The sequence below is a fragment of the Sminthopsis crassicaudata genome, chromosome 2, assembly GCF_048593235.1.
Source record: "Sminthopsis crassicaudata isolate SCR6 chromosome 2, ASM4859323v1, whole genome shotgun sequence".
Lineage (NCBI taxonomy): Eukaryota > Metazoa > Chordata > Mammalia > Dasyuromorphia > Dasyuridae > Sminthopsis > Sminthopsis crassicaudata.
The window spans coordinates 113,421,429-113,493,517 of NC_133618.1; positions in this window are offsets into that span (position 1 = coordinate 113,421,429).

Here is a 72,089-nt window from a genome sequence, read left to right on the forward strand (position 1 = left end):
GAAGGAAGGAAGGAAGGAAGGAAGGAAGGAAGGAAGGAAGGAAGGAAGGAAGGAAGGAAGGGAGAGAGGGAGGGAGGGAAGAAGGGAAGAAGGGAGAGAGGGAGGGAGGGAGAACACAATGAAAAGGTCATTAGACTTAACAATTAGAAATGATGGGTAACTTTGGAGAGAACAGTTTTGATTGAACATGAGATATTATACCACTGATTCATACTGAACTTGCAATCAATTGAATTAAATTTATTATATATTTATCGTACACCTGCTGCATGCCTGACCCAGGATTCAATGCTGAGAGCATAAAGGTGAAAATTAAGCTTTCTTCTCTCAAGTAGTTTACATTCTAGGGAGTGGGCAGGTAATCAGAACAACACTATAGAGATAAGCATAAAATCAAAGTTATTCCAAGTAAATATAAATTAATTTCTGGTATATCAAAGAGGATTCATAATTGAGAGAATCAGGAAAGGTCCTCCATAGGAACTAATATCTCAATTGTGCTTTGCAGAAAGCCTACTATTCTAAGAGGTGTCAATGAGGATTTCAGCCATAGGAGACAGCCTATAAAGAGGTACTAAAACCTCCAAATCTCTTTCTATTTAGGCATACTTCCTCTATTTTACACTTAGGAAGTTGATTTCATGAATTCAAGTGAATTTTAAATGTTTGTGTTTGTTAAATTTCATCTTATTTGATTCAGACCAATATTCTGACCTATTAAGATTTTTCCTGAGGATGAATTCAGAGAGGTTTGGAGAGACTTACATGAACTGATGCTGAGTGAAATGAGCAGAATCAGAAGATCACTATACACTTCAACAACAATATTGTATGAAGATATATTCTGATGGAAGTGGATATCTTCAACATAAAGAAGATCCAACTCACTTCCAGTTAATCAATGATGGACAGACACAACTTTCTTGATGTCATGATTCTTTTTGAGACTGAAGGACAAACAAACAAGCCATCCCATTGGGGACCCAACTGGTAAGTTTCAGTTGGGCAATATATCTTTGTCCCTTCTTCCTTCCCTCCCTCCTTCCTTCTTTCTTGCTCCTCTCCCTCTACCTTCTCCCTCTGTCCACATAGGGAATCATATCCTAACTTGCAGGTGCTCTGCCCAAAGGAATATAAATTTTGATCACTGAAACCTTGAGATATACTTTGGGGTTCTTGTCACTTATTTTGCTAAGTTGTTTACTTAAATGCCTTTTTCTTTAAACTAAAATACTGGTCAGTTTATTAAAAGAAAGATTTCAGTAATAGTTCATAAGCATTAATTAATCTGAACCAGGCTTTAAAAGGTTAAGATACACAATGTTCCAAATAAACTTTCCCAAGTGGTTTTATATTCCTACCATCTAACTAAATTCTTTGTAGGAATCCTCCATGCCAGCGGAGAGAAGCTTTGTCTGTTTTATGCCTAATTTTCTATTGATAATCAGAGGATTATTGTCTCTGTAGTCAAAAAAAGAATCTTCTATAAAGAATAAATATTTTCTATAGAAGATTCAAAGAATCTTCTATGATGTTAACATAGTCAATAAACATAATCTTGGTGTAAGAGAGCCTTTTTAAAGCTATATTTTTCTCTATAAAGTCAATTATTTCTAAGTCAAATGTTTTATTATTATTATCATTATCAGCAAAGAACACAATGGGATCTTGTGTTCTCTTTACCTTTCATAAATGAGAATATTTAATCTGTAGAAGAAAAGCATTTGCAAAAGTCATCTTTTTTATTTTAAAAAATAATAAGACCTGTCAGTTTGGCTAAGATGGCAGGAAAAGATAATGATGAATGTTGGAGAGGATATGGGAAAACTGGTACACTGATGCATTGTTGGTGGAGTTGTGAATGAATCCAACCATTCTGGAGAGCAATCTGGAATTGTGCTCAGAAAGTTATCAAACTGTGCATACCCTTTGACCCAGCAGTGTTACTACGGAGCTTATATCCCAAAGAGATCTTAAAGAAGGGAAAGGGATCTGTATGTGTAAACATGTTTGTGGCAGCCTTTTTAGTAGTGGCCGGAAACTGGAAATTGAAGGGATACCCATCAGTTGGAGAATGGCTGAATAAATTGTGGTATATGAATATTATGGAATATTATTGTTCTGTAAGAAATGACCTGCAGCAGGATGATACAGAGAGGCCTGGAGAGACTTACATGAATTGATGCTGAGTGAAATGGGCAGAATCAGGAGATCCCTATACACTTTAACAACAATACTGTATGATGATTAGTTCTGATGCACGTGGCCCTCTTCAACAATGAGATGAACCAAATCAGTTCCAATTGATCTGTAATAAACAGAACCAGCTACACCCAGAGCAAGAACACTGGAAAATGAGTGTGGACCACAATGTAACATGTCTACTCTTTATGTTTTTGTTTGCTTGCATTTTTGTTTTCTTAGGTTACTTTTACCTTCTCTCTAAATCTGATTTTTCTTGTGTAACAAGATAACTGTATAAATATGTATACACACACACACACACACACATATATATATATATATATATTTCTATATATTTCTATATATATATATACATATATATAGTATTTAACATATTTAACATGTATGGGAATACCTTTCATCTAGGGGAGAGGATAGAGGGAAGGAGGGAAAAAGTTGAAATAGAAGTTTTTGTGAGGGTCACTGTTAACAAATTACCCATGCATATGTTTTGTATATAAAAAGCTATAATAAAAAAGAAAAAGAAAAAAGAAATTCCACTGAGAAAAAATAGTAAGGATAGGAATCCTTTAGTAATCATACAAGTCATTTTCAAATCTAGAGATAAGAAAATAGATTCATGGCCTAGTGGCTATTTTCAATTTCCTCATCTGACAAGAGGCTTAAATTAAATGATTTCTCAATATCTCATATCTCTAAACCTGTGACCCTATGCCGTCCCTCTTGTCTTTCTTTTGCTAATAATACCATCAGTTTTGACTTTTTTCTTGTCACTGGACTTTGGTGATTCTAAAAGAGAGAGTGAAGCTGAAGACTTTGTGTTAACTCTGCCTTTCTTAAATCTAATTCATGCACAAGTCAATTGGTTCTCTTCAAAAGTGAAAGATGAATAATAATGCTGTTCCTGACTTTTTTGAATCTTTAGTATTTTGCCTTTTTTCAGATATCTTTAAAATTGGTCCTTTGATGCTTTCAAATTCATGTTGCCAACAGCATAGGCTTCCTCTACATTTTAATTCAACAAGACAAAAACTCAGAACTCAAGGTTCCAGGGGAAGAGTTGAAAGTTCCAGTGGGAAAAATGTAAGGAGAATTAGGAATATTACTGAAGTGGAAACATAGGACTTGTAAATGAAACAGTCCCCATCCTGAAGGAGCTTATACATTAAAGGTGATAAAATGTACATAGAAGTACATATAAAATAAATGTTTTTGTTTGTTTGCAAGGCAATTATAGCAAGATAAATCAAAAAAGGCATCTAAATTAGGTGTCTGACATTGTACTAGGTAAGCTCTGAACATAAAAGGTAAACAGTCCCTGTCCTTAAGAGCCTACATTCTAGTATATGATGTGGTCTAACTATTCCTACTATTTTTGTTTTCGTTTGTGACTTTTCCATTTCTTCACATTGAAGATTAAGGTGGGAGAATCTAAAAGGAGTGGTTCAACAAGAATTTAAATATCTTGCCCATGATCACACAACTAACTAGAAATATGTCAAAATAAAATACTATTTTGAATCAGGAAATATTTCAAAACATTTATGATGTTATCCAATATACTTAGATACTAATATGTTATGCATATTAGTCCAATTATATCATCTCAAAACTATTGATTTGTAAAAGACATGGAGGCGGTTCCTCTGGCTCTACAACAAATATATTTAAATAGATGTTGCCTTTCAATAATTAAAAGTTTAGTAACAAACCATAAAAGACATAAAGTTTATTATATAATATGGATTTTTTTTGGTTGAACAGCATTATTTTGTTGGCAATTATCTAACAGATTGTGCCTTACCACACTTTTTCCATTTTGTTGCTGCTTTGTGCCAAAAATACTATTTTTCTACAATAAAGGGGCCAAGGTTGGCCTTCAGGACCATATAGAACAATACTAAAAAGGAATTTTTCTTACCCTGGGTCAAAACATTTCTGTCTTATCTGCAGATCTCATATTCATCTTTCTCAGAAAGTTACACCAACTTTGACAAATATTTGAACACCACCAAGCCCAAAAAGATATAAATTAGATAAAACTCCTTAAAGCTAATACCAACACACGGCCTAACGGAACAGGAAGACTTGCCAAATCAGCAATGTAAAATATTGTTCTTATCCCCCTTCTCTCACTTTATTCCTGAGCCTCACAATAACTTAGAACAGAATAAGTTTCCAGTAAATTTTCAACTGCTACAGAGGAATGCAGTTCTCTGTTCAGATGCATGGTCTTACCTTATCTTCACCATGAAGTTTCTGATAAACTCAGATTTCAATTTCAAATTCAATTTCAATCAATTCTCAAGTTGACATACATCAATGTTTAATCAATAGAAAGTTTATGTCAGTCAAAACAAACAAACATTTATTAAGCACCTGCTATGTGCCAAGACCTATGCTAAACACTAGGGATATAAAAGAAGCAGAGAAGAACCTTTGCCTTCAAAGAACTCAAGGATGGTATTTTTTTTTTTTTTAAAAATCATTTTTGTTTTTGTTTATTTACTGTTTTATTTATATACATTTTCTTTCTTTCTTTTTTTTTCTTTTTTTCCTGAGGCTGGGGTTAAGTGACTTGCCCAGGGTCACACAGCTAGGAAGTGTTAAGTGTCTGAGACCAGATTTGAACTCTGGTCCTCCTGAATTCAAGGCTGGTGCTCTATCCACTGCGCCACCTAGCTGCCCCAAGGATGGTATTTTTGTTAGAATTTAAAGGAAGACAGGGAAGGTAATAGATGGAGACGAGGAAGGAAAATTTTCTAGGGATGGGGGGGGGGAGACAGATAATCAACAAATTAATCAACATTTATTAAGCACCTACTGTGTGGCAGGCACTAAGCCTAAGCATGAAGCCAGAAAAAAATGCTTGGATTCAAGAAATGGAGAATCTTGGTAGAACAGTTAGGAGGCGAGTGAATCAAAGATTTGAAGGAGAAAGGTGTAAGAAAATTGGAAAGACAGGAGATTATGAAGGGATTTAAATGCCAAATAAAGTATTTTGCATATGGTTCTGGAAGTGATGAGAACCCCTTGAGTTTATTAATTGTGAGAGTTGTTGAAGATTAAGGTGGTAGAATCTAAAACGATTCTAGTGCAACAAGAATTTCAGTGTCTTGATCATGATCATACAAGTAATTAAAATTTTGTAAAAATTAAATGTTATTTTGAATAAATGTTTTGAAAATTTTAAGATGCTATATAACATACTTAAATATGAATTTATTTTGCATATTAGTCTAATTATATCAGATATGCACTTTAGGAAAATCACTTCCATGGTGGAATGTAGGTTGGATTCGAATGAGGAGAGACCTAAAACAAATCAATCCATCAGCAAGCTATTGCAAAAACCCAAGGGCGAGGTAATGAGGACTTGTCCCAGAATGGTGTCAGTGTTGGGGAAGAGAACATATTTAAGCAATATCAATTAGCTAATTGAATTGCTAACTTAAGGAAGCCATTCAACACACTTATTTGATCCTATTCATGAAACAAGGGCAAGGATAGACTGCTAAGGAACCTCTAAGTAAGGAAACTCTTTTTACCAATTACACGAGTCCCTTCTCTGCAACACTTTATAGTGTTAGAATGTTGTCTAACCTGCTGTGAAATTAAGTGATTTGACTAGGATCACAGAGTCAGGATGTATCAGTGATAGGACTTAAACCTGACTGCTCTTGCTTTTGAAGCCATATCATGCTGCTTCTCCATTTAGGAAATACAGCCCTTAAAAAGCTACTAATCAATATCATAATTTACTTGTCACAGAACCCTACTAAGTACTAAAGAAATAATTGGGGGCACCTCTGGGAAACAAAAATCCATTACATTCTCAATCAATAACAGAATTTTATTATCCAAATATTAGGCTATAATTAGGGTACTTCATAGATAGATCCCTCAACTTGAAACCATCCTTTCACTTTACCTATGAAGAAACTAAAAAAGAAAGATTTAAAAATTTTTTTTGTTTATGGCTACACAGAGAGTAAAAAAAGCCAGAATTAAATGCCAGATAGTCTAAACTCAAAATTCAGTGTTTTTTATTTTGTTTTCCCATTGTACCAGACATACCAGGAATCTTAGCTACAGTTTGTTACAACAAAAATGTCAAAATAAAGTAATTCCTGTAATTTGCTCAGGCATAAAAATATATATTTCACAAAATAACAAACAAACTTAGACCTCACAAAGTATTTAGAAATCTGTAAGATCTTATCATTAGAATGGGATGCTGGCATATTACTAGCCTTGCACAGCCAGTATCATAAAAACACTCAAATGAAACTCTACAGCAACCACATGGGTTGTTCTAGACAATATTTTGTCAATCAAGCAAGGGACATTTTTTAATTCCCATGGAGACTTGTGGCCTCTAAATCCCAAAATTATTGTTGATGGAAAAGAAGAATGATGTTTTTAAATTAAATGCCACTTTTTGAGACCAGGGGGAAAGAATAGAATTTATAGTCTGTAGGGACCTACAAAATGAAGAGAAGGAGAAGCAGCCCCACACAGTTCTGGCACAAAAGGAATGATTCCCCAAGTTCTTTCCTTTGAAATAAGCTATTTGTTAGTGCCAAAGAACAGCTCATCTGCAGAAAAGTTGTTTTCATTTCATAAGACATTTTAAGAGAGGAAGAGAAAGGCAAGGAATTTTTTTAAATCAAGGAAATTATGCCTTCATCTTACTTTGCTTTACAAAGCCTGTAATAATCTTATATTTTAATTAAAAGAAAGAAAACTAATGTATCCATCAATACCTTTTATTTGGTCTGCTATTCGTTACAAACCCATGTGATTTTGACCTCAGCAGGAGCAATGTGTCGTTTTCTATAAACATTACCAAGGCAAAAATTAGTCATGGATTCCTTCATATCCTGTAAAATCTAAGAACTACATGTTTTTCTGCAAGAATTACTTTTATCTGGCCTACAAATTAAGTATTTTTTTCCTCCTGAATTCTTGGGATTTTCTTGGCAAAAGCCTTAATTCTACAAACAAGTCTAAAACTTCCTCTGAGGCAGATTAAATTCTCAGGTTTCAAGGATACAATCCATGGGGCTACCCTTCTAAACCATAGTCACAAGCCCCCACTAGTATGCCCCCCATTAACAGTTAGCTAGTAGATACAATTAGCTCATAGCTAAGGTATTTATTATGATGTCATAGTAATAACATTCACTTCAAATAATTCCCCTCATAAACCTGAGGGGTACGACATATGTGGGAAGAATGGACATAAGAGTAATATGTTAATAAGGCACTCTATGGAGAACATAAGTGATCAAAGCTACTCCACTTCTGCTACCTCTCAAAGTCCTCTCCTTCCTGCTGGAGTTTTCATAAAGGTCCCCACCAGACAGTGTCTTCTCAACATTCTGTTGGTGTCTTGCTTATCCCAGTATATTCTCTTCCTATAACTTACTACTTGAGTGCCAAGGATGCACCAATAATAGCTTTTTCTTGAGTCTACTGGTGACTTTCTTTGCTGCCAGAGGCTATGTTTTTTGAAGCTGCTTCTGGACTCAAGTGATTGCTTCTCTATATCTGTGTCTGTTTGGAATATATATTTTTTGTTTTCTCAACTGTGTCTCACCTGATTTTCCTTGCTGAGTTGCTTTCTTGAAAGTAGCCCTAATAATAGTAGATTTCAAGGTACTATTCCCATTCTACCATCCTCATCAAGTAAAAAGCTGGGTTCTTTCCTAAATAATAACTCTCTCTCTCTTCTATTTTCCCATACTACCAAATTGCACTGACTCAAACTGACTGAATTGAGTTTCTTAAGGGTCACCCATGGATATGACCCATGTTATTAATCCAATCATGTTGCTCTCTTCTGGCTGAATTGGAATGGTCTTTATACTTTATAAAGGTGTCACCCAGTTTAGCACCTTGACACTACATTAATACCTCATCATCTATAATTATATCCTATAACTATATCAGCTAAAAGAAGCAGAACCAAATCTCTTCTGTATAAGTATTTTAATTTTCCAATTAATTTCACCAAAGTAGATAATGATTTTAAGAACTTATCCTTAATGCTTAATGTGCAGAAGACACTATGCTAGAATGTAACTGAAATGCCTAGCAAATAGCTTTTGTGTTATTCAATCCTATTTGTTTTGACCATTAATACTCATTTAGACAATTTTCTAAATTATTAAAGGATAATTCTCATACACACATGTACACACATATAATTCCTCTATATCAATTGTAGCAAAATATAAAAAGTCAGAATACTTTGAAATGCATGCATTAAATATTAGTGTGTTTTCATAAGAACAAATTCATTCCTTTAAGCCCTGTGTGATTCTTATATATCTCCTTCTGTAACTCCTCCACAGAAGATCTAATGCACTGGAGATGTTTCTCTGTTTCTTTTAATTTTCCTGAGCATAATTCAATGCTCAGACTTTCCATTATCTCCAACTCCCACTTAATAAGGATCGTGATGATGATGATGATGATGAAGAGAAAGGAATAAGCATTTACATAATACCTAGTATATAGTAGGCACTAGGTTAGTCACTTTTTTACAAATATCTCATTTGATCCTCATGATAACCAATGAAGTAGGTGCTATTAGTAAACCCATTTTACAGTTGAGGAAAATAAACAGAGGTTGTGACTATAGGTACTATTATTATCCTCACTTTGTAATTGAGGAAGCTGAGGTAAAACAAATCTGAGGTTAAGTGAATTTAAGTGTTCTATACACTATGTTACCTAGACTCCAAGAAGTCCTCTTATATTTTTCTTAGTTCAAATCTACATTGCTATATTCTGTACTTATTGATATCTATGATTCATCTTCTATTGTATGCAATCTATACATGCATAAAGATAATCATAGATGAAGATAATAGACAGACTGTCATAAATAATAATCTACAGAAGATCACATCTTTATAATCACATAATTCAAAGGTACACAAAATACAAGATGCTATTCTTTGACGACAGATTTTTGCTTCATTAAAAGAAAAATCCTACTACAAAGGTTTCTCATCCATCTAGCAACAATTACTAGAATACTGAAAAGTCTCCTAGTAAAGATGTGTAATTATTCAAATGCATTTGACCTGACCATCCACATAGGAAAAAATTTTGAATAGAAAAAAATGCTTTTGAATAGACCATCTATTGGACCATCAGCATGTATATAAGGAACGAATAGTATAGAAGGACAGTAAAGTTATTCAAGAATTAAGCAAAAAGAGGAAATAAGGCTGGATTACCTTTGAAAATTATAAAGAGAGAAGATTGTGGAAAGATGCAAATTTAGTCAGAAAATTTCAAGCACTCCTGATTTCCTTACAAATAAAACAAAATTGTGACTCAGGGTGAATGTAGACCAGTGAAAAAAAATAAGACTTGGGATGGAACAGAAGTTATCTTAAAATACCAGAGAAGCCACTGAAGAAAGACCCCAGAATTAAGGATTAACTGGTGTTAAATTAAAAACACCTCCAGATTAGGGCTAGCTGGGTTCAGAAGTAGCCTCACCCTGAACCACAGGGAATCTGAGTCCAAGAAGATTGAGAGAACCTCTCTCATAAGGAATTCCAGCCAAGCTGTGGGGCTGAAACACAGCCCTGGCTCAGAAACAAACCAGCACCCCTGGTGAGTGCAGAAGCAGTGGGGCAGGGAAGCTACTGGCTTGGGCATTTACAGGAGGGTGGAGTTCTTGGTTTGGGGTTCTGGGCCAGAGGGGAGAACTGAAGGAAAGCCAAAGGCATTCTCCTCCTCATCTCAGGGCTAGAGATGGTTACACTATTCTTATTTTTAAAAAATAAATAAATAGGCAAAGGAGAAAGAACTCAATCACAGAAAGTTACTATGAGAATAGGGAAACTCATAGTTAAATCTTCAGAGGAGGATATAGAAGTAAAAAGAAACCTTTCTTATCCCCAAAGAGCAATGTTAAATAGCTAGCTACTCCAAAAGAATTTATAAAAGAATTCAAAAAAGGCTTTAAAAAATCAAATGAGAAAGATTGAGGGAATTAAAAAAAAAAAAGAATAATCCAAGAAAAATAAGAAAATTATGGAAAGAAATTCAACTAACTAGGAAAGGGGATCCAAAGTCTTATAGAAGAAAATGACTCTTTGAAGATTAGAATTGGGCAAGAGGGAGTCAGTGAAGTTATGAGACAAAGAAATCATAAAACAAAATATAAATAATGAAAAAAACAAAATTATGAAAAAAGTGATCTAGAAAAGGAGATGCAAAGTCTTAAAGATGAAAATAATTGCAAAAATTAGAATTGGTCAAGGGGAAGCTATAAGAAACCAAGAAATAACAAAATAGAATATAAAGAGTGAAAAAAAACAGAATGTAAAACATTTTATAAGTAAAACAACAGATTTGGAGAACAGATCAAAAAGAAAAATCATAAGAATAATTGGACTACCGAAAAGCTATGAGCAAAAATAGTATATTGATACAATAATACAAAAAATAATTTTAAAAATATCATTAGGTGATAGAACAAGAGGAAAAAGGAAAAATACAAAACTTCTACCAATCACAATCTCAAAGAGATTCTATAAGCAAAACATATAGGAACATCATTGCTAAATTTGAAACATCCATATCAAAGAGAAAATTTTACAAGCAGCAATAATTCAAATACATTGAAGCTACAATAAGAATTGCATGGGACTTATCAGAAGCTAAATAAAAGATGACAGGTCATAGAATATTAAATATTAATAATCAAAAGAACTAGGATTACAGCCAAAAATATTATATTCAGAAAAATTAAGTATAATGTCAAATGAAAGGGGGGAAGAACATTCAATGAACCGTCAGATTTTCAGGATTTTGTCTGAAACAAACCTGAACTCAATAGAAAGTTTACTTATGTTTTACACATAGAAATGTAAGCCATATGTCTAAGATTTGCATTAATTGGGTAATCCAAAAGAAAGATTTGGGTAGAGCTGATTATGATGTGACTCTAAAAAGCAAAACTATCTAGGAAAATGTAAAAATAATAATTGTGCTATATGAATGAGGTGCAGATGAAGAATTGACACAGAGGAATTAGATGGAGGAAACAGGATGGTAGTTCTGAAAACATACACCCATAGAAAATGGATTAATGAGGTAATAATACATAGATAAACATAAAATAAGGGGGGATAGAGAAGGTCAACAGGAGTGAGATAGTGTGTAGATTAATGAGGAAGGGACAAAAAGGGAGGGAAAAGGTAGGAGAGAATACAAGGAAGGGATCCATGGAGGAGAATGTCAGGAAGGTAAAATATATTTAAAAATTAAATGAAATAAAAAAGAAATTATAAAGCCCTTTTTGTGATCACAAGTTTTCCAGGAAAGCAAAAGCCTATGTAAAAAAAAATTACCAACATTCTACATATGTTTCTATAAGACAGAAACATATAGTACATAACACTTTCTGAAGTATTAAAAATGAGTATCACACAAAGGGTCATGGAAAGGCTTTTCATGGATGTGAACACCTACAATATATAACTAAGAAACTTCAGGGAGCAAGAGTAAAAGATGTCGTAGAAGACTTGTATGGGAGAAAAGACAGGTCATATGATGATGGCAAAGGATATTAAGTAGACAACCAGAGCACTCCACTGTACCCTTATGATATCAGGATAAAGCAAGAAGTTTTTCAGTTCTTTATATAGTTCTTCAATATTTTGTATAGATATTTGACTATATTACAGATAGATTGCATAGACATAGATATATAGATAGATGTCACATAAAATGGTTACAATCTCTATCCAAATCAAGGAGGGGCCCCAGAATTGTTTAAGAATTGAGATCTACCAAAGTAGTAAAATCCAGTGGTAGAAGTTCCACTATTTTTGTGCTAGTATCAAAATGGTGTCATATCTGTTCTGCTTCATATCTATTTGTGGTCTTTCTGTTTCCTCTCCTTTTTTTGAATGATGTTCCTTAACTAAATCTCATTTCACCATCTCAACAGGCTTATTTTCTCCTCAAGAATTTTCTGCTGTTTCATGAGATGCTGCTGCTTATGCTACTTATAATCTTCCATTATGCTCCTTTATAAGGTTTTACAGATGAGTCTGTACTTTAGATCACTATTACCTCCGAGTGCCATGCACCTTTATTTGACAAGAAGATGAGGTATTTGCTGACCAAGGCAGATTTTTGTGTAGAGTCCATGGTCTTGCAAGTACAGTTGAATCAAGAGAGGAAATAAGAGATCTAGCCCATGACCATAGCATTATATCAGAACAAGGTGAGCCCAGAGAATGCATATCTAGAAGGAGGAGGAAGAAAAGAAGAAAGTAGAGAAGGGGAAGAAGAGGAGGAGGAGAAAGAAAAGGAGGAGAAAGAGGGAGGAAGAAGAGAGCAAAGAAAAAAAGGAAGAAAGAAGAGGAGAAGGAAGAGAAAAAAGAAACATTTGTAGACGGTTTACTATGCACCAAGCACTATGCTAAGTGCTTTATAATTATAATCTCATTTGATCCTCACAACTTTGAGAGTTAGGTGCTCTTATTCCCCACTTTACAGATAAGGAAATTTAGGCAGACAGAAATTAAGTGACTTGACCAGGATCTCACAACCAGTAAGTTTCTGAGGTCAGATTTGAACTCAGGTTTTCCTGATTCCAAACCCAATACTCTAGTCACTGTGCCACCAGAGTTTTGAGCACGAAAATTGAGTCAGACAAATATTGAGTTCTCTGAAACTCCATGAATCTTATTCCTGATACAGTACAGTCCTTACTAGCTTAAATTTCCACCTTTGAACCTAGTTTCTGCTCTTTCTTTCTGCTATTCTGCTTTGAACCTAGCTTGCTCTTAGGATTTAAAAGCCCCAATGAACCCCAAGTTCCTGTCCTAGTCTGATCTCTGACATATTCCACACTGTCATCCAGTCCCTCTTCTCCACTCTCACCCAACCTAACCCTTTCCCATCCACCTGTAGTCATCAGCTCCTATGTGGGATATGGGATGTGAAAGTAGCTTGTAGAGCAATGGGTCCCATTCATACTCGCCACCTAGGCACAAATTCCATACCTGCACGAAGCTATTCCAGATCAGCCTGCCTACATTTTTGAATAAGAAAACATTAAGAGACAGTATGAATCCACTTCCCCCATCTCTAGGACAGCCCCTTCTGATATGTGCTGTGGTTCATTTATTTCTGACCCTCAATAAAAATCCCAGGCCACTGAATATGGTGGGTCCCACCTTTGATGGAGTCAGGGACTCCTATGACTTTATTTTCCAGGGAGCAAATACCCAGAAATCACAAGCCACTCTAGAGGTGATCAAAGAAATCAATTTATCTCTACTTTAATCTGGGCCTGTGACCCAGGAAACCCAATCCTTGTGGATATGAGTAGGGAAACATCACCAAGAACTTAGTCTAAATATAATATGCTCCCTCATCATCTCAGCAATGCTAGGGAATGGATTGGCTGGTACTGTGCAAGCCAGCCATTATTTGGAAAGAAAGAAACCTTCTGTTCCCAGAACTGCTAGAAACATTGCCTAGAACAGATGTATTCTGCTTCTGGCCATAGCTACCACTTGAATCCCAAGCCAAAGTTCCTGCTACCAGGGTTTTTATGATGTGTTTTTGTGAGGTCAGTATAAATACTCCTACTATTTAATTATAATATCACTCTAGTTCCAGGAATCCTAAAAATACTCAGATTCACTGATCAGTCTAGAGATAGCAGCCTGTGAGATTGTTTAGGGAAAAAAAATGCAAAGAAGAAGCCTCATCTAGTCTCTATATAAACACTTCTAGTGTCTCTACAAATAATAATAATAATAATTAATTAAATTTTTAAAAAAGCTAAAATGAAGTCATAGCAAGTCAGACATTACTGAAACAACTGGATAACAACATTCTCCTATATGCACTATCACTGACCGCACCACCATTAGATTGCAAAGGCAGAACTGACTTTGTTTTCCCAAGTGTTTAATGTAGGAGTTGGTACATAATAATTAATAAACTCTTTCATTCATTCCTTAAACTGCATCATCTGTTGACAGATTTGTTGTCACAAAAGACCAAATGTGGGCACCTGATAGATGAGTCATAGCAATAGATCCTCCTATATTAAAACCATTAAGACCCTTCTTCTAGCCTGTAAGGTTTGACCAGATCTGCTAGTATTAAGCTGTGAGTAGCAAGGAAACAATGTTTACTCAAATCAAGCTGCCCACACTTAAAAGATGGCATAATATCCATACAGCTGAGGTCCCATTGTGAATGAGATCCATGTTTGTATAGCTCTTCCAGTAAGCTTTGATAGGTAATGTTTCATCTTCTTCATAACAGCTGAGCTACAGGTCACAAGGACCTTTCAGCTGTGTTACATACTGTAATGTGAGACGTTATGGTGCTCTAACTATGGCACAGGTCTACTAGTTTATCAAGGATGAAGTATTGCTTGGATCAAGAACCCAATTAAGCAGCAGCCAACTTGTTGTGATCCTTGCCAACTCCATTTTGTTCCTAAATGTTAGTAATACCAGATGCCATGGACATTCCCTCATCTAAGCAAGATGATTCTTTCTTCCTCTGTGCTAGACCTCTTACCACAGTCAAAGCTTTGTACTTTATTTCTAAGAAAAAACTATCTGATTAAGTGATGTTCTCTGTCACATCACTTCTAGTTGGTGTCCCAAATTAATTTCACATTTCTAGATTTCATTATTCACCATACTCTAGATAATAATTCCCAATTTGGGCTTCTTTTTGCCATTTTTAAAAAAATTGTTTTTTTTTTCACATAATGGCCATTTATTTTTTCTCTCTTATCTTCTCTCAACAAGCAATTGCAAATTTGTTGCAAGCTATGTTCTTTTACTTTTTTTTTTCAGAGTCAAGCAAAGCAAATTTCTGCCTTGGCCATATCCAAAAATACATGTCTCATTCAACATTATTCCATCACTTCTTGGTCAAGAGGTGGACAAAATATTCATCTTTGGTTCTCTGGAATTATGATTAGTAATTATATTGATCAGAATTTTGAAGTTTTTAAAAGTTGTTTTTCTTTCTTTAGATATTGGAAGGCTGATATAATTTTCCTATGGGATTAGGTTTTTCCTCACTTTATCTTCCATCTACCTGTCTCTATTCAGGACTTCCTTGGGGCTTCTATAAAATTTTAAAAGTATTTTTTATGTTGTCCTGGAATGGAGTTTATCTGATTTTCTTTGGATTTCTTTATCATTGCTCATTGTGGTACATTTTAAGAACTTAACGCTCAAATCATGTTTGTGGCAGATTTAGGATCCCCTAGGAACTAACTCTTCATCCCTTCTCAAGTTTTATCTTCTTTTCCCCCAGTCCCTCTACCTTATCAACAAAGAAACCTGCCTCATTTCCCTGAAAAATTTGAGGTCATTCACAGACTTTCTCTTATTTCCGTCTCATCAATTCTTATCACTCAAATTATTTTTGCTACTACAGTTATCTCTTCCACATCACAACATTCCCCATCATGGGTCAGCATGAGAAATTAAATGAGAATTTTTGCAAAAGGTTGGTTTGCTAAATCCACTTGAGATGAGAGCTGCCTCAGTATATCCTTTTGTTAAAATCTCAAATGTAACACCCTGGAGAAGATAATGGCAAACCCCTTCTGTATGTTTGCCAAGAAAATCCCATACAAGGTTAAAAAGATTGGGTATAACCAAATGACTAAACAAATGGAGATTGATATTTCTCAATTATCTAGTCCTAACCTTCTTCCTGACCATTATCTTACTGGTCATCTCAAAATGGATGACCCTTAGAAATCTTAAGTTCCACATAGTCAAAGCTGAACTCATGATATTTTCCCTAAACTTTTCTCTCTTACTAATTTCTCCAAGATTGCTGAAGATACTTCCATCCTGTAGGCGTCTAAGGTGTCTTTGAATTCTCACTCTCTCCCATCGCTATTTTCAAAATATTTCCAAATTTTGTCAGATTTATCTCTCTAACATCTCTCACATTCATCCCTTCTCTTCTCACATACTACCATCAACCTGGCATGGACCCTCATAACCTTATACCTGGACTACTGAAATAGCTGATAGTTGGTCCTGCTTCAAATCTCTTTCCACTCCAATCAATCCTTCATTCAGTTATTCAAGTGATTTCCCTAAAGCACACATCTGATCCTATCACTCCTCTTATTTAATAAAATGCCAGTGGTTCCCTATGATTTTCAGGATTATAAAAATTTCTCTTTTTTACATTCAAAGTCCCTTCATAACCTGAGCTCTTCTTACTTCTCCAGTCTGCTTATACCTTACTCAGTCCCTCATACCCTGCAACCAATGACTGTCCTCTTTACTCTTCTTAGGATAACATACTGAATCTCCCAAATCTGAGATTTTTCACTGTCTCCCATTCCTATAACTGTTTCTCCCTTCATTTTTGTCTCCCGGTTTCCTTAGCTTCCTTCAAGTGTTGCCTAAAATCTTAACCTCCACAAAAAGTCTTTCCTAGTGCCCCTTAACATTAATACCTTCTGTTGATTAGTTCCAATTCATCCTGTATGAAGTTTGTATATAATTATTTATATATTGCCTTTCCTATTAAATTGTGAATTCTTCAAAAAAAGAGACGCTCTTGTCTTTTTTTTTTTTAATCGCCAGAACTTAGCATAGCACCTGGCACATAGTAGGTACATAATAAATGCTTATTGACTCTCCAAAATACCCTCATTTTCTTATAATCCTCCCTTTATTTTCTATGCCTTCAATCCCTCTCTTAAACCCCAAGGCTATCCAGATTTCATCCACAGTGGTCAATCAAAAATCTGATTGCTCACACCTCATGGATGAGATGAATTGCCAACTCTAATTCTTTCAGCTGGAACTTTTCTTTGCTTGCTTCATTTATTAAAAGAATCAGCCTGAGAAATGGCTTTTGTTTTTATCTCCAAGATAATGCTGAGAACTTTTGTATTTATCTTCAACCATTTCATCCTCACTTTACCCCCATCGCTACCATAAATTATGATCAAATCAACTTGGTCATTGTGCCTGGATCGATTGTGTCAGTCCACAAAAATACTCTATGCCCCAGTTACCATCCCTTTAACGTTTAGGACCAAAATGCGTCTCCTTGACCACAGTTCCCTTGGTGTTATATGTACTCTAATGTAATGTAAGGTCCTGAAAGTCAGTAACTTGTCCTTTGCTTTTTAATGTTTGTTTCCCCACTACTTAGTAATGCTTGCCATGTAATAAGTATTTAATATGTATTTTTAAAATTCACTCTTCACCAGTCCTACCACCAAGCTTTATCATCCGTTCTGTTTTGACATTATCCAGATTATCTAAAATTGTCATTTAACCCACTAATGTACCCAGGGACTCGGGCTTTGCCATCTATCTAGCTGATGAACTATTAGGGTCCTTCTATATCCACTTTATTGGACAGCTACATGGCACAATAGGTAGAGTACTGGGATTGAAATCAAAAGGATTCCTCTTCCTGAGTTCAAATCTGGCCTCAGATACTTAGCAGTTGTGTTACCCTGGGCAAGTCATAACCACACTTGTCTCCATTTCCTCATTTGTAAAATGAGCCAGAGAAGGAAATGTAAAACTACTCCAAAACCTCTTCCAAGAAAACTCGATGGAATCAGAAAGAGTCAGACATAACTATAAATGAATGAACAACAACAAAATATTCATTCTAGATCAAGTTTATTTTTATACAGTCACTCTCAAGTATAAACTCCTTGAGAGGACTAATTTTTTTCTATTTGTTTCTTTACCTCCTAACACAGTATTTGGCATTTAATAAATACATTTTCATCAAACCATTTATTTTCCTATCATCCCGGAGCTAATGAAAACCTAGAGTCCATAAACTGAATATTCTTAGTGCCATACATCCCTACTTGACCATTCTAAACACTTACTCTCTATGGGATCTTGTTACAATAATGAAATCTGCTTTTCTCTCCAGCATATGCTCTTTTATATAAGGTAGAAGCCTTAATTTTTTTTTCTTCTTACCCTACATACTTTAGTTCACATAGTTAATGATTACCTGGAGGAAGTGAGGGCCATCCAGGCTGACTTTCCATACACTTTTTATGTTGCCAAAATACCACACATTTAGGAAGTCAATTGTCCTTGCAAGATACCAGAATTCCTAGAGAGCACAGGAGACCAAGCTATCATTCTTCAACTGTTACAACAGCAGACTTCCTTAGAATCCAGAGGAAAGAATGGTAGGGCTTTTCCTTTTCTCATGTGGAAAGTCCTATGACCTACAATTTGAGAATCTCCTCGTCACTCTCATATTGACAAAGAAAATATATTAACAGTACTCTGTGATTTATTTTCAAATCTGCTGTAAATAATTTTAGTAACTTATCATTATTTATTGTTATTGTGATAATAATATCATTTTAAAGTAACACACAGGATTTTAGAAGTCAGCTAGTCAATTATAATTTAAATACCTACCTGGCACTGTGCTAAAAGTCGGGGTTAAAATAAAAGATGAGAAAGAATCCCTTCTCTCAAGAATTTAGTCTACTGAGAGAGACAATATGCAAATCTTAGATAGTAATATTTAAGATAGTCTCAGAAAGAAGGCACTATAATTTAAGAGGACTAGAAATGATTTCTTGCAGAAGATGAAACTTGAAGGAAGCCAGGGAAGGAAAATGAGTAGCTGTTGTTATTCAGTTGTTTTTCAATTTTGTCTGATTTTATGATCCCATCATTTGTGTTTTCTTTGCAAAGTTACTGGAGTGGTTTGCCATTTCCTTCCCCAGCTCATTTTATGGTTCAGAAAGTAGAGGAAACAGGATTAGTGACTTACCTAGGATTACACAACTAGTGTCTGAGGCAAAATTTAAACTTAGGTCTTCCTGGGTGTGCTTTGTGTTTTATCTGTCTCACCATCTAGCTGCTCTATGAATAAATGAGGCAGAGGGAATTCCAGGCATGGGACAGTCAATGAAAATGTTGAAGTCTGGAGATGGAGGGAGGGTCTTGTTCAAGGAAGCAAGGAGACTTTGTCACTGGATCACCTTTTCATTCATTTTAAAATAAGAACAACTTTACAACATGATAAAAAAAAACATAGTTTTAAAAACTCAGGACTGGGGAAAAGTTAATATTTTGCTTCATCAATCCAGAACAGCAGTCATTTATTCTTGATGAATTATTTTCCTAAAATCATTCAATCCCTGTATCATCATTCTTCTCAAAGACTATCCTTTGCTAACAGGTTCCTTCTCCTAGGGAAATCATTATCCTCATTCTAATTCAGAGGATTAGGGGAGACAACATTTTTAACTAAACAGAATGTATTTCTTGTCCAGTTTCCAAATCTTTTTACCACCATTCTTCCATTTTCTTTATTTTTGACCTTTTACAGACTTTCCTAAAGGAATTAGATCTAAGAGTGGAAAGGATTTTAATAGTGGGCATTATTTCCTGAAAAATATGATTAAGTACTGATAAGGCTTCCTTTTTTCAGCTCATTCTGGATAGGAATTTATAATTGGATGATACTTTATATTTTAATATTTTTAGTTGAACTAAAAGAAAATAGGTCTTAACATGTTGCACAATATCCACCTGTGTTTTATTTGTTACACTGAGTTCATCTTGATCACCAACTATACCTTCTGAATTCTTATCCACTACCATCATTTGTGAAGAAACAAGAAGAATACTTTAGTTTTGATGTCCTCAACTCACAGAGGGAAAAAAAAGTGGTGGATCAGGGTCCAGAGGAGAGAGGCTTTAGTGCCTATTGGACTGACAGAGATTCAGATTTGAGGAAAGAACAAGGAACCCTCTGTACAATGTATGTACTTTAGAACTTGTGGTTCCACCAACATAATCCCCCAAAAGCATCAAAGGCTCCAGGAAGGAAGAATCCTATATAGATAGAAATGATGGCCAAATCTATGGCTGGATTGGATGAGACAACAGGAGAAAAGAAGTCCTATTCCTTGATCATGATATCACTAGATCACCTCAAAAGGGAACAGGGAATGTCTCTAGTCATCAGAAAAGGTATGGAAGAAGGGCTGATTTAGACAAACAGCTTTCCAGCATCCCCAGCATGCCCTGTAACTCCCCTCCTGATCTAATATTGCCTTCCCTCTCTGTATTGCTCTTCCTGTGATTGGGTTTGTGATTCTAATTCCAATCCTTCGGCTTAGACACCGAGAAGAAATTCTAGCATTGACCTAGTACCTGTCTTCTGGATTTGTTTCCTTGAATCCTGATTTGTAATCTACTTCTCCTCTATCTCCAAAAGGATTGATCCCTCTTCAGTCCCAGTGATTACCCTAAACCTTAACATGGGTCAGACTCTCCTGGGAGTGATACAAAGCTCAACAGCTCACAACTTTGCATGGAGTTATCCTTCACTCAACTCTTTGAAGCTTTTTTCTCCTTCACAATACCTTTTTTCAGAGCAGTGGTACTGGAATTGTTATCAAGTCCTTCTCTACTCCCATCCGTCACTGTGGAAATGTATCGGCCAAATATGTAATGTTTGAAAGTTACTACTGAGAAATTGGAGATTATCAACAGAAATCCCAGGAAGGCAAAGTCTTCTGGAAAATAGACTTTTGCTATTTGTTGGCCTCACGCTGTACAGTCTCAAGGCTGAAGGAAGATAAATAGGTCATATAGGAACTCCATTTCTTTTTTTTTCTTTTTTTTTTTTTTTCCTGAGGCTGGAGTTAAGTGACCTGCCCAGGGTCACACAGCTAGGAAGTGTTAAGTGTCTGAAACCAAATTTGAACTCGGGTCCTCCTGAATTCAAGGCTGGTGCTCTATCCACTGCACCACCTAGCATGCCCCCTATTTCTTTACTATATTAAGCTCATCCTTTGAAAATGATGAAATAGAGGTCACCTTTTGGGAGAGCCATCAGAAAATGGCTGAATACAAGGAAGTCCATGCACTCATTTAGAGTGTGCGCTGTCTTGTCTTCCAGGAAGGCATCTCTCAGCCTGTTCTTCTCTTTTCTGTTCTTCACTAACACTGTCTATTAGACTCCATGGAGTAAGCTTTGTTCCCTGTCTCTTACCTAACCAGGTATGGTATACCCACCAAAATGTCTTTAAAAGGGCCCTTAGCAGAACTCAGGGGCTTGCTTTTGCTTTTATTTTGCATTTTAATAGCATTCATCTTTAATCTTCACTTTGGTACTTTTATACAGCTGAGCCTTAGCAAGACTCCAGGCTTTTGGGGGTTTTAGCCTGGCTATTAAGTGCCTATTTATTTTCTCTGCTTCTCTGGTTATATTTGGAATGGTAGACGTGGCTTTCCGGCTTTAATCATCTACATCTCAAATTCTGTGCATTTTCCTGTAGAGTTATAATGTTCATGCTCTTTTGCTTTCCATTAAAATATAGATTTGGCTGCTTAACAATGGAGCTTATCCACTTTTTCCATATTTACTATTTGACCAGAAAGGGAAAGCATGGAATGTCTTTGTTATCCATGTCCTGGTCTCCTGCCTGCTGTGTTTCACTATGTTGTTTTTAATGATCTCTTTCTACCATTCAACAAATTCAACAAACACTTATTAAATACTCTCTTTCTGCCAGGGATCGTGCTAATCACAGGCCTTGCCTTCCATGCCCTTACATTGGATCAGAGGAATATGACTTACATGCAGATAAAAAAAAAACTACAAGGTAGGGAGTCACCCATTCAAAGAACAGATCCAGACAAACAAGTCTGAGAAAATTTAGAGAGGGTACCCTTTCATCTGGGGGGAGTAGGAAAGGCTACCTAGAGCTAAGATTTGAAGGAAAATAAGGATTTTGAAAAGCAGAGAGGAGGGGAGAGAGTATGAGTGGGTGGGAGAGGAGTTTTTGTGGATCTGAAAGGTTGAAAGCAGCTTGCTGTTCAGGGAACAGCTAATAGTCTCCTTTCTCTTTGGAACACAGAGTACAGGAAAGAGATTAATTTAAATGAAACTAGGCATGTAGGTTGAAAGCCAGATTGATATCAGAATAAGAAGTTTGGATTTTAGAGAGTGATATGGTCATATCTGAGCCTTAGGAACTTTATTTTGATGGATCATGTTGATCTAAGAAGACTTGGTCTCTAGACATGTACTAACCCAGCTTACTTGCTCTTAGCTGGGGCTCTTACACATTTTTGTGTATTGTGGACTGTTTTGGCAGGCTAATGAAACCTATGGACCCCTTCTCTGAATGATATTTTAAATGCCCAAAATGAAAAAACATAACAACACAAAATTGCAAAGGAAACTAGTTTTTTGAAAGACAGTTTTCAATTTTTTAAAGGCCATGGACCCCAGATTATGAAACTTTGCCTCAGAGTTCATTTGGATTCCATGGATATTTCTTCAACCACACAGGGACAAAAACTGTCCCATGAGTCTTGTTACCTAGGCACCTAGTTAAGGATAAAGTTGAAAATTAAATTAAGAAATCCCAGAGGGGAGTGATTGTGTCCAGCCATAGGCTTGCAAGACTTGAACCTTGCAGAGAATGTCAGCTCCTGTTTCTTTAAAGACTCTTTGGTGTCACATCTAAGCCATACTTAAAATTAAATGTATTTGGTTACTGCTTCTGAAGCATGACTGAACCTCCCTGGCACCTGATTCTGTTTGTGGGAAATGCAAGGGAGAACAGCTGTTGGAAAGATTTAGTAATTTCTTCTGATTGTCTGACATTATCTAAGGGATCTGTTGATGCTGCAGTTCCTTTGGATGTTAAGAAATTTCTCGAATCAGATATGTTGTATTTTTTGGAAGTTATCTTTTGGGACACCTTCCTATTTCTGAAATGGTGAATAAGAAGCTTAACCTTAAGTTTTGGGATACTTGGATGACATTTCAAGGAAGTTCTAAGTGAAAGGTTATGTGTATGATTAAGTAATTTGAAATCAAGCTAACTTATCAAAAAGATTGCATTGTGATCTCCATAAAACTAAAAGCAATTTTTAAAAAAGGTATAAGAATGCTGGTACAATTGTCTACATAGCTGATATTTTGTACATTTCTTGCAGTTTTGGAAACTTATTTAAGTCTTGGAAAATTATTTGAAAAATAAACTAAAATCTTAACCATATTGACATTCACAATTTGTAAATTTTATATTTTTCAGCTTTTAAGTAAACCAAGTAGCTGTTAGAGTAAAAACACTTAGGTAATGAAGCACTAATCAATGTGCTCTCAAAGACATTTTAAATTCCTTATTGTATACACTAATTAGCATATATATCATTTCCCATAGTATGTAACTGAATGTTGGATATGTAGAAGGAACCTAATAAGAATCATTGAAGCTTAGAGCTGTGGAAGTGAACTAACAATTGTCTAAGGCCATTGAGATCAAATGAAATTTTTGTAAAGCACTTGAAGCAGTACCTGACACATAGTAGGAGCTTAATAAGTGCTTCCCTCTTCCCAATTCCCTACCTAATGCCTCATTAAAGTAAGAGATCTTAATCTTTTTTTGTGTGTCTAGTAAAGGTCCTGGACCCCTTTTCAGAATAATGTTTTTAAAAGCATAAAAGAAAATATATGAGATTGCAAAGGAACCAGTGGTATTAAAATACAATAATAAAAAAATTAACTTCACATACCCCAGGTTAAGCTATTCTAAGCAATACAGTGTTCTAAAGCAATCCCAAAGGATTGACGGTGAACCATACTATCCCTCTAAATAAAGAGCTAATACTGTTTGAATACAGACTGAAGCATGTTATCTTTCACTCTCTTTTTTTTTTTTTGAATCTTCTCTACTCAACTACAAAATGACTAATATGGAAATGTGGAAATGTTTTATATGATTGCACATGTATAACTTATATCTGATTGCTTATCATCTCATGGAAAAGGAAGGGAATAGAGGAAGGAATAAAATTTAGAACTCAAAACTTTAAAAAATGTTTAAAAACTGTTTTAAAATATAATTAGGGGAAAAATAAAATATATATTAGAGAAAAGAAGAATCTAGAGCATCTTGGACAAATGGCCATCTATCATCTGTTCAGATACTTCTAGTGATGGGGACCTCACTACTTATCTTGATAATTTTGGATGACTCTAATTACGAGGTAGTTTGTCCTTGGTTCAAATCTTTCTCCCTGGAGCTTGCTAATTCATTCATTGATTACAGACATTATATAATTCATATTTATAATATCCCAGTAGCTCTAAAGGACTCAAAATGAAACATGTTACCTATTTCCTGGTAGAGAAATTATGCACTTGAGACTTCTTACAGATTGAGACTTCTTAAAAAAACACAACAAAAGTGGAAATTAGTTTTGGACTGTTGTTGTGTTTTTGGTTTCTCAATTAGTAGAAATGAGAAGAGAGAAAAATAGAAGGGAGAGTATGTAGACCTGAAAATAAAATTTAATTTAATTTTTTAAATTCCCTGTTGAGTAGGAAACCTTGGGAAAGTTATCATTCTTCTTTTTGTATTTGGAGATCCAAATAACAACTAAATAACCTGCTGCAGATAGTTGTGTTACTTCACTGCATATGTGTTCCTCTGGCCCTCTCCACTCCTCCCCACCCAGATATATGCTCTTTCAGGACTGGTGTTATTCCAATTATTCCATCTTTACTTTTGTATTCCTAGTGTTTTGAATAGTGCCTAACACTTTACAAATGCTTATCAGATTAAATCAAGTTTTTAAAATAGCACATTTATTGGGATTTTATCTTTATTAAGAGTTCACTTTAAACAGAAGGCTACACTTTTGTCTTTGATGTAGACTAAAGGATTGTCGTTTCTTATTGTGTTTCCCAAGGACGCATTTGAAAGCTGGAAGAGTTGATATTTATAAAGTACCTTAATATTTGCAAAATGTTTTACATAAATGGTCTCATTTAAACTTTATCAATACCCTGTGAGGTAGGTATTATAACTATTATTTTTCTCATTTTATAGTTGAATTGATTACATGATATAGAAGATACTGGCAAAGGATTGCTCAGCATGGCAATGCTGCACCAAAGAAGGCATTGTGTTCTAAGACCAAAGCAGAATTTAAGTAGCTCAAAAATAAATAAATAAATAAATAAGATCAGATATGCAGATATCAGATAAAGAATCACTCCAAATGTTCACATGGATTATTTGCACTTGACCTGTGGTAGAGCATTCTGAGCTCATACTGGTCTAATCAGCAACATTTGGACACACTGCAATTTGGCTCTAACATAGTAATATCACTTTGGTCCTCCTGGAGAATGAAGGGCAACAAGCAACCAGTGATCTGGCTGATTATCAAAGGAATATACAACCATGGGGACCTGTGAATAAGAGTATGAGCTGAAGCAATGGATGAGAGGGGACGCCACATCAAGGTGGTGAAGGGCATTCAGATCATGCTCCATAAGTATTGCTTGAAAGAACTGGGAATGCTTAGTTTGAAGAAGAGAAGGCTTAGCTGGGACATGATAACTGCTTTTAAGTATCTGAATGATTGTTTTGTGAAGAGGAAATAACCTTGTTCTACTTTAGGGAGCAATGTGTTTCAACCCTTCACACTCTGGCCAACATGCTTTGTTTTGTTATTTTCCATTTTCCATCTTTGTCACCTGTGCCTGGGTAAACTCTTGTTTCACCTTTACTTCTCAGAATTCCTAGCTTCCTTTGAGATTCAGTTCATGTACCTTCTCTTTCAGGAAGTCTTTCCTGGTCCATTATTTGTTAATGCTTCTTCCTTCCTGCTCTCAGAAAAAAAATCATTTTTCATATTTTTTGAAACTGTCAAAGATTCTACTTCCATTATAAATAAGACATTTTAATGTGCTTATATATTTATGCTGAGCTAAGAACTTTTCCCTGAAAATCCTTGAAAAGATAGTGTCCCTTAAGGTATTCTTCTCCTAAATTGTGCATTCATTAAGTGAGGTTCAGCTCTAGTGTCCACCACTGACAAAGATTCCTTGATTAATAAAGCATTTATCCTTTAACAGATTTTGGCATATGTCTAGTCTACAAAATATATCCCAGGTGTAACTCTCCTGATTCTAGCCCATTTCCCTCTTCTTCTGAATAATATCCTGAGGATGACAATGGTTAATCATCCAATTCTTTTTTGTACTTTTTAGAAGAAAAATAAAATAAAACCCGTGATTGCTTTCTTGGAAAGATATTTAATTACAATTACATTATTTAGAGGGTTCTCCACTATTTCCCTCTAAGAATTATTCCTCCCAATTCTTTTCTGGCTCTGCAAAATGCAATAAATTACAGACTCAGAGACATGAGAGAACACCCACATATACAGATCCCCCCCCCCCCCCCAGGGGATTGTGACAGCCTGATTTTGGGAGGGGAGAGGGGCAAAGAAGATCACAGGACTGTGTCATGGAAACCTATTTCTTAGAGCCAACTAATAAGGAATATACTCATAAACTTTTATGTTTCTTTCTATCCTACCCTTCTTACCACGGAATCCACCTGGCAATGATTTCCAAACATGAAATTTAGTACAAGAATGAAATGCCTGGTTTTACATGAGTGAAAAACAAAAAAAGTTCCTTTTTGGGCCATTTAGAATTTAAAGAAACAGTTCAAGGTTGTTGTATAAATAAATGGAAATGGAGCCAACTCAATCTTTTAAATAATTGAACTAATCAACCTCTAATTTAAAAACTTTCTCAGTCAAGAAAACAAGGATTATCATCTTAATTAAAGTTTAGCGAATGAAGTAATGATGAAGAACAATTTATTACATTCAGATTTAATTCAGTACTCTGCTTGAGTATCCAATTATGCAAGAAGAATCTACCTGAACGTCTCAATGGCAAACACTTGCCCCCATGTTGTGCATGTGTGCATTTACTCTGTGTGTGTGTGTGTGTGTGTGTGTGTGTGTGTGTGTGTGTCTACTTCAGTTTCCCCAACTGTAAAATGGAAATCATAATAGTACCTATCTCCCAGGGTTGTTGTATCAAATAAAATAATATTTGTAAAACACTTAGCACAGTTCAGGGGACCTAAAAGATACTGAGTAAACACCCCTTCCCTATATATTGTATTATGTACCTGAAGAGATGCTCCAGTCAATAAAATTTAAACTCCTTGAGGATAGGAGCTAGTTTCTGGATTGTTTTGTTGTTGTTGTTGGTGTTGTTTTTCACTATATCCCAGAACTATCCCAGTATCTTGCAGAGGATCTGACACAGTGTTCAGTTCTTTTTTAATCACCTCCAACTCTTTAAGGTCCCATTTGGAGTTTTCTTTGCAGAGATATTGGATTGGTTTGAATTTCCATCTCCATCTCATTTTACAGAGGAGGAAATTAAGGCAAACAGGGTTAAGTGGCTTGCCTAGGATCATACAGCTAGGATAATCTGAAGCCAAATTTGAATTCAAGATGACTCTTCCTAATTGCAGATCTGGCACTCTGAGCTACTTAGTTAACCCAATCTGACACACAGAAGGTACTTAATAAGTGTTTGCTAAATTAAATTAAATTAAGTTTAATAAAATGTATATAATACTAAGTACAGTTACCAACAGGCATGCCAGAGAAGTCTAGGAATATGAAATGAACATAGGAACAGACAGACAAGGTCATCTGAGGATGAACATTAGAGATCCCAATAGGTATTTAAACCAACTATTCTCTGCTTTCAGGACCTGATCAGACTGGTTCAATCCTTGTGAAAGTTTCATTGAAGTATAATAGGAAGAGAATGCCAAGGAAGGTTGTAAGAAGCTTGTAGCAGCACAACTGTGGTGTGCTGGGAGATCCCCCTCCTGTCTTCCCGGTGGTATTGTGTGTGGCCCAGGTAGTGCTTCTGGGAGGGCAGTTAACCAAACCAGGGAGCTGTGTGGCATCTGCTTTTCTCCAGTGAGCTTGGGAAGTCCATCGTTAGTTCTGCAGTAGCAGCTACACTTCCATTTGCTGTATTAATAGATGCACAGTGTCCAGAACATCTCTAATGTTCATCCTCAGATGACCTTGTCCATCTGTTCCTATGCTCATTTCATATTCCTAGACCTCCCTGGCATGCCTGTTGGTAACTGTACTTAGTACTATATACATTTTATTAAACTTAATTTAATTTAATTTAGCAAACACTTATTAAGTACCTTCTGTGTGTCAGACTGGGTTAACTAAGTGTCTAGAGCATGTTTAGAAAAAGAAATCCTGAGTGGTGAAAGTACTGAAAATTATTATGCCATATGCAGGATGGTTGAAAGAATTTAAAGAAGACTTTAGGACCATATGATAGCCGCCTTTACATAACTAAAGAGCTGCCACATGGAAAGAGAAATTATGAATCATCTGTTTAGTCCAAAGGAACAGAACTAGGAGGAATGGGTAAAAATTCCACAGTGGCAGGTTTCAAAATATAAGGGGAAAATGTCCTACTATTAGAATTGTTCAAAAGTGGGTTCTTTGGAAGGTGATGAGTCCTAAGTCACAAAGGTTTTCAAGAAGAGACTAGCTGAGGACTTGCCAGTGTATTGGAGAGAGGATTGAGGAATGGGTTAAACAAAATGATGTCTGAAGTCCCCTCCAACCCTGAGAGTCACTGAAAAAATGGGAGGGAGAAAGAGGAACAGTAAAAGTACAGATTCCTGTTACACAAACTCCTATCTTGAAGGAAGAAATCAAGAGTAGAAGGAAAGGGGGGCAGAGAACAGGAGAGGAGGGGAAGGGGAAGGAGAAGAACAAAGAAAGGGAGAGGGGAAGGAAAGGGAAAGGGAAGGAAAGGGGAAGGAGAGGGGAAAGCGGAAGGAAAGGAGAAGGAAAAAAGGGAAGGAAAAGGAAAAGTGAAAAAGGGGAAGAAGGGGGAAGAGGAAGGGGAAGGGGAAAGAGAAGAGGAAGGGGGGAAAGGGAAAGGGAAAGGGAAGAGGAAGAGGAAAGGGAAAAGGAAAGGGAAAGGGGGAAAGGGAAGGAGAAAGGAAAAGGGAAGGGGAAGAAGAAGGGGAAAGAGAAAGGGAAAGGGAAAGGGAAGGGGAAGGGAGAGCTATGAATTCGGAGTCAAAGAATCTATTTTTCTCACCTCTGTGATTCTAGGCGAATCCCTTCAGTTCTCTGGGCCTCGATTTCTTCATTTATATGATGAGTGTGTTGAACAGGATGCTCTCTCCAAGACAATGACTTCTAAATTTTTGATCATTCATTTTTAGCAAAAATAATTTTTTGAGCCAGTCTCCATGTGGGAAGAAAGAAGTAAGCATTTTTGTAGCACCTATTATGTGCCAGGCACTTTGCTAAGTGCTTTTACATGTATTTTCTCTTTTGAAAGAACTGATGAACTTTGAGTGCCAATTAAAGTATAATTTTCTTCCTTTTTGATTTTTAAGTATTTTTCTTGCTTTTTTGAAATATAGTTAATAAGGAAATGTGTTTTGCATGATTTCACATGTATAATTGATATATCATTTGCCTTCTCAGTGGATTAGAGGGAGAGAATTTGGAGCTCAAAATTTAAAAAGAAAAGAATGATAAACAAATGAATAATGATTTTTAAAAAACAATACATGTTAAGTGACTTATCTAAGATCACACAGCTAGTAAATATCTGGGGCTGGATTTGAACTCAATTCCTGATTTCAGGTCTTGCCTCCTGAATATTATGAAATATTACAGTGTGTGTGAAGTATTTTACAAATCTTAATATTTATTAATATTAAGCTATATTAATAGCTACTCTTACTGTGTATATTTATTTGTGAATTATATGCATATACTATTTTATCACATGTGATCTACAGAGAACAGATATGGTGGAGGACCCCCCAGCTCTCTACTCTTGAGGCAGCTAGATGACATAGTGGATACAGTTCAGGGCCTCAGTTTGTCTCAATTTCCTTAACTATAAAATGGGAATAATAACAGCACCTATTCCTGACAATTGTGAGAATGATATGAGATACTATTTGTAAAAGGACTTAAATGCTTATTTCATTACCTTATTCTATGGGCTAACTTATCCCAACTTAAATTCGAATAGGTAGACCTGTGGTTTCTATTTGGGGATATTTCACATAATTACAATGGAAAACTCTCTCTCAGATTCTTAGGGTAATCTTGGTAAATGCACTATGGAGACAAAGAAAGAGACGTGCTTCTACTATCTACCTCTTAAGCCCCCACTGCTATGTTTCCCATTTTCATAAAATCAATCATTACAACATTTTTTTAAAGTTCATTAAAATGTACAACAATGTTTGAACTGACATTTATTTTGGCTTCAGGTAGCAACAAATGTCACAGTAGGAAATGCAGATGACAAAAAAGGAATCAACAAGAATCACTCTCTGATCTAATGCAAGGAAGTCTGCTTATCACTTGATTTGTTAATTTTACCACTTCTAAATGGTCCCTTCTTAGCATCTTTTGCTTTTAATTATTCTACTTTTTGCTATTCTTTCAGTTTTTGTTCAAAAGTTAAATCTTCCTCCCCACCTCGTTAGATTATTTCTTGAATTTCTTCTTTTTATGTACATAGAGAGAGAGAAAGAGGAAATACAAGGAGGACTAATACAAATAAATACAAAGCAACTAAATTCAAAGTAGTTTTAAAATGAGATGGTGGTCTTTATCAGGGAACAGAAAAGGCTTCACATAGAAGTTTTTGTTTGAAGAACTCAGAGAAGCAGAAGTAAAGAAGTAATACATTTCTGGCTTAAGGGGAAGGTAAGTTAAAAAAACAACACAGAAACAAGAGAGCATAGAATGTAAGAGAAATAAGAAAAGGTCATTTGGAAGATTAGAGAATTGGGGAAAGAGAGGAATGTTCACTAAGACTAGAATTATAAATTAAAATTTAGTTGGGTTGAACTCAACTACCTACTTTTGGTTTAAAAAACAAATAGAAGAGTTTATATTTGATCTTAGAGACAATAAATAGACAGTGGAATTTATTGAAAAAGGGACTGACATGATCACATTGACACTTAAGGAAAATCAGTTTGCCAGCAGTATTTGGCATCCTGTCCATCTTGTGTAATTCATGTCATCCCAGAAACTGACCATGAGATGTCACCCAACATTCCTGGAACCTCCTTCATGTTCTCTTAACATCTTGAAGGTAGCAATGGGGCAGCAACCCCGTTCTTCTTAACTGATCCCATATTTTTCTAATAAAATCCTTTGTACTGCTTCTCCCACCTAATCCCTTGTTTCTAAGGTCTTATAGCCTGCTTACATTCATCATGAATCTCTCCATTGATCTTTAAGTGATATTCAGGTCCATTTTTTAAAGATTATAGTGTCCTATCATTTGAACCTGTACAGCATCATCAGAAGGTATTAAAAGATAATTATTTTTGTTTTAGGGGAGCAGCTTGGAATCCTTTTCTGATTTCCTAAAACTATCCTACATGTCTATATCCTTAGGTGTCATGCCCAAATTTGTATATTTCAATATCTGTACTCTTTCTCTTTCTGTGTCTCTCTTCCCCCTTACACACACACACACACACACACACAGACACACACATATGCATTTATGTCTACATATATATATAATGTATATATACCCATACATATATCAAGCAATATATAGATATGTGTATATGTGTGTAGATAGATATCATAGAATAACAGTTAGAAAGCATCCTCTATTCTAACCCATGCAAATACCTTTATATTGAGATAGATAGACAGACAAAAAGACAGACATTCAAACACTATAAATGTTATATTTAATTTTACATTATAATCTGGACATTAAGCATTTTCATTCACTTGGCTTTTCCTATATTTACAGTTAGGTCACTTTTTAGACTTGTATGAAACTTGTTTTAAACTTGTATGAAAATGAGGACCATTGGAAACTAGTATGACAGAAAGTAGGCAGAGACCCACACCGTACACCAAGATAAGGTTGAATAGGTCATGATCTAGACATAAAGAATGATATTATAAACAAATTAGAAGAACATAGGATAGTTTACCTCTCAGATCTGTGGAGGAGGAAGGAATTTGTGATCAAAGAACTAGAAACCATTATTGATCACAGAATAGATAATTTTGATTATATTTATGTTAAAAAGTTTTTGTACAAACGAAATGAATGCAGACACGAGGAGAAGGGAATCAATAAACTGGAAAAACACTTTTACATCCAAAGGATCTGATAAAGGCCTCATTTCTAAAATATATAGATAATTGACTCAAATTTATAAAAGTTCAAGCCATTTTCCAATTGATAAATGGTCGAAGGATATGAACAATTTTCAGATAAAGAAATTAAAACTATCTGTAGTCACATGAAAAGGTGCTCTAAATCATTATTGGTCAGAGAAATGCAATTTAATACAACTCTGAGATACCACTACATACTTGTCAGATTGGCTAAGATGGCAGGAAGAGATAACAACAAATGTTGGAGGGGATGTAGGAAAACTGGGACACTGATACATTGTTGGAGTTTTGAATAGATCCATCCATTCTGGAGAGCAATTTGGAACCATGCTCAAAAAGTTATCAAACTGTGCATATTCTTTGATCCAGCAGTGTTTCTACAGGGATTATATCCCAAAGAAGTCTTAAAGAAAGGAAAGGGACCCACATATGCAAAAAATGTTTGTGGCAGCCCTTTTTGTAGTGGCTAGAAACTGGAAACTGAATGGATGCCCATTAGTTGGAGAATGCTTGGGTAAATTGTGGTATATGAATGTTATGGAATATTATTGTTCTGTAAGAAATGACCAGCAGGATGATTTCAGAAAGACTTGGAGAGACTTACATGAACTGATGCTAAGTGAAATGAGCAGAATCAGGAGATCATTATACACGGCAATAACAAGGTTATTCAATGATCAACTCTGATGAATGTGGTTCTCTTCAACAACAAGAGGATTCAAACCAGTTCCACTTGTTTAATGATGAAGAGAGCCATCTATACCTAGAAAGCGAACTATGGGAACAGAGTGTGGAACACAACATAGCATTCTCACTCTCTCAGGTGTTACTAACTTGCATTTTATTTTCTTTTTCAGTTTTTCTTTTCCTTCCTTCTTGATCTGATTTTTCTTGTGCAGCAAGAGAACTGTATAAATATGTATGCATATATTGGGTTTAACATGTATTTCAACATATTTAACATGTATGGGACTACCTGCCAGCTAGGGGAGGGGATGGTGGAGAAGGAGGGGAAAATTTGGAACAAAAGGTTTTACAAGGGTCAGTGTTGGAAAAATTACTCATGCATATGGCTTTGTAAATAAATAAATATATATATTTTTAAAAATTAAAAAAAGAAAAGAAAAGAAAATGAGCACCAGTAAAGCATGTATAAGAATCCCAGGGAGCTGCAAAGTGATTTAGAGAATCACATATTAACATTATCTATATTTTGTTGGATTTTTAATTAAATTTTCCCAATTACATTTTAATCTAGTTCTGAGCCACTCAAGAGTGTCCCCAGCTGCATCATCCAGTTGCTCTGTGTTTATTACCTCTCCTTTAGACCTGTCATGGATTTTTTTAAGGTTTGGATGGCTCTGTAGGATTAGATATAATTAACACAATACGATCTTCAGACAGAATTATTTGGAAGAACTCATCAGCACTGTTCTAGCTCTCCTTTGTGACAGAGGGAAACGCATTTGGTGAGCAAGTATCTCCCTGGTTTGTGCTTTAGCAGATATTAATGATCAGAGTCATCAACACAAACTTATCTTTTACTGCAGCTTTCAAAGAATCTTAAATAATGTAGATATATGTGCATGGGAGACACCTGCTTAGATCAGTAACTCATAGTCGTAGAATGTTGCCTTCTTAAACTTTTACCACTTTTGCCTAAGAAACTTTTACATAATCCTAGGTATAATAAGTATACAAATCAAACACTGACAATAAATCATAGTATCATGACCCCCACATTCAATTATGAGATCTCCATTTAGGATCACAATCCACAGTTTAAGAAGCTGGGGCTTAGAGTATGAAAGCTCAAATGATTTGCTTTATGGATCATACAGTTATTCTATGTCAGAAGCAAGATTCAATAAACATCTATATTCTTTGAACCAGCAACACCACTATTTGGTCAGTTTTCCCATATGTTTAGGGAAAAAGAAAAAAAAACTTTACATTCTAAAATATTTATAGCAGTTCTCTTTGTGGTAGCAAGGAAATGGAAATTTTAGGGATACACATGAATTGGGGAATGGCTAAACAAGTTGTACTATGATCATGATGGAAAACTTATAAGAAATGATGAACTCAATGATTATACAAAAAGATGGAAGAACTTCATAAAGTAGCAAAGAGTGAAATGAGTAGAACCAAGAGAATATTGTATACAGTAATAGCAATAATGTGTTAAGAACAATTTAGAATGATTAAGTCATTTTAAATGTTATAAATACTCTATTATCTACAAAGGACCTATGCTATCTAAATTCAGAGAAAGAAGTGATAAATAGAAGAATGGAAAGTGTATATGTGTATACATATAGCTCTCGATACACTCACACACATTTTTATATATGTATATTTGTGTCTAATGGTGGTCATTTCTAGGATACACTGGAAAGGGAGGTTAAATATATTAAAAGTGCATAGCAAAGAATAAAAGAAAAGATAGAAGGAAGCAGAAAAAGCAGAGTGGTATTGAAAATAAAGTGTAGAACTTATAGGTTTTTTTTAAGTGAACAGTATAAAATATAAATTAATGATTTTATAGTGAATCTTTTTATGTTATGTTATGTACATGAAAATATCTTTTTTGTTGTTGTTATATATTTAATGTCAAAATGAATTTTTTAAGAAGAAGCAATATTCGAACCCAGATCTTTTCTAATCTAAGGCTAGCCCTCTATCCATTATGTTGCACTCTTTCTCTAAGTTAGGTCATCTCAATAGGACACTCTTGAACAGAGATGGTGCTGTTATGAGTGCATATCAACTTGGAAGAGGAGTTTGGGGAAAATAATTGCAAAAATTAAGTGGTTCCCCCAAGGATACTTCCTGGCTCTAGTTTCAGCCTTGTTGGAGAGTCACACTCCAAGGCAGGGAATCAGGAAAAAAAGAATAGTTGCTGCAAAAGAATTTGAAAACTCTAGAGGACACATTTTAGGAAGGAGAGAACTTGAAGGAAGAAAAACCACAGGAAAAATAAAAGTTGACCTGACCCAGCAACATCATAACTGCATGTACTCATGCCAGGCTAGTAAAAACAAAAGCAAAAATCCAAGTTGGGTTTTTTCCTTTTCTGATTTCATGAAATTATTGCGCCAATAACATTTCAGTGGAAAATGCTTTGCAATTCCAATTAGATGTCTGAGAAAAAGCCAACATCCTTGTCTAGATTGTAATGAATGTTCTCAACTTGTTATTGCTAACAGATTTTTTTAAAAAAATACTGCAAAAAGGTGCTTTGTTGCATCAGGGAAATCCAAGGCCCTCAGGCAAGAAGAAAATTGAAGTTGATGGAACATCTTTTTCCTTGGGAAACTACTAACCAAACAGGAAAACTATTGCATACCCTCCTTCAGAATCATCAGTGGAGAGTGATCTATGCATTTAGCCATAGACTGTCTAATTTTCATCATGTCTCATGCCAATAAACTAATGAAGAAGTGATAAATATTAAGTCAACAGGTGGGTGTTTTTGTTTTGCAATTGGTTTTATTTAATGAAAAATAATCTCTTAGCTATTGCATGAATTCCCTAAGGGTAAAAACCAAACTGCCTCTTTTGTTGTATCATACACAGTTTCAACCCTGAGACCTATTCAGAGCCAATGAAAGAATAATAGAATATTATTGATTCCTCTTGAGTCTTTTAAAAACCACAATTGCTTTTACCTTAAATCTGCTTGCCAAGAAAAAAAAAATCTGAGAATAGGGAATTTTTTATTTGCTTTTTAAATCCTTGTTGATGCCTTTTATCTATGTGTCTGCCCCCTACTACCCTCACATACACTCTAAAAACACCCTATTTTATACATGCTGTATATACATACATAAATATGTGTGTGCGCATGTATATATATAAATACATATCTATATATGTTTTTCTTCCTATCATAATGGAAGCTCTTTAGGGAAGAAAATGTTTCACATTTCTTTGTATCTCCACAATTTACCACAGGTCTTGGTATGTAAATACTCATTCATTGAATGATAGGAAAACAAAGCATGCAAAATCTACAATGTGTTTTCGGTTGAGTAATTCTGAATTATATTGATACTAGAAAAACTTATAGAACTAATGATGTGGATCAGTAGTGTGATCTCACCATTCCTGTCAAGAAGTGTCACATCTCTTAGTGTGAGAAGCAATCAAAGAGATGTCTAGGGAGCAGATGGGGGGAGTCTTCAAGTATTTGAAAGAGTATATGGAAAAAAGAGATAGTGTTTTGCTTGGATCAAGAGGGAAGAACTGGGAGAAATGGATGTAAGTTTAAAATAGGCTGATTTAAATATGATGGATCTGTAAGAAAGGGCAGTTAGATGGCACATAGAGTGTTGGAACTAGAGCCAGGAAGATTCATGTCCCTGGATTCGAATCTGGTCTCAGACACTTACTAGCTGGGTGACTCTGGGCAAGTCATTTTACCCTGTTTGCCTCAGTGTTCTCACCTGTAAAGTGAGCTAGAAAAGGAAATGGCAAACTACTTTGTTTCTCTGTCAAGAAAATCACAAATGAGATCACAATGAGTTGAACACATATGGAAACAACTGGACAACATCTATATAAAAATGAGAGATCTTGGTAAATAGTAAGTATCCCATCATTAGAATTCTTAAAGTAGTGACTGGAATACCACTTGTTAATTATAATGCTGAGAGAATTTGATCTTATTCTTTTACATAGTGGCTTATATATTTTCCAAGATCATACATGCCATCTCCCACCTCTGTCTTTGCCCTAGATTTTCTCCATCTTTGTAATTCTCTTTCCTCATTTCCTTACATCTTAGAATTTCTTATTTCCTTCAGGGTTCAATTCAAGTGTCATCTGCTACCTAACTCCATTTCTGGTTCTCCTCTTTACCCAGCTGATAGCTAGCAGTGCTTTATCTGCATAGGTTACCTTGTATCTGCTTCTTAAGATACTTATATCGGTACTTGTTGCCTTCGTGTTATAATGTAATCTCCTGTAATCATGTAGGTGCATGAACATTTATTCAATACTCACTATGTGTTAGGTGATACAGTGACTAGAATGCCTGAGTCAGGAAGATTCATCTCCTTGGGTTTAAATCCAGCCTCAGATACTTATTAGCTGGGTGACTTTGGGCAAGTCATTAAACTCTGCCTCTGTTGCTCATTTATAAAATGAGCGGGTGAAGGAAATGACAAACCACTCCAGGGTCTTTGCCAAGAAAACCCCAAATGAGGTCATGAAGAGTCAGATATGACTATGATGATTCAATAACAACAATAAATGTGTCAGGTTCTGTGCCAAACATTGGGAATAAAAAATACAGAGGTGAGATAGTCAAATAACTTGCATTTTTAATTGGAAAAATAAATAAATATAGGAGAATTAGTGCTCATTTGGGGATGTAGTAACTAACTTGTGAGGTAGACACAAATCTGGTTTAGCTTTCTCCAGGGCAATGCTTATGCTACTCTTTCTCCCTTAAATTTGGGGGTTCTTTGGTTTCAAACAGCAATTCAAAACAGCAATACTGATGCCTTATTTTTGTATTGCATTTTGTACTTAGAGCACTTAGCACAGTACCTGGCACATAGCAGGCACTTAATATATATGTATGGAGTGATTTTTATTAGCATCATTTCTTTTGATCCTCACAACAATCTTGTGAGGTAGATTAAAGAGACACTATAATTTTCCTTTTCCAAATGGGTAAAGTGAAACACAGATATAACAAGAGACCTCCCTAAACTCATACAGTAAGTCTTCTGTTCAGTGTCTCCACTGAAATTTCAGTACATCTGATTTTGAAATCCAAATTTGGGTTTGGAACATGCATCCTAAACTGGAGGAAATGGAGGAATTTTACTCTAGATCTCAGCTGAAATCTTAGGGAAAGATCTGATTCTAGAGTTTTCCCCAAATATTTCTCCCATACTGGGAGTAGATACAAAGGACTTTAAAAGCCAAAGACAGGAATTTCCATTATATCTTGGAGGTATATGATAGGGAGACTCTGGAGTTTACTGCTCAGGAGGGTGATATGAACGGACTCATGCTTTAGGAAAAGCAATTTAATAGCTGAGTGGATGATGAATCAGAGAGGGAGAAACTGAAACCAAACAGAGACTATTACAATAGTCTAGGTAGGAAGTGATGGGGGTTCATGTCAGCGAGGCCACTGTACCAGATAAAAGGAAATATATGAGAGATGTTATGAAGGCAAAATCAACATACCTCTGCAATGGATCAGAAGGTGGGTAAATGAGAGAGAAGCTGAGGATGACACCTAAGTTCCAAGCCTCAGTGACTGGGAGGGTGGTCATGTCCTTGACTAATAAGGAAATTTGGAGGAAGAGACAATGAGTTCACTTACAGCCGTGATGAATTTAAGGAGTCTCTACAGAACATCTAATTTGAAATGTCCAATAGACAACCAAAAATGTGGGATTAGAGATAAGAATTAGAGATAGATAGATAGATAGATAGATAGATAGATAGATAGATAGATAGATAGATAATGGATGACTGGAGATGGCCCCTGGCAAGGTTGGGGAATCTATAAGAAATAATGGGTTTATGGAGTGTTTAGCACCTAGTACTTAATACATAAATGCTAGCTGACTGATTGATTCACTTAATTCTTAAACAAATATTGTAGGTGAAAATGGGTGAGGCTCATATTCTAGAGGAAAGAGGCATATAATTATTTTGGTTTAACTTCCTCTTCCAGTATTCAATGAACTGTATAATGCAGTGACACTGGTCTATTTGCTGTTCATGAACATGACACTCTACCTTCCTTGTCTTTTCACTGGCCTAGAACACTTTCTCTCCTTACTTCCACATCTTAGGCTTTCTTTAAAACTCAACTCAATAGTTATCCTCTAACAAGAATCTTTTCCTGCTCCTTTTTAGATTGAATTCCATTTATTCTCTCTCTCTCTCTCTCTCTCTCTCTCTCTCTCTCTCTATATATATATATATATATATATATATATATATATATATATATATATATATATATAATATCATTACATTAAATATATATTTACATATTTTAATGATGATATTTATAATGTTTATTAGAGCGATAGATATAGATATGAAGATATTTTGTATGTACTTAGTATTTTAATATGCACCCCCACCTTAAGATATTAGTGTTTTTGCCTTTCTTTATATCATCAGTACCTACTTAGACAAGTGCCTGATGTACAATCAGCATTTATGAAATGTTTGTTGACTGACTTGAACCTCATCATGCAAACACTAAAATGACTATTATGCGCCAAGTCCTGTGCTAAGCTCTGGAAAGGAGCAATTCCTTTTTCCAAAAGTAAAATCAATGATTCTGCCAATGAACATTTACTTAGTTTCTTCTCTTTTCCTGGTTACAAAGAATAGGACTTGATATTGATTACATACCTTATGAGGAATAAATAGTAAATGCTTCCCATTCTTGAGTACAAAGGAGTGAATGGTTTCGCAAAAGAATCTTTCAAATGATGTCCATAGATATGCAAAATATAGAACTGAAAAAACCTCTATTCTGTTTCATCTAATCCATGGCCTAGATGTGAGCTTATGTGATATTTGGTTTAACTCCATAATACATTTCTGCTCATCTGAATCAACTCCTTTCTTCAGAAGATCCCTAATATGATTCTTTCTGCTAAGAAATCTTTTTAAGTCTAATACCTTGCTTTCTTCTTCTTAATTTTCTTACATTTCTCCTTATTACTCACCACTCTATCTCATAGTTGTTACACAATTCCAAAAACCCAAGATAACCATATCTGTCTAATTCACAATATCAGCACAGAAAAAAGCAGTCTATTTCCCCCACCATGTCATGCCTTTAGACCTCATGTGAGCAATCCTGAAGAGATTAGCAAGATCAGTAAGAGAGTAGTAAGAGATGTACTCCACAGGAATTCCCTCCTTTTTCTCTAGAAAACATGATTTCCAAATTCTTGGGAGAGATACTCTTAAAGCAATCCCCAAGGCTAGCAACATCCAAGAAGTCTCTTTTCTCTGGATAACTGGTTAGATTTAGGGAATCACACTATCCATGAAATCTCTTTCTGTATAACCAAGAGACAAGAGCTCAGGAATGAAATTGTGTATAGCTTCCCACTTTGCATAAAATGAACAGGTACAACCCAAACCTCTGTACTTATGCTGCAAGGCAGCTACAGCTTCCAGATGAAAAGACTACGTGAATGCATCAATTCTCCAAAGCCCAGGCCACCGCTCTCTTTATTTTTACTGCTCTCTCCAGATCTAGAAGACAAATAAAAAACAGGGATGAGTAGGTTTTTTGTTTCATTTTTATAAGCCAGCCCAAAGGGGTGGCTTCTCCTGCAAGACTATGAGTCAACCAAATCATCTTGGGAGTAGCCCCAATTACTGAAATCCATCCCCAGGATGGGGAGTTGCCAAGAAGCAACTCCAAACTTACCAATTCATTTTTGAACAGTTCCAGTCACTGAGATTTAATCAAAAACTATATTTTGTTGTCTAATAAAGTGCCAAGGAACATGCCCATGCTCTAAAGAAAGAAGTGACAATATCAACAACATAAACAACAACAACAAGCATTTATATAGCATGTTATATAGCAAGCTTTATATACGTTATCTCATTTGATCATAATAATGACTCTTGGAGGTAAGGATCATTATTAGGCCCATTTTACAGATGAGGAAGTTGAGGCTCAGACAAATTAAATTATATGCCCAGGATCATACATTTAGTAACTAAGGTAGAATTGAAACCCAAATCTTCATGGCTTTAACTCTAGCATTCTTCACACTGCAGCCCCCAAAATTCCAAAACTTCACTGACTTAAAAATTCATAAAGTAGATTAGGCAACACCTTTATGTGTGTAACTCTAAAGGACTTTAGAAGTTCCTCAAACATGGGTCTAATGAGAATTGGTGACTAGACTGGTCCAGATCAGAGAGAAATTCAAGAATTCAAAAGAAGAATTCAGTGTTGTATCATTCTACAGGAGCAAATCTGGGCTTGAAAACTTGTTCTACTAATTATTATTTGTGGGAATTTGAATAACCCTCCTAAGTCTCTGTTTCCATATTTAGAAAATAAAGACATTGGACCAGATTCTTTGTAAGTTCCCTTCCAGTTCAATAACCCTCTAGTTAGCCCACCTGACTACACAACAAGACACTACAACTTTATTTACGGAACAGACTTCTTATTGATGACACAGCTTCCTTTATTCCCTTACTATGGCTAAAGTACGCCCAACTATGAGAATATTTGTTATGATAGCTAAATGTGGACGGGATGAAAAACATTAAGAAAATAAATGAGTATATAGACTCCAGCATGGCAGGGACTTTCAGACTAGCAAGACCAAAATAGAAAAGTAGGAGGGACCTAGAAACCAAGCCAAATAGTGTCAATCTATAGATTTCTTTCCACACAAGAATTTACAGAGGAAATCAATGAGATCCCAGTGAATAAGGGGAATCAAGGTGTTTCTGTAAGCTCAGTTTTGATTTTAGAATGAAATGGAACACTTATAATGTAATGCTGGAGAAAGTGAGGCAAGATAGAGATTAGAGAGTTTTCTTTAATATTTTATTAATTGGAGAGTTTAATTGACTGGACAGGACTCTCGTCTCAAAGTATCCAGTAATGAATGGGGGAACGATGAACACTTTTATAGCTCTTCAGACAAAGGGAAGGAAAAAGCGGGAAAATCAGGATGGGGGGAAGTTATAAACTTTTACTAAAAGCCAGAGTCAGGATGTTTGAATAACAGAAGTCAAGATGTCAGTGAAGTATCAGTGATAGTCTTATCTTTTGCAATATCTTAGAGGGGCAGTGTCATAAATTCTTGGGGGCAGAAGGAGCTAGGAGTCAGGATGTCTGATCTGCTCCTCATCTCCCATTGACAATTTATAACTTTAGAGCAAATGGTCCTCAGTCTTAATGAACCAGGGGGGTTTTATGACTTAGGGGACTGAGGCAGAACAGTTAAGGAAACTGAGATAGAACAATTCATGGAAACTCAGTCAGGACAATGAGGGAAACTAGTGCAGGGAAACTGAGGTAGAACAGCTCAAGGAGATTGTGGCACAACATTAAGTCATTGAACAATTAGCAAAAAGAAGTTTAACACTAACATAATAAGGATATGCAATAAGGATACAGTGGTATTTTGCTTTTATAAACATGTTATCTCCCCATCTTATTTCCATATAGAAACATGATTAGTTAGCAGGGTAGGGTACGATGACTTACATGGTCTTCTGATATTTATCAATCATCTAGGCTCCAACTTCACCAGTAGGATTGTTTTTGTTATTGCTATTGTTGTTGCTGTTGTTTGTTTATTTGTTTAATACAATTAGATGATCAAGAAGCTGTACAGGAAAACAAGGACCAGCAAACTCTCACAGACAGTTTTATTGCCTTTCAGGGAAAACTGACTGTGAGATATATATATACAGTACAGTTGTCATATATTTGAGCAGTTTGAGACAAAAATGAACTGTTTTGCAAAATACAGGCTTAATCTTGTAAAAGATATAGGTTGGTGTTTTATTTATATGTGAATAATTTGATTGTTTAAAGGGGAAAGAAAAACTTTTGTTTAAATTATAGCTTTTTATTTTCAAAACATATGCATAGATAATTTTCAACATTCACCTTTGCAAAACCTTGTATTCTGAATTTTTTTTCTTCCCTTTCCCCCACCCTTCCCCTAGTAATCCAATATGTTAAACATGTACAATTCTTCTATACATATTTCCACAATTATCATGGGACACAAGAAAAATCAGATTAAAAAAAGGAAAAAAAATGAGAAAGAAAACAAAATGCAAGCAAACAACAGTAAAAAAAATAAATAAATTTTAAAAAAAGGTAAAATATTATGTTGTGGTCTACACTCAGTTCCCACTGTCCTCTCTGTGGAGATAGATTACTCTCTTCATCACAAGACCATTGAAACAGGCCTGAATCACCTCGCTGTTGAAAAGAGAAACGTCCATCAGAATTGATCATCATATAATCTTGCTGTTGGTGTATACAATGTTCTTCTGGTCCTGCTCATTTCACTCAGCATCAGTTCATGTAGGTCTCTTTAGACCTTCTGAAATCATCCCTACTGATAGCTTCTTATAGAACAGTAAATTCCATAACATTCATATACCATAACTTATTCAGCCATTTCCATCCACTTAGTTTCCAGTTTCTTGCTACTATAAAAAGGCTTCTACAAACATTTTTTCACACATGTGATCCTAATATATTTTTTAAAAAAAAGAAATTGCACCCCAAGATAGTAGTATATCTTATCATTTAGTATTTTTAATTTAATTTAATTTAATTTAATTCATTATTTTCAGAAAGCAAGCCATTTTTAAATTGGATACTGTCTGCCTTGGGCACACATACAGGGCTGGGCCTGTACATGGGATAGACAGTTGTCCATGTAGTATAATTTTGGAAGACTTTACCTCATTTCCAAAATCTCCACTACTAATTTGCCATTTGCCTGAAATCTGCATCATCTTTTCAAGGAATATTATTTAAAGAACCAGACATTAGGCTATATGGGAGGAGTAGCACATTAAGTAACTCATTAGCAAGAATTTAGTTATCTGACTCACTATTACCCTGTCTTATCCTACTTTATCCCCTCAGCTTTCACTCATGCTGTTTCCCTCCAGGAATGGGCTCCATACACATCTGACTTAGCTCCTCCATGAAACTTTGTCTGATTCTTTCTCTCCTCCATTTTTTCTCATAATATTTTAAAAAATGCACTACATTATAATTTTCATTACTTCCATGACCCTAACTAGATTATAGCCTCTTCAAGAGCAATTTATCTGTTATGTGAGTTATAACACAAATGCAAGTGGAAGAAAATCCTGCATTTGAAGACTTGGAAGAAATTCTTTTTTTTTTTTTTTTTTTTTTTAGGCTGGGGTTAAGTAACTTGCCCAGGGTCACACAGCTAGGAAGTGTTAAGTGTCTGAGACTAGATTTGAACTCGGGTCCTCCTGAATTCAGGGCTGGTGCTCTATCCACTGCGCCACCTAGCTGCCACCTAGCTGCCACCTAGGTGCCCCCTTGGATGAAATTCTTGAACTTGAGCTACAACTCTCTGGGTACCAGTTTCCCCATCTACAAAATGAGGAGGGTTGAGTTAAATGTCTCTAAAGTCTCTTCTAGCGCTAAACAATAACATCTTTCTATCCTTTAGTAACATATATTGTGGAACTTCAATAAATATCTGTTGAATTGAATAGAATATGACTATCATTTCTCATTGTAACCTAGTAGCTGGCAGGATCCTCAGGAACTAGTCTAAGAAGAGGTCCTTTACGAAGAAATTTAGGACAGGAAAAAAGAAAGAAGACAAGATTATGGAGGGTATCGCCTAGATGGTTGCAGTAAATGTCAGAGAGGTGCAAAGGACACCACAAGGCTTCCAGGTGATACCAGTGGAAAGAGTCAATAAGGACAATAAGACCAAAAGATACCAAAAACAAACTTCATCATTCTGCTTCTGGTCAATTCTATGTACATAATTCCCAATTAAAATCAGATGAATGGCCTTTGATTGTTATGCCACAGTTATGTTTTATTGCCCTTACTCAGTTTCTCTGGTATCCTGACTCAGTTTCCCTAAATTGTTCTGCCTAGGTTTCTCTCATTGTTCTGCCTCAGTTTATAATTGTTCTTCTCAATTCTGCAAAATCATCCCTTCCTCTTAATCAGAATATTTGATAAGAATAAAAGATCTTATATTTTAGAATATTAGAATGCCTCTCCTCATCCCAAACTATCAGAATATCAGATACTGTCTTATAAGGATGCCTCTCCCCATCTCCCCCCACCCTGTCAGAATCCCATGTCTGCTCTCAGCCCCCTGACTCCGCCCCTGCCCCAATCTACCCCCTGAGTCTGAGCCACGTTTTATATGTCATTGAGAATTCAGATTGTTTGCTGGATTCTTGGAGACCATAGTCTCATTCAGCCCTGAGACCAACCATGGATCCATTTGGTCCCAGGAAATCTCTCCCTTTCAAATAAATTATTAAATACTCTCTAATCTCTATCTTGCCTCTGTTTCTCCAGCATTACATGATGAGAGCTGTCTGATGGGAGAACAGAATGATTATTAAGAAAATCCAGTAGAAAAGAATCAATTCCTGTTGTCTCTTAATAATTAGATGTATTTAACAGTTAAATAATAGCTACCACAACTGGGACCTTAGGGTTTACAGATTGCTATTTGTATCTTAATTGACAACAACTCTCCTTAGCAAAATTGTTTTGTTTTTAAATTTTCACTTGGAAAAAGTTCTAACTGTGTGAGTTGTAGGCTGAGTCTCTGAAAGAGTGTTACAACAAAGGACAAATGAAAAATTGAAGGACTAAAAATATAGACGTGGTCATAAAACTCAAGAGAAATTTGCCGTCTTAAAGCAAGGTAAGATGTTCTAAGTATATGGCTTTCTAAGTTGCAAGACATTCTATTGATTCAACCACTTTATTACAACAGAAATATTAAAACATTCTGAAAGGCTCTATAAGTATTATTATTTAAGAACAAGTTGAGCTTTTATTTGAGCTTTATAGAAATAAATATTTTTAGCAGGAAAATTATTGCGAAATATTGACGTAGGATGTTTATATTGGATCCAACTATTCCCATTTACCCTAAGCAACAACTACACTATTTATTGGCACAAAAATAAGGGAGAAAAAGAACCTCTTTTGTGAATCTTTGTTTCACCTGGGGAAGAATTATTTCATACTGCTATAGGGAAAACAGGGAGGTCTGTGCTAGAAAAATTTTTGGCAGGTATGCATATTAAAAACAGGTAGGCATAATAAAGAAAGGAATGTAAAGTAGGAATGGAGGTCCATTCTTTGCCTGTTTCATCTAGCCTTTTGCTCTCCTCCCTAGTTTCATTTGCATGCCAATCAGGGAGGAACTTGGAAGCAAGAAGTACCAATTCACTGCAGTCCCTACTAGACTCCCATAGGTTTTTTTTTTTTTTTTGGGGGGGGGGAATAAAAAGGAGGGGTGGTTTTAGAAGACTTGATTAGCAAGTTTAGATTTAATAAGAATTAAAAAGCGGGCAGCTAGATAGTGCAGTGGATAGTGACAGACTTGAAGTTAATAAGACCTCTCTTCCTGAGCTCAAATTTGACCTCAGAAACTTTCTAGTTTCCTAATAACTTAACCCTATTTGCCTCAGTTTCCCCATCTGTAAAATAAGATGGAGAAGGAAATGGCAAACCACTCCAGTATCTCTGCCAAGAAAACCCCAAACAGGGTCCCAGAGTTGGGACTGAAAATAACAACGCATTTCATAATCTCAAGTCAGTTATTGGAAACTTCTAACCTACTGCTAGATAAAGGCAGCGAAATGAACATTTTAGCTCCCTGGGGCTCTACTGGTATTTGTTGACTCCCTGACTGGGTGGGATGACTCCTATAGCCTTTGGCTTGTAGCTCTAGCTGCCAGGGAGAGATTTTCTAAATTCTATGCCCTAGTAGATGGTAACAGAAAATAGCAAATAGAACAAAGTAAAATACCCAAAGCCAAATGCTATATGTATGCTTGTCATTATTACTGTTCTTATGCTCTCTGTCTCCCACTGATGATATTAGGATTGTGAGAATATAGGGAAGTATCTCTTCTTGTCATCTTATTTGCTGGGTCATTTGATTAAGTGTCTTTTTTCTTTTCTTGTATAATAGAAGGAACAATGAATTTGAAGGCAGAGAACCTGGATGCGAATCATAGCTCTTGCATTTGTTACATGTGGGAGTTTAGACAAATTATTCAATCTTTCTTGGCCTCAGTTTCACCTATAAAATGAAATGGTTAAGCTAGGTGACCTCTAGATGGTCTTCCCAGCTCTTAAAATGATGCTTCTCTGAGCTTCTCCTTGGCTTAGGGAAGCAATCACAAGTGGTGAGTGGGTTCTGACTCACAGAGAGCCTCAAACCTGAGGGAGTTTTTCCATAGGTCCACAGGTAAAGAGGTAATATTCCTTCTTTCTCCTCCTTCCCCCCAGATGCCTGCCTCTTTCCTGGTTATACCAACTCTCCATTGTGAGCTTGTACGCACTGTTTCCTTCATTCTCTGGTTTGAAGAATTGGCTTCATTCATTATTAAGAATGCAGCAGAGGGGTTTTTTTTAGGTAATTATTTTCAAAGGATATTGTAACCTCAAAGAACCCATAAATATATTATATATACATACTTTTCACTTCTCTATCAATATTCATAAAGTTTTAAATGCAATTCTCCTTACATGTTGTGTCTTGTGTCTCAGTAAAAGCTTAACAGATTCCTCCCCTCTCCTTTCCCGGTGCCATTACAAAAATTAATAGGTTACATTAAGAGAGAGCTCTCTCCAGCTGCAGGCTAGACTACCCAGATGTCTGCCTTCTTCAACTTACCGAAGTATGCAAAAACAAACTCATTAGTAAAATCTGCCTATAGATTAATTTTCAGTTTTTTCCCCTGGACATTATAAGTTTTCAATCTATTCATTTGAGAAAATCAGCTTTTTAATATGTCTTCATGGAAGAATACAAAAGTTGACAAATAAATGGCCTATTAAATAGAACTGTCAAAATAACCACAAGACATTTTTATTAGAATAACAGAGTCCATGTTTGACAGCATGTGCTTTATGTTTTGAAAACAAGATTTTTTTTCCCACAATGCTCTGACTAGGACCATAACTATAGGAAGTATTTACAACAGAATCTGTTATTTGTTTCAAAATATTACTTTTTCTTATCTATCAATAGGGTGCAAAACTAAAGAGAGTCGAAAACATGTGGGCCATGATATATGTGCTGTGTGCTTCAGTAAAAGCTTGACAGATTCCTCCCCTTTCTTTTCCCTATGCCATTACAAAAATTAATAGGTTACATTAAGAGAAGGCCTCAGGGGTGAATTTGATGTGGGTTGGAAAAACAGGTCCTAAGGAATTGCAGACAAACCCTAAACTCAAAGATGAATTCAGATAACCTCCAAAGCCACAAATAATAATACTACATTTATATAGCACTTTATAGCATTACAAAATGCTTTCCTGTAACAACACTGTGAAGTATTCATATTCATATTCAGTTGTATCCTCTTCTTGACCTATTTGGGATTTTCTTAACAAAGAAAGGCTTGCCATTTCCTTCTTCAGTTCATTTTACGTTAAGAAAACTGAAGCAAACAGGATTAACTGAGTTGCCAGGGTCGTACAGCAAGTCAGCGTCTGAGAACATATTTCAACTCTTGACTCCAGGCCTGGCACTCTATACACTGTACTACATAGCTGAGCTGCATGGTATATTATTGTTGCTATTTTGCATATGCAGATATATGTATATGTGTGTATGTATGTATATATGTATGTATACTCTAAGGTATATATACTGAATATATACTCTACAGTATGGCTAGAGTAGAAAAAATTTTTTAAATTCAGAGATTTTAGGATTTGTAATCTTTGGAAGAATTACACAATGAAATTGGGAAGATTACTGTGGTCTTTTAGGCTAAAAGTAATATCATTTTGAAATGAAAATTTCTTTTATTCAGGATAGTGAAAACATATAAAGTTAATATGTCTTATTCACTTTAGTTGAGCATTCCAAGATAGGTTGCACATTTTAAAAAATATATATGTGTATGTGCACATATGTACATGTGTGTGAAAGTGAATACACAAGATCCAGTAGCAAAACAAGGGCTCGTAACAAAAGATTATATATCTAAACAGGTGTAAGGTAAAATCTGTAGGTAAGTTTTAAGAATGCTATACTACTATAAAATGTTACAACAAGACTGAATATATATGTGTGTTATATGTTATATGTTGACATGTGATGTCATATAGAGTATAAATATATTCTATATGCATATTATATAATATACTATATATATATATATATATCTACAATAATAAATTAAATTAAATTAATACATTATGAGATAGGCAAGTGGCCTAGTAGATAGAGCACTAGACCTGGAGTCAAGAAATTCTGAGTTCATCTAACCTCTGACACTAGCTGAGTGATCCTTATCAAGCCATTTAACCTGTTTTCCACATATTTCTGTAAAATATACATAAAAATAGCCCCCACCTTCCAGAGTTGTTGTGAGGATCAAATGGGATAATAATAGGAAAATGCTTAGTACAATGCCTAGTACATAGTTATTACTACATAAATGTTAGCTATGATTATATATAATATATAGATAAATATATCATATCTTGCACATGTACTATATGTGTTTATAATCTCAAGGTGAGGGAAGAGGGAGAAATAAAATCTGAAACTCAAAACTGTAAAAATAAATGTTAAAGATTGTTTTAATATATAATAAGGGGAAAATAAAATACATTATATATCATATCCAGTATATAACATAGTATGTTTCTATATATGCATACATAACATGTTACATATATGAAACACAATTTCTTTTTTTAAACTCAGAAAATAAATTATTTTATCTGGCATACTTAGTTTTGTTATAACATGTTACAGCACTGTAGCATTCCTGAAATCTATCTGTAGGCAGGTGCATAGCACCTGTTTGGGTATATAATATTTTTATTCATAAGCCCTTGCTGGACCTCAGCCAGTCAGAATTATACATACAAACACATATCATGCTAAAGTAAAAAAAATTAAATATGCATGTAAGATGAATAATAAAAAAATTAATAAACAGCAAACAATCCTCCCTTCAACCTTTATGGAGAAAAGGTTTCAAATCCAGCTTATCACTGCCCCGGATTGGTAAATTAATACAGCATTCTATCTTAGGAAAACAGTAAAAGCTCTGTTTTCACCCATCAGATGAAGATAAAAAGCTCTGGGTCTCAATACTTGGGATACTCTCAAATTGGACTGGGGAGTCTCTAGGATTCTGAAGTCGAGATCTGAAAGGCAATACCTCTTACCATACAAGGGCCAAAGCTCCAAGGGGCTGCCAAAGCAATGCCTTATTGAAGTCTAGCAGGAGGGAGGGGTGCACCCCAAAGTTTGTCAGCCCCATTAATAGGAGGCTGCACTCTATCCCTGCTGCCATTTCTTCTCCTAATCTTGCTCTCTCTAAAACCCCCAGATGTTATCTCCCAGCCTCTAGGACGATTACCTGGATGACCTCATTCCCTGCGGAAATCTCATAGAGAAATCTGGGAAATGAATGTTTGCCCCAAGAAAACACAGTATCTTCCCAGGCCTCAACATGAGTTATACCTCAGGATGAAATCAGGAATTACTGCATTGCTCTTGACACCAGATGTTTAAACAAACTGTATAACTTTCTGAACCACCATATTCCAAAACAGTTAAGTGTTTTAAAAGCAAAGAGTCCCAGACTACCCTGCGTCACATTTCTAATAAGCCATCAGGTAAATACAATGAAAGAATGAAAATATATAATTTGTTCCCCAACAAATAGTCTGTTATTGCACCACAAAGGTCTACTTTGATGTCTTAAGGTAGCACAATGATTACTTTTTGTTCCTAAAGGTTATGTCACAGAAATTCAAGCTCTGCCAGCTCCTCCCATACTGGAAAGGCTTCAAACATGGTGGTGGCAAAAAACAAAACAAAACAAAACAAAAAAAAAAAAAACCTACTTCCTTTTCAAGGACTAACCTGAAAAAATACAGAGAGGCTCATTAATAGTAGGCCAGGCATTTAGTGATTAATGCTTCAGTTATGGCAACCCATGAAACCAAGAAAAATTCAAATTAATTCTCAGCCTGTGCAATCCATTTTGATTCTGCAATAATGCTGGCAGAGAAAGAGGAAAAGAGGCTGAAGGTGCTACCAATCACAGAATTCATGTACTATTTACCTTTCCTTACCCATTGTTCTTTTAATGGTGAGATTCTTATCCAATGGTCAACACATGAATCATACTACTACAGGAACTGAACCATATCAATCTTGACATTATTATTACAAATGAAACCAAAAGACCATAACAATTTTTTAAAAGTTGACAATAAATAGAAGGATGGTCTACAGGTTCTCCAAGGAGTGGCAAATTAATGTGTTAGCAGAATCATTTTATTATATGTCCAAAGGCCTTCTTCCTTGAGATATTTGTTCATCCTATTTGTCTTTGCATAGAAAAAAAATGCACTCACAAGTCTTGGCAAAAAGACCTCAATGAAAATATAAACATTTATAACAGGGGATAAAGAGGTCAAGAAATCTATGAAGAAATTGATATGATTCTCCAAATCAGATCAATATATTTTGATTCTCAGTGATTTCAATGTAAAGGTGGACATATGTGAGGCCAGGGAAAAAAAAATACATCTTGTCAGAAAATATAATTCTGGAGTAAGGAACAAGACTGACCAAAGATTTGCAGATAACATAGAAGCCTTTCATATTAGAAGTTATTTATGAGTCTACTCTTTGAGTGAAGTCAGATACTGCCTTGTCAGAGCAAAAATAAAAATTAATCTAAATGTAATGTTCCCATCCCACTGAAGATGACCAAAAAATGGTAATAAAAATTGTAAATGGATACTTGCAGGACAAGATAAATTCCTCAGTAAAATTTGATCCATTGACCAAAAAGGTAGACACTCACTGTCTCTCTGTCTGTCTCTATCTCTCTCTCTCAGAGCCTTTCTGTCTTCTCTCCCTCCAAATAGTGGGAGGTGGGGAGGAAGGGAAGAAAGGATTTGAGAACTGAAACCTTTATTGTATTTTTATTGTTTATATTAAATATTTTCCAATTACATTTTAGTCTGGTGGGCAGCACTCTAGAGGGTTGACCTCACATAATACGCCATATGTTTGACCCCTCTGCTCTAAGACATTATGATGTCTGATTTATGGGTGTCACGGACAAAGGGTATCAACTACATCTGAGAGAAAGGCTATAAAGTTTGCAAGATTCACAAGAAGAAAAATCTGTAGATTCTATGACTTCTTAAAGGCATTCCCTGGTATGGAATTAGGACCCCAGAGCAACAGTGGAGATTTTATTGATTCACATTTATAGTTGGCCCAAAGCAGACAGAACCCATGAATCTAGACCAATATCTAGAACTAAGGAGCCTAAGGCAATCCCAGAAGGGATAAGGGTTAATAAATGAGTTGGAATAGCTTTCTGAGACCATTGCCTTGGGAATTATTCCGTTCCTCAACAGAAGGTTGGAAAAGAAAAGTTATGGACCTAAATAGAGATTATGAAAGAGGATGGGGGCCATAAGGAAGGTATAACTAGCTTTGCTTCCCAACTTTTCACTTCTACTCATTTATTATGAAAAACATCCCTGCTAGTAAATATCAAGTCAAAATGAGGAAAAGTTTGTGATGTATAATTAAAACAATTCCAAGCTATTCTATTTATGAAAGTAATTGACATTGAAAATAAGGAATAGATAAAGGAAAGAACAACAATACTAATGATAACAGTTTTATAGGCATTGGCTTTCATCTCTAACAGTCAGGGGTTCTCAAACTATGGCCCGTGGACCACGTTACCCATGCATATGTAATGTTAAAAAATATATGTAATTATAAAATTAATTTTAAAAAAAGAATCACAAAAGATGGGCAAACACTAAAAAAGAAAAAAGAAAAAAAGAAAAAGAAATCCCTGGATATCCCCATAAAAGTGGAAAACATTTTAGTAAGTATATATCTTGACTGTCAAATTTCTCTGCTAAGTTGATCAAGTATCTATTGACTAAAGCAGATTTTAGATTCTTGGTTTCCACATTATAGCAATTGATTCATAGCATTTAAATTGTTATAACTGTTATCCAACCATTTCTTATTTTGGTAGTTAAAAATGTATTTAAATAAATAACATCAAAGGCATTTTAATTTTACACCATATCTTTCTCTCACATCTTTCTTTTAGTTTCAAATCAATTTTCATCTTTAGAGGCTTGGTGGTCTTACTATATTCAGTTGAATGATTGAATTATGATTTTTGCATCAGTAATAGGAAATTTTCTATCTTCTAAGAGAAGAATTAATTTTGCTTTCCATGACATTATTCAGTTCCCACTACATACAGTGTCTCCAATTATTTTGTCAGAGAAAGTTTTCATGATTTGAGGCTTACATATTTTCTTCAAATTTTGGACATCTTTCATTCCTTACTCTTTAATGATAATTTCCAACATAGAGATACATCCATATGTATGAAGCCATACATACATATGGATGTATCTGTCTCTCTGTAGATAGTATCCTCACCCATGTTCACCTTATATTAAAGTATGAGTCAATTTAATTTGCACAGCATTATTGAGTTCTTTGTAGAATTTCTCTACTTTCTCTATTCTTCATCCTTTGCAATAAATGATGGCACAGAAACTGCAATTATTTTTATGGTTGCATGTTTGCAAATCATAAGTCTGACCATATGAGATGACTAGATATCCCATGAAACATGTCTTATCGCCTCTGGATGAATAATAATACCAACTCTGCCAACTCTATAATTTGCCTTTCTGAAAGGAGGTCATTCTTCTCTAGAAATGTCATCCTTCCATTTAGCTGCAACTTCCTTGTGTCTTCTGGTTTCATTTACAGTGAGAATGTCGAGATGAATATAAGTCAGTTCTTCCAGTAGTATAACTACCCACTGATTATTAGACAAGGATCTCTAACCTGTGGTTAGAGGGTATGTTCTAGATGCAGATCCAGCAGAGGAGACTGAGGAGAGTGGGTGATATCTGAAAAACCCAGAAAGAAGAGCATCTATAGGAGAAGAAGGTGATTAACAGTTTCAAAAACTGCAGAAAAATCAGGAATGAAGATTAAAGAAATCCTTTGGCTTTGACAATTAAGAGATAATAATTTTGGAGAGAGTACAATCTGAAAACCAGGCTTTAAGGAGTCAAGAAGAAGGTGAGAAGAGAGAAAATGAAGACATCCTATTGTAGTTGACCTTCTCAAAGAGTTTAACCTCAAAGGGCAGAAGAGATACAGGATGATAGTAAGCAAGGATGGAAGGATCTAAGTGGTTAGAGGAGAATGAAGATGTATGTTGAAATCCTCTGGTATGAGGGCAAGAGTTGAGGAGAGAAAAAAATGTGAATCAGGCATCAGGCTCATTAAGGAAGGGGAGAGACCTGTGGGTTAGTAGACAGCAACTAGGATTTTTATTGGTGATAGATATGGATTGTATGGAGAACTTACTGAGTGATGGAAGTAGGGAATGTGGCAATGGGGAACAAAAATATTCCAATTCCTCCCACCTCAATCAATGAGCAAAGAATGAGTAAATATGCAGCCAGCATTAGAAAGGATGACCAGGGAGGCTTTGTTATTGCCTATAGAACAGGTATTATGGAGGGCAAAGTGGAAGGCATGAGTAATGTTTGTTTGGAATTTTAGGATGGGAGAATTGTGGAGAATGGGAATAAGAAACTGGATAGTGGAGGATGAGGAATGGGATTTGGATGATGACCTACAGGGGTTTCAGAATCACTGGGATATATAAGACATGACCAGGTTTGAATATGTTTATCATTTAGTGCAGGGGAGGGGAATGTCTGGCCCCTGCATAAGGCCCACAAAATCATTTTCTAAGGCAACCACAGACAATAATGGGCTGAAAGCTAGGTACGAGAATTTCCCATTCTTGAATTCTATAAAATGATGATTTTGAGGGCAGCTAGGTGGCACAGTGGATGGGGCACCAGTCCTGAATTCAGGAGGACCCGAGTTCAAATCTGGCCTCAGACACTTAACACTTCCTAGCTGTGTGACTCTAGGCAAGTCACTTAACCCCAGCCTCAGAAAAAAATAAATAAAATAAAATAAAATGATGATTTTGTATGACCCATAAATGATGTTATAAATATCCAAATGGCCCTTGGCAAAAAAAAGGTTCCCTCCCTCCTCCTCTGAACTCCCCCCATTTACTGGAAAGTACAGATTTTCTTCCAAAGGATATTGGAGATCGGGGGGGTGGGGTGGGGTATACAGTCAGATGGGAGCTCTCATCATTTTACCTCTTCCATCTAAGGGCTGAAGGTTAGGCAACAGGAGATAGAAGACTTCTCTCTACCAATTCTCCTCCTCTCCCTCTTCCTTTAGGGGACCAATGGTTCTGAAGATGGAAGAGATGAGATGAAAGGGTATCTCCTTCTTCCTATGATATGGGGGGCCTTCAGTTTTAAACTTAAAGATTTTTGTAGTACCCTGCAAAAGTAACATTACATTTTCATTAGGTCTGTTATCTAGTTCGTATTAGGCCCAGGGCCAGTTTTATTTATATAGTCATATAACTTTTATACACAGGAATCAATGTTCATTTTCATGACTGGATCCCAATCATATAAACTAAGACAAAAGCTTTTACTGGAAGCAGATACCTAAAATTCAATATTTATGATGCTTTGTGGCCTGTATGATGACTTAATTTAGCCATCTGTTACTATCCAAGACCTGATGTATGATAAGAGCTATCATTTTATTGACCTGAAAACTAAAATCCCCCCAAAGCTACAACCCTGCTTCATATTTAAAAAGCAAATACTAAAAGAGTTAAGAGGAAGAAGGCCCATTTCCAAAGCTTATGTAAATGAGTTCTCATGTGCCTTGAACTTTAGTGCGTTTCTAATTGAAGAAAATGATTATTCTCCTTCTTCCTCTCAATGCCTCTTAAATATGAAACATATGTGAATAGGACTATAGTAGTTCCAGGAACTCAGGGTTTGGAAATGGTTGCAATCTGTACACGGAGTCCTAGGACAGTGGGAAGTACATCAATGTGGAAGCATGCTGAGAGTTTGTTTTACTATTTTATTTTTGAAAGGTAGTTTGGTATGATAGGAAAAAACATTGAGGCTTTGGCATCCAAGGGCCTGGGAAAGAATCCTGGGTCTGCTATTTATTACCTGGACAAATGATTTCATCTTTTTGGGGACTCGGTTTCTTTATGTGTAAAAGGAGGAAAGATGGGATAGATTGGAGTTCTTTCAAGCTCTAAATGCTCTTTATTACCTGAATTAAAATAGAACATAATGATAGCTAACATTTACATAGCCCCCTTCTCTGTGTCAGACACTGTAGTAAGTGCCTTATAATTGTTATCTCATTTGATCTTCACAACACCTGGAAGTAGAGGCTGTTATAATGCCCATTTTACAGATAAAGAAAATGAGGCAAAGTGAGGTTAACTGACTTGCCCAGAGTCACATAGTTAGAATTTGAGATCAGATTCAGACTCAAGTTGGCCTGGCCCAGCATTCTAACCACTGTACCATTTTACTTCTTTACACATCAATGATGATCTTATGGTCAAAAAGATCAAATGAGATAACAATTATAAGGCACTTACTACAGTGTCTGACACAGAGAAGGGGGCTATGTAAATGTTAGCTATCATTATGTTCTATTTTAATTCAGGTAATAAAGAGCATTTAGAGCTTGAAAGAACTCCAATCTATCCCATCTTTCCTGCTTTATAATACTGGTCTATTCAAAATGATCCAGTACTTCCTGGAAAACTTCTGTCACATATGGTTTTACTCCCTCTTAGATCTGTCAGGACTTCCCACCCCTACCTTCTGTTAAACCCCACAACATGAGGTGGTTTCTAGAAGCTGCCCTAGCATGCAGGTGATCTGTAGCCCAAGTAGCTTCATGAGAAAAGTCTCTGTAGAGTCTGCTGAATTAGTCCAAGAACGCAGCTGGTCTTTCCACCATACATGACTTGAAAGCCATCCCACCAAAGACCCAGCAACCATTGCATGGTTGTTTCCTCCCCCAGTCTCTTGTTCCTTTGTATTCTTATCTCTTGTTCCTTTGTATTCTTACCTCTTGGGGGTTTATTTTAGATCCTGATTCATGTTTTTTATATGTTCAACTATTCTGTGATAGAAAAAAAAAACTATTGTTTTATACATTACTGGCTTATTGATTTTTCTGTGAAATCCCCTCTATCTTCACATAACTGTGAAGTAGGACTAGGGTAGTGTCAGAGATAAAAAGGGAACTACTTAATTAATAATAAGAGCATAAGAAAGGACCTTCTTATGAACTAGAATCTCTCAAATAAATATATTAAAGTAAAATACAAAGCTCAAAAGTTTTTTGGGGGGGTTGTATGGAAAAAGGTAATATGGGTAGTAGCTGCCAATACACTCACTGTATTCTCAGTTTTTGCCTTAGTGTTTTTCTTGGTTATAGGGGAAGGAGGAGGGTGTTGGAGTTTAAGGGGAAATGATAAGTGGGATGATAACAAAAATGTAGCAGTAAAACTTTTTTTAAGAGAAAAAAAGTCTAGGTAAGAGGACAAGATTTCTAGGGGGAGAAGGAAATGAGAAAAAAAAAGTGTTTTCTCTCTTTTCAGCTGAAGTTCTCTTGGCCTCCTTAAAAGGTTAATCTATGCCAAAAAAGAAAAAAAATATATATATATATATTAATATGTCTTGCCGTGAAGGACTCTCCTCTTTTTGAAACAGAAACTAGTGGGAAAATGGGGCTCAGCTACATTCTACTTCTGAATGCTGATTTCATGATTCTGGGAAACAACAGTTCAGGGCTCCATGGAGTGTTGTTGACAGTCTAAAATAGGAAATTCTGAACATTTACCAGACATTTTGTAAATCTGTTTGGAATTTTCAGAACATACCCATCATATTTTCATTTTAGGGAATTTTGTCAGTAAATTGGAGTCTTGAGAATTAATCTACTGAACTTAAGTAAAGTGGTTTTTCAAAAATACAGCTGTGGAAAAAAATATTGTTAAAAAACATCTCATAAGAAAACTAGGAGGGGCAGCTTGGTGGCGCAGTGGATAGAGCACCAGCCTTGAATTCAGGAGGACCTGAGTTCAAATTTGGTCTCAGACACTTAACACTTCCTAGTTGTGTGACCCTGGGCAAGTCACTTAACCCCAGCCTAAAAAAAAAAAAAAAAAAAAGAAAGAAGGAAAACTAGGAGAAAGTTTCTCTGATAAAAGCCTCATTCCTCAGACATACAGGGAACCAAATCAAATGTATAAAAATATGAGCCATTCCCCACTTAATAAAATGGTCAAAGGGTTCTTTTAGAAGAAGTCAAAACTATCAATAATAAGGTAAAAATGTTCTAAATAACTACAGCTAACTACATCACAACATTCCCCATTGTGGTTTTAATACATCATAGGTTGGCATAAAAAACTAAATGGGAATTTGGAAGAAGTTTTGCAGAAGCCATATGAAGGCCAGCAAATGACACAGAGTCTATGACCAAATACTTAACCCAAATTTTACATAAGTTATTGTAAATACTCCATAAAAGAAAAATTCAGACCTTCTTTTGTATGAAGGGAGGTCCAAAAATTTTTCCAGATTTTCCAGATCATGGGGAATGGGAATGGGAAGGGGGTGGGGTGGGGGGAATAACTCCTCATCATGTGAAAGGAATAGCTGTATTGATTTAAAAAATATAAATGAAAACAACTCTTAGAAAATACCTCATTCCTGTCAGTCTGGGTAATATGACAGAAAAGGAAACTGGCAAATGCTGGAGGAAGTAAGGAAAAATTAATTAATGCACTGTTGGTAGAATTGCAAACTGGTCCAACCATTCTGCAGAATAATTTGGATCTATGCTCAAAGGGCTATAAAATGGTGCATACACTTTGAATCAACAATACCCCTACTAGGACTATATCCCAAATAAATTGAAGGAAAAGCAAAAGGGCTTTTATGTAGGTCCTTTTATAAATTTTATTTATATTATATATATATACACATATTTATATTTTATATAAATATTAAATCAGTTCTTTTTGTGGGGGCAAAGACTTGGAAAACAAGAGTTTGCCCATCAAGTAGGGAATGGTTGAACAAGTTGAGGTATATAATTGCAACTGAATACTATTGTACTATAAGAAATGATGAGCAGAATGGTTTGAGAAAAAACTATCTAAAGCCCTATATGAACTGATACAAAGTAAGGTGAGCAAAATTAGGAAAACATACAGAAACAATATCATAGCAATGATCGACTATGAAAAACTTGGCTGCTCTAATCAATACAGTGCAATTCCAACTACTCAATGAAAAATTCTATCTACTTCCAAAGAGAACTAATGATTTCTACATGCAAACCGAAGTATGATTTTTTCAACTTTATTTTTCTGTAGCTAATATGGAAATATGTGTTGCATGATTTCATATGTATAATTAATATCATATTGTTTGCCTTCTCAATGAATGAGGGAGTGGCTGGAGGGAGGGAGAAAATTTGGAACTCAAAAGAAATTTTAATGAATGTTAAAAATAAATACAAACAAAAACATCTGCTGAGCCAAACACGCAGATAAAATTACTGGGTCAAATATACAAGATAAACATTAGGGGAGAGAGACCAAATGTTTTGTTCTAGTTTAGAGACAACAGCAATACCTTGTATTTGTATAGTACTTTACAATTTTTGAAAGCCTTTGGATAGATGAGCCTCATCTGAGTTTCACAATGATTTTGTGAGGTAGGCAGGGTAGATATTATTTTCACTATTTTACAAATGAGGAAACTGAGTTCTGGAAAAATTAATCCATTTTCCCAAGATTAATAATAACAATAGCTAATATATATATATATATATATATATATATATATATATATATATATATATGGGGCCAAGCATTCTGCTAAGTCTTTTGCAGTTAGCTTCATATCAGCCTTGGAAGGTACTATTATTATTCTTGTTTTACAGATTAAGAAACTGAGGCAAACAGAGTTCAATGACTTGTCCAGTATCACAAAGCTAGAACTTAATGACTCCAGTACTCTACCCACTATGCCACCTCACTGACCCCGTACTAGAGCTACAGACCTCCTGATTAGTGATCTTTTCAAAATATCATTGCCCATACCAACAGTCCATATGCTCAGTGGAATCCAAAAGTTATCAGTTATAGATGAGAAAACTAGGACAGAAATGCAACTAGAATCTAGTTTTCAGAACCATGTTTTACCTAATATGCAATGAATTCAGTTCAGTTCAACAAACATCCATGAGGGAAAAAGACTCATATATATGAAAATATTTACAGCAATACTCTTTGTCATAGTAAAGAACTGGAAACAAGGTGGATGTCTATCAAAGAAATGGCTGAATAAATTGCGTAAATGAACATTATTAGGTATCAGATGCCAGGCACTATATTAGGCACTGAAAATACAAAAACAGAAATGAAACAGTCGCTAAGTTACGTTCTGCTGAAGTTTGCCAGGTAATCCAGGCAAAGCTCCAGGGCTTCCTTGTGTAGCTCCAGCTATTTATGAGCCAGCATTCCTGAGAATTCTTAGGAAACTAGAAGAAGGTCTGTTTTGTTTTTGAACCAGCATTCAGGTCTTGTAAGTAAAAAATAAAAAAATAAATAAATAAATAAAAATAAAAATAAAAAAACAATTCCCAGGATCCCAGGATTTCAATAACCCTCTCCAACTCTGCTAGCAAACCCCCCAGATCACTAGGCACAGTGAGGAAAAAAGCCATATTCAGCCATGGTGAATTCTTAATGGTTTCTTATATGAGCCAGTAAATTACAGAGTTTAACTAAAAGGGGAGCCCATTAATAGTCTGGATCACTGCTTATATAAGTTTTCTCCCCAAGGTTCTTCTCTGACGCTTTTCTCAATCTAGTGTGGAGATTACCTTGGGGTCTCAAGGCCTATGGCAGGGAGTACATGGTCAGACAGGTTCAACCATGCAGGAGAAGTTTCAAGGACATTCCCAAAACAAATTATGTATGCTTTTCAAGGGTCAGACTTGTACAGTTTGTACAGGGAAACTCATTACCAAGGAACTAACCACATTTTGATGAATTCTTTAGCTATGACCATTCATGAAATGAAGAAAATTATAAAATGGGCTCCAGATCTATATGGTGCCCTTCTATGTATACATTAATTCTGATAGAGTAGGATAAAGGGGCTAGAGATTGCTAAAATCACATCATTTTAGACTATTTATGTATAGGAATTTTCTTAAACTAGATAGTAGAGTATAAAGTACCTAAATCAGAGCTTCCCCCCTTTTTACCCATGGAATTTTTATATAATCTTAAGTATGTAAATATATAAAATAGGTATCAAACATTTATTGATAATAAATCATATGGAAATTTATTTTAAAACAATTTTTGGCACATATAATTTTACCATTTATTAAAGATAAAAGCAAAATTTTCAAACTAATGAAATGGATGTGCTAGTTTATTTTTACATAAAGAATCAAATCTTGGTGGGATAATTGATACTGCAAGATGCAGAGCTTTCAGAAATCTTATACTATTGTCAATTTTTTTTACAATCTCTACATTCACTTACATGACCCCATATGGGGTCTCAATCCACAGCTTAATAAGTTTTGACTTAAACAACAAAAAAAGGATTTCAGCAGATTTCATAAGCTGGGGATGGTGGAGATAACAGCCAAGAATCAAAGCCACATACACCATCCAAGGCCAATGATGTCTTCTTCTGATAATTTCCTGCTATTCTTTGTAAAATAGCAGGAAATTATCAGAAGAAGACATCATTGGAAGTCCTGGGAATGTAAGCAGCCTTGGCTTTACATGTTACCTATGTGTGTCTCAATCCACCTTGAACATTATGGGTGTCCATGCTTCCCAAAGATGCTGTTTGTGATAGAGGGAACCCAAATTTATGGGAGACAGGTTTAATTGTTGTTTTTCTTACTATGCAGCTTGATTAAATGATTTGGCTTTGAGCTAATTGTTTCTTCTCACTGATTATTGAAAGTTAAGCACATCATTGAGGGCTTGTGGCCTATATAATTTGAGGCACTCAGCCCACAAAATGTTTTGAACCCCTGGGGGACTCAACTTCCAACTATGAGTTTAGGGAATCCCCTAAAGGCTGCATGGTACCTGTAAACATTCATTTAACTTTTACTATTCTAAAGTGTGAGAACTCTAGTCAATTATCAGACAGTTATACCACTAGAGGAAGTGAACTATCTTGATGTTCTTGCTATAAATGAAAACAGCAGGCAGAAAGAAAGTACTAATAAATGGTAGAATTATCTATCAGTTTTTCTAGGAAAAGAGAAAAAAAGTATTTGGTAGACTAATTAGTCTTTCTGGGTTTTCTGAAAGCAACACTCTCATCATTTCTTATAGCACAATAGTATTCCATAGCAATCATATATTCCAACTTGTTCAGTCATTCCCCATTTGATGAATACCTCCCTGATTTTCAATCCTTTGCCACCACAAAAAGAGATGCTCTAAATATCTTTTGTATATATAGGTACAAACAGTTTTGTACAGATAGTTTTATAGTCTTTTGGGCCTAGCTCCAAATTGCCAATTCACTACTCCCCAAATATTTCCTTTACTCATTCCTTTCAGCATTTGTCATTTCTGATATGGGTGAGGTGATACTTCAATTATTTTAATTTGCATTTCTCTAATCAATAGTGGTTTAGAGCATTTTTATATAGCTATAGATCATTTTGATTTCTTCTTCTGAAAACTACCTGTTCATATCATTTGACCTTTTATTAGCTGGGGAAGGGCTCTGTTTATGTAGACTCTTTCTAACTTCCCTAAAAATGATAAAAGTCTTAGAAGTTACATGTATCATCTTGCTATATAGGATTGTAAATAGTTTAATTTTATTGAGACAATTATGATCACTCTCTCATGTTTACCTCGTTATGCTTCTCTTGGATTTTGAATATCAAATTTTCTATTTAGCCCTGGTCTTTTTATCAGGAATGCTTGAAAGTCCTGTGTTTCATTTTCTACCTGAAGGATTATACTGCTTTTCAGGGTTAGTTATTCTTGACATCTGAATTGTTGGGGTTTTTTTTTTTTGGCTGCTTGCAATGTTTTCTCTTTGGGGAAGCTGGAATTTGTAATTATTTTAGAATTATTTGAACTCAGAAATATTCCTGAGAATTTTCATTTTGGTATCTCAGGAGGTCATCTGTGGATTCTTTCAATTTCTATTTTACCATCTGGATCTAAGACACACAGTTTTTCTTGAAATAGGATATCTGGACTTTTTTAGACTCTTTTTAGGTAGTCCAATAATTCTATTTTGATCTCTACTCAATCTATTTTCCATATCAATTGCTTTTATTTGAGATATTGCACATTTTCTTCTACTTTTCCATTTTTTTGGACTTTATTTTGTTGTTTCTTGATGTCTCAAGTTTATTAGCTTCCACTTTCCCAATTCTAATTTTTAAGGAATTATTTTCTTCAGTGAATTTTTAAAACTCTTCTATTTTGCCAATTCTGCTATTCTCAAAATTGATAATATGCTAAAAGGAAATTACTCTTTACTGGTGCAATATGGTAGGTTTCATTTCCTAGAAGGCCTACAAGTAGAGCCTGGGCGATCAATCAATCAGTAAACATTTAAGTGCCTAGTATGCACTGGGGGGGAGGGAGGGGGTAAGCACTGGGAATACAAAGAAAGGCCAAAAATAATCCCTGCCTGCTCACAATATAATAGAGAAAACAAGTAAATCTTCGATGGTCCAGTCTAGCTCCTCTGAAGGGCTCAGAATAAGTCCTTGTCAGGATAAGGAAAAGTCCTTGCCCACGTTGTGGACGCAAAAATGTAACGTGCTGTTGTCTCCGAAGCTGCCGATCGCTTTCTGGGAGGAGATCTGCTGTCTCAATTCAAATCTCTCAGACAGATTCTTCTTCCTGTAGAGAACCGTTGTCTCCAGACAGTTGCCATTAACTCTCATCCAGAGAAATGACTTCCCTTCCTGCAGAGAGCCTCATCAAGCCTGGTCTAGAGCAGAGACTGATTTTTTTCCTCCAGAGCTGCCCTCTTTATCCTCCCAGAGAATGGGCATGGGATAATGCAAGGGCTTCTGGGAAGAACCACTTCAACCAATGAACTTGCTCCTCCCAAGCATGCAAGCTCTTCCCCAGGAATTCACAAGTCAAACTCCCAGGAAAGGCCAGAACTAGAAAATCGTCAAGTACCGATTTAGCACTTAGTAAGAACCTAATATCTTATTATCTCATTAGCACTTAGTAAGAACCTAAGATAAATCATTATATGCAAATAAATTATATGTATAACAAATAGAAATTAAATAAAAGAAGGGAGATGTTGGAATTAAGAGGGATTTGAAAAAACTTCCTATAGAAAATGAGATTATATTTGGGATTTGAAGGAAATCAGGGAATCTATCAAGCAAAGACAAGGAGAGAGAGGATTCCAGGCATTGGGAACCACCAGAGAAAATGCCCACAGCCCAGAGATGGGGACTCTTGTTTTTGAAACATTAAGGAGGCCAGTATCACTGGATCAAAGAGTATGTGACAGAGAGAAGGGTATAGGAAAAATAGAAAGGAGGAGGTAGCTAGGTTATGAAGGGATTTGAATGCCAAGCAGAGGCTCTTCTTGTATTTGATACTAGAAGTAACAGGGGAGCAACTAAAGTTTATTGAGTTGGGGATGACATGATAAGATCTTAAGGACATTCACTTTGGTGACTGATGAAAGAAGAATTGAAGTGGGAAGAGATTCAAAAGAAGCAAGTCTGTCCCTACTCCAATCTATCATCTATCCATCTGGCTATGTTAGAAGAGAGAAGGGGGTATTTTTATCACTTGTCAGACATGTTTTACTGGAGATTCCTTTGATTTATGATGTTGGGCTGTACCTTGAGCATCAATCCCATTTCACTAATTGCCTATTAGATGTTTAAAAATATATTTCCCAAAGATATCTCAAACTTAACACATCCAAAACAGACTTCATTATCTTTTCCCTAAAGCCCCCTCTTCTTCCCTATTTCTGTCAAGGGCACTACCATTTTCTCAGATTCATACCTACAAATTATTCTTGACTCCTCACTTTCTTTCTCTTTTCTTATTCAATCAGGTACCAAATCTTGCTATTTCTATCTCTTTTCTTTTCCTCAATAGTATTTTTTCCAAGTGTATGTAATGACAGTTTTCAACATTCATTTTTGTAAGACTTTGAATTCCAAGTTTTCTCCTTCCTCCCTCCTCAAGTTAGCAAACAATTTAAGTTATACATGTATAATCATACTATTTCTATCTCTATAATATCTCTCACAACTGACTCTTCTCTATTTGCCTAGCTACTGCCTTTCACTATCTCTTCCTAAACAATTAAAATAATTCCTACTTGTTCTCTCTGCCTCATCTCTATCCACTCTTATCCATCCCATGTTACTGCCAAAGTGATTTTCCTTAAGTGCAGATCTAACCTCAGTAAACTCCAATAGCTCCCTATGACTTTAGAATCAAATATAAACTCCTTTTCAGTTTTAAATCCCGTTACCACCTTGCCGCAATCTCATTTTCCAACTATATTGCATATTACTCTCTCACAGAGAAAATAGTTGTAATCTAGCCAAACTGTCCTCTCTCTTCCTGACACATAGCACCCCTTTAAAATTCAATTCAAACACCATCTTCTAGCTATCCTGATCCTGTCCCAAGTGCTAGTACCCTCTCTCTCAAACTATCTTGTATCTAACTACTTTTATTTATTTTTATTACTTTTATCTGCTTTCTCTAGTCAGCTCTCAGCATCAGAGCTCAACTCTAAACAGCTCAGCTCCCCACATACACTGCAGAATCTGTCTTTCTCTAGTCATCTCAGCTATGTGTACATCTATTTTGCATCTCCATCAACTTGTCTTCTGATATTTCAGCCTCTTTCATTAGTTTCTACTTTCTAATTCCTGTCCTCCCTGATGATTTTTCAGGTCTATTGATTTGTTTTCTTTTTTGCCTTCTGACTTCTAAGTCTTCACCTTTGTAAATAGAAGTTTATACTTCTATTTTATATGAGAAAGAGTTTACACTCTATACAAAGGAACAAATGTGTATTTGTACAATTAAAGGCAGACAGGGAATTCTCTTCCTGTCACCCCCCCAACCTCCACTTATACAGAATAGTTAAACTATAAGCGGATTCCATAACACAACTATCTACCCTCCTCCTCTAGGTTAAGCAGAGGTTGTGGGCTAGAAATAGGAAGCAGTCATGGAATCAAGTAAAGGGATGCCTCATCAATAAGCACTGCTGGATATCCTGAGATAAGCTGGCTGAGGCTATGCTTGAGTCAGCTTGTTCTGATAAAAGTAGGCCATACTTTCCAGGAGCTGAACAAATGTAGTCTAAGAGTTCATGGTTCATTAAAGCAGCATTCACTACTCAGCAGCAACATAAGAAAATATAATACCTAATTATAGTATGAATCATCCTGCAGGACATGAAATACCTACCTACTATCTCAGAAGGTGAACCTTAGACCAGCTGTTAAAGTCACTTTCTTCTCCCCTGTAGGCTGCCTTCTTGTTTCATTGCCCATGCACATTGTCCTACCAGCAAAGTTGGTCCTACAAAGGACAGGACCTGGAGCCATCATTCTGATTCACCTTACTCTAGACTGTATCTGAGACATTTGATTTAACTTTAAAATCTGGCCAAACAGACCATAATTGGATTTTAATTAAGTAAACTACACTAAATTGATTAGAAGCAATAAAATAATATACATCTTATATTTGAAAACCAACACATTTCTTTATTCACCTGACAGGTGGAATGCACACAAACAAAATTAATTCTACACCCATCCTAAGGAAAAAATTTCCTCCTAACTCCTCACTTTTTTATTTTTAAATCATAAAACCTACAAGAACTGCAATATTTTATCTTCAAATAAAAACTGTATAAACACAAATAAATAAAAATTGTGATGGAGAGGAAAACTAGATGAACAACTTTCCCCAAAATTCAAGCAATGTCATCTTCCCTTTGTTATTGTGACCCAGAAACAATTCAATTAATTTTCTCCATCAATGGGGCTCAGCAACCAGTGCCAAAATACTGCAGGGACAATTATGATGTAAATGGTACTTGGTTAATTATGTGTATAACTGCTGTCACATGATAACAAATAATCAAATAGAATTTTAATAACATATAAGGTCTAGTAATTACAAGTTTGACTAAGTTTATTTTAATAGCAATCTCATGTCAAGTTTGGCCCAGAATTTTTGAAAACCATAGTTTCTTAGGCTTTGAAGGTTTCTTTCAGTTAGAAAGTTGACAAATGTAATATAGATAGATGTGTGTATAGACATGTATACACATATATAATACACATACATATGAACATGCAATTAACAGAGTACTGATCTCATATTCAGGAAGATTTAGATTTGCAGCCTGCCTTCTGGTTTATTCTTCATTCTAGGCAAATTACCATGAAAGTTTCTACCTTCTAGGTTTGTTATAAGAAATAAGACAATATATGTAAGATACTTTGCAAACTTTTACATGGTATATAAAGGTTAGCTATTCCCATTATTTTATGAAAAGCAAAGCAATTTTTGTGAATGAGATACATTGTTAAAATTTTCCTTTCTTAGTTTCTAGGCTTTTCTTAAGGTTTCCCAGTGAGATAAGAAAATGAGACCTGCATACATTAGTGATTCAGGATAATTAGCAGTTCTTGAGGGAAGGAAATATACCTGGAGAAAAGAGATGTCCCATCAGAATTATTAAATTTAATTCTGTGTAAAAATCAATATATTTGACTCAATTGTTGGGAAAGAAGGGTACAAAGGTTGGCCTTGAGGTTGTTGCAGTTTGTATGCTGTGCCAAAATGAAATCTGTCCATTTTATAAAAGGTCGAGGTTAAAGAGTTTTTAGAATCTAAGTTCACTAGTCAAGAGGTTAGGCAGAAAATGTCAGGATCAATAAGTCCAAAGTGTGTGTATAAGAGAGGGAGAAGAGAAGGAGAATTAAATGGACTAAGATTGGAAAAGCACTGTGCAGGAAGTAGCAAAAAGTACTAGCAATTGTGACTTAGTTTCAGTTAGTCTGACATTTTAAAAAATAGCATGATAACTATATGTCCTTAAACTCTACACATGAAAACCAAAATGTCTTTATTATGGTTAATTTGCATTTCCAATCTATGTAAAAGTATGAGACAAATTTTTCTATTTGTCTTAGGGGTTTAAGATTTTATATGTGTATATATATGTGTATACATATATACATACACTCATACATATAATGTATGGATTGTGCATATGTATATATATATGTGTGTGTTTATATAAATATGTGTGTATATGTACATAAATATAGTCTCTGGGTCAAAAACTTTCATCTTAGAAAAATGGTATAGATATTCCACTTTAATTCTCTTAAAGATGAGCTATAAAGCAAGTAATGATTTTTTAAAACAATTACCAAAAAGCTCTAAAGGTTCAGAATTCTTCAGTTTTAAATTCTTAAATCTCATCTGTTCTCCCTCTCTCATCATATTGATGAGTAAGTGAAAGAAAAAAAAATGAGATAATACCAAGTCATTGACAAGATCACTGTCTCTGCTCTCAGTTTAACTGACTCTTTCTTTTCCTGACTCTTTCTATCAACCTAAAAGGGTTTTTGCTTCACACACATATATACTTGGAGTATTTTAATCATGCTCAAAAAAATTACCCCTGGAATAAAATTGAATAAAATAAGTAAAAATAAAATTGAATAAAATTCAAATTTCTTTGGGTTCCAACCAAATTTGCCTCCTTTCTGATCCCTTCATAACATACATAATCTCCCAATTCCTTATCCATACCTAGAATGGATTTCCCTTCCATTTCAGCCTTTTAAAATTCTTCACTGGCTTCAAAAATCAACTCAAATCCTACTTTCTAAATGAAGAGTCTTCTGATCCTCCAATAGATTGATGCCTTCTCTGTAATTAATTTGTATCTACTTTGTATATAATTTACATTTACTTTTCTTATCCCCAACAGAATATAAGTTTCTCAAAGGCAGAAACCAATTCATCTATTATTTGTAATCTTCAACTTATAGTAGAGTATCTGACTATTGATTATTGAATCTTGGATGCCTAGAGTAGAATCTTTCCATCTTCTATTGTAGTTGCTCCCTTCTCAATTGAAATTCCACTTTTTTCAAACAGAAAAAAGAGAAAACCAGGAATTGATACACAAGTTTTGTGCTATGAACAGAACCATAAAATCTCAACTTTGGAGGGTACCTATAAGATTTTGGAAATACAGTCCAACCCTGAGCAAGCATCGCTCTACAACATATCTAATCAGTGGTTTTCCAGCCTTTGATGGGAGACCTCCAGTGACAAAAGAATCCATCTTTTTCCAAGTTAACCTTGTGGTTAGCTTTGATTGTTAGAAAGTTTCTCTAAGTTTCTTCTAACCTAAATTTATCTCTCCAAAACTTCCACCCACTGTTCCTAGTTCTACCATCTGGTATCAAGCAGAATAAATCTAATCTTTCTTCCAAATTATATCCCTTCAGATATTTGAAGAAAACTATCAGGTCTCCCTAAGATTTTTCTTCTTCAACCTAAATATATCCAATTCCATGAAATGGTCATCATTTGGCATAATTTCATAATTCTCTACTATGCTGGTGACTTGCCCCTGAAAACTTTCCAGTTTATCAGAGACCTTCCTAAAATATGGTCTAGAATTGAATAAAATGATTCAAATATGGTCTAACTAGGGCAGAGAACAAAGGGATTATCACCTTCCCAATACTACTGAATTCTACACTTTTCTTAATGATCACTTTAGACTTTTGGATCATCACATCACCATGTTGGCATCTATTTAATTTCCAATCCATTAAAATTCCCAGTTCTTTTCAAATCAACTATTGTCTAGTCCCTTGTACTCAAAAAATTGATATCTTGAATCCAAATATAAAACTTTACATTTATTCAATGTCATATTATTAAATTTGATTCAAAGTAGTCTAAGGCAACTGAAATTTTTTGTATCACCTTTCTATCATGCAAATGTTAACTCTTCCAGTTTCCTGTCATTTGCAAATGTTAATAGTCAATAAATTGTCAATAAACAATTGTCAAGTGTCTAGTAGATGCTAAGCACTATGATTAAATGCTGGGAATATAAATAAGAAAAAGAAAGGTAGTTCCTGCCTTCCATGTGCTTACAATCTAATAGGGGAAAACAACATAGAAAAAGAAATATTTGATAAGCATTCCATCCACCTCTTTACCAAGACATTTGTAAAAAGGTTGAACACCACAAAGTGAAGCCCAGATCTCTAAGACATTCTGCTAGATTCCCCCAAATTAACTTTCAGGGTTTAGTCATTTAACCAGGTCTAAATGCACTTTCTTCTAGCCCACATCACTGAATCCTGTCAACAAAAATAGCATGCTCTGCATGCACACTTACTATAATGCCTGGCATAGAGTAGGTTTTTAATAAATGTTTATTGTTGACTGCTGAAATATAGGTAAATTATATCTATAGCATTTGACTATACAGAGAAAAAAGGGAAAGCAAAAGGAAGTCTGACTTTTTACAGGAAGGAAGAAAGGAAAGAAGGAAGTCTGATTTAATCTATTCTCTTAGATAGTTGATCTACAGAGCAATCAATTGACATAGCCTTTTCCAGGAACAATTGTATTGTTCTGATTACTGAGAGAAAAAGCTGGAAAGTCAGGAGTGAAGGGGAGGAAGAAGAGAGGGAAGTAAAAGTTTAAAAGATATAATCACACTGGTAGAGTAGATGTTAAAATGACAGGATAGCTGCCTGAAAAATATATGATAGGTGCTCTGGAAATTGGTTTGCACTCACTCCCTCAGCAGTCAAATAGCTTAACCCAGGGAACTTTTTGACTCAACTTGAAATACTTTTCTAGATGGGGAAAAATGGCATAGCAATGGTGTTAATGGCAAAATGGCCAAGATGGGCAGCTAGAGTCTAGTGGGATAGTCTAGGACCAACTGGTCATTTGAGTTTGTGTTCGCTTACCATTCAAGAAAATTGGTAATTTTTATCACTGGTGAATTGTTATTCCTCCTGAGTGTTTTTCCATATATTCCAGTCTGTCCCTAATTATCCCTATTTTTTAGGTGTATATATAAAAGAATATAGCTATATAAAGCTATAAAAAAAGAATACCCCAGAAAAAGAGAATGTGAACTACATTTGGGTGTTTAAGTATCCATTTCTTGTTCATTTACATACCTGAGTTAGCCAGAATATTTATTTATAAGAAAATATTAATTCAGAATAATTTAATAGGCTAAGGTAATTAAAAGCATAATGGAGGATGGAGATGTCATTGGATGTTAAGCTAAATATAGGGTTCCAGAGCTAAGATTATACCCAGAGTCAAATGTCCTACCTCTGTCACTACTACCAAAGCTGCTAATTCAGGCTGACTTAATTAAGTGTGTCTCTACTGGGTTTGCCTGATTTCCATCTTCTCAGTCAATTCTAGATTAGTCTGTTCACATGTCTGTTCTTCTCTTGGTCTTATCTTCCCACCTCAACAAAGAGACTTTGCTCCATACCTGGGATTTCCCTGTTTTCATTCACAAAGGCACCTGTGCCATATCCTCTGCTGCTCTTGGCAGGGAACCCACATATCTAGGATGAATATACTTTTTCTTTCTCTAGTTTTTCACCTACATGTGCCCAAAAATTTGATCTGAAGTTTCCTTTAAGTTTAAGGAAGCAGAAATCTGGATATTCTTGCCCAAGTGGGTGCCTGCCAAATCTCTACACCCTTTCATGCAACAAAGTTACATCAAAGTTCCTATGAAAGAAAATTACCAACTCCAGAGCTGGATAACATCTTTTGTAAATGTTCTAAATATATCTGTAACTAAAATTTCCCAGAACTAACTGAGACTTGTGATTCTCTCTGGGCCTTAAATACTTGCCAAAGATAACTGATCTCCTGCCTGGACTATCCCAAGATTACCACTAT